The 72089-nt window shown below is 40.1% G+C and overlaps 3 protein-coding genes and 1 long non-coding RNA gene across 7 annotated transcripts; 2 read left to right on the plus strand and 2 right to left on the minus strand.

The window, feature by feature from the left end:
• The first annotated feature begins 4452 nt into the window (after positions 1-4452).
• LOC139577304 (C-X-C motif chemokine 13-like) lies at positions 4453-10645 on the plus strand. 2 transcript variants are annotated; one of them, XM_071404313.1, is made up of 4 exons: positions 4453-4571; positions 5248-5383; positions 9380-9460; positions 9557-10643. In XM_071404313.1, exons 1-4 carry the CDS (start codon positions 4508-4510, stop codon positions 9612-9614), a joined length of 339 nt encoding a protein of 112 aa, XP_071260414.1. In that variant the 5' UTR covers positions 4453-4507; the 3' UTR covers positions 9615-10643. The 2 variants fall into 2 exon arrangements, with proteins under 2 accessions (XP_071260414.1, XP_071260413.1); XM_071404312.1 differs by having other exon boundaries at positions 4459-4571; positions 5245-5383; positions 9557-10645.
• An 8451-nt stretch (positions 10646-19096) lies between these two features.
• On the minus strand, positions 19097-23940 carry LOC139577309 (GTPase IMAP family member 4-like). Of its 2 annotated transcripts, XM_071404321.1 has the most exons (6): positions 23684-23940; positions 23219-23413; positions 22965-23033; positions 22764-22838; positions 20816-20893; positions 19097-20554 (listed from the first exon to the last, which is right to left on the minus strand). In XM_071404321.1, exons 1-6 carry the CDS (start codon positions 23856-23858, stop codon positions 19434-19436), a joined length of 1713 nt encoding a protein of 570 aa, XP_071260422.1. In that variant the 5' UTR covers positions 23859-23940; the 3' UTR covers positions 19097-19433. The 2 variants fall into 2 exon arrangements, with proteins under 2 accessions (XP_071260422.1, XP_071260423.1); XM_071404322.1 differs by lacking the exon at positions 20816-20893.
• A 16784-nt stretch (positions 23941-40724) lies between these two features.
• On the minus strand, positions 40725-44715 carry LOC139577310 (uncharacterized). The gene is made up of 3 exons (XR_011675256.1): positions 44138-44715; positions 43937-43963; positions 40725-42180 (listed from the first exon to the last, which is right to left on the minus strand). It is a non-coding gene; the product is annotated as an uncharacterized lncRNA (long non-coding RNA).
• An 18855-nt stretch (positions 44716-63570) lies between these two features.
• LOC139577311 (C-X-C motif chemokine 13-like) lies at positions 63571-69931 on the plus strand. 2 transcript variants are annotated; one of them, XM_071404324.1, is made up of 4 exons: positions 63571-63683; positions 64360-64495; positions 69151-69231; positions 69364-69931. In XM_071404324.1, the coding sequence occupies exons 1-4, from the start codon at positions 63620-63622 to the stop codon at positions 69416-69418; spliced, it is 336 nt and encodes a 111-aa protein (XP_071260425.1). In that variant the 5' UTR covers positions 63571-63619; the 3' UTR covers positions 69419-69931. The 2 variants fall into 2 exon arrangements, with proteins under 2 accessions (XP_071260425.1, XP_071260424.1); XM_071404323.1 differs by having other exon boundaries at positions 63577-63683; positions 64357-64495.
• Positions 69932-72089: the final 2158 nt, after the last annotated feature.

A 72089-nucleotide genomic window follows, 5' to 3' on the forward strand; every position in this document is an offset into this window, starting at 1 on the left:
GTGTTGTTGTTTTTGTCGAACTGCTTTGCTTTATCTTGGCCAGGTCGCAGTTGTAAATGAGAACTTGTTCTCAACTGGTCTACCTGGTTAAATTAAAATATAAAAGGATTGTTATTAGATGATAATAAGAAGAGATACATGCTTACCACAAACAAGTCTTACGAAATTTGAAACATCTTGCTATTTTTGATGAACGGGAATTCCAAGGAGACTAATTAATTCAGTGTTTTTTTCTTCCTGACACTAATTCTGCTTTTTTGAAAATGGACTACTGGAAGTCGTTGTTCTCCCTGCTAAATTTAGGCCTAGTTGAATGCACTAAAACCTTGCTCACACTGCAGGCCTTAATGCTCAAATCAGTTATGTTTTTCAAATCCGTTTTGGAATTTTCTCACTGTCCAAACAGCAAGTTACAAGTGACCACATCGGATTAGTATGTGTTCAGACAGCATTCATTTGATGGTATGGCTAGTTGTCATAGTAACAATGGGTTTGTATTCAGACAACATTCATTTGATGACATGGCTAGTTGTCATAGTAACGATGGGTTTGTGTTCAGACAACATTAATTTGATGACATGGCTAGTTGTCATAGTAACGATGGGTGTGTTTTCAGACAGCATTCAATTGATGACATGGCTAGTTGTCATAGTAACGATGGGTTTGTATTCAGACAGCATTCATTTGATGACATGGCTAGTTGTCATAGTAACGATGGGTGTGTGTTCAGACAGCATTCATTTGATAACATGGCTAGTTGTCATAGTAATGATGGGTTTGTGTTCAGACAGCATTCATTTGATGACATGGCTAGTTGTCATAGTAACGATGGGTGTGTGTTCAGACAGCAGTCATTTGATGAAATGGCTAGTTGTCACACTAACAATGGGTGTATGTGCGGTGTTGTAGGCTGATTGGTGCTCCTGCTTCCTCTCACTCAGAAGTTATGTATCAAGCTAAGATGACAACAATGCCTGCCAGGGATGTTTCGCCCCATACTTTGAATGTTCAAAATCATAGTGTCAGAACACCTTTAAAGCCTCAAAGGAAAAGTTGATCCAACTTTCAAAACAAGTAATTTTTTGGCCACAGCAGTCAACTAGCTAGCCACAGCAGTCAGCTAGCTAGCCACAACAGTCAACTAGCTAGCCACAACAGTCAACTAGCTAGCCACAGCAGTCAGCTCGCTAGCCACAACAGTCAACTTGCTAGCCACAGCAGTCATCTAGCTAGCCACAACAGTCAACTAGCTAGCCACAGCAGTCATCTAGCTAGCCACAACAGTCAACTAGCTAGCCACAGCAGTCAGCTAGCTAGCCACAGCAGTCAACTAGCTAGCCACAACAGTCAACTAGCTAGCTGTTTACCTTTCTACCACATTCACTCATTTGTTTGTAAACAACTAACAAGCTAGTTAGCTCTCATGTTCTTGTCAAACTGTCAACAGACTAGCTAGGAAGCAACAAGATATGCCAAACAACAGCCTAAAAACCACTTGAGGGCAAATAAATCAGATTTGACCGTTCAGACACAAGTCTCATGGCCAGGAATCAGATTTGTATCTGACTTAAAACCACCGATGAAGGTGGTTTGAAATGTGACTTGAAATGTCCAATTCCATGTGCTTTTTGCTGTTCAGACTGCAGGAAAAATAACAGAATATGCAATTTTTGGGGGATTTGAGTCATTTCAAACTGACAATGGGCACAAGCCTTATATGTAAGTTGCTCTGGATAAGAGCGTCTGATAAATGACCACAATGTAAAATTAGATGTGAACTTCACCGGGCAGTCCACTGCCAATAGAGAGCTATTTCCATCAGTCTGCTAATGGAAAAAACATTGTCTGGCTTCCTAATGCTTGTTGGAATCTTCAGTTCCTTATTCTAGGTTCCTTGGACCCGATCAAGTGAAATTAATCTAAATTAAACACAAGTGATATGAAGCTATCAGCCTTGATAAATGTGTTGCAGAATGATTCTGAAAAAATAAAGATACAACAGGGTAATAATAGTATTAATGTATTCGGCCTGTTAATATATTGTAATAGTTCCTGTGTGTAGCTGGTGTGGAGGAGTCAGGCGCAGGACAGCAGATATGAGTAAAAAACTTTATTTACTCAAAGAATCAATAAATACAATACAACAAACTAGCCCAAAATAATGGACCGTATACATAAAAACAATCACTCACTAACAACCATGGGGGAACAGAGGGTTAAATAATGAACAAGTAATTGGAGGATGGAAACCAGGTGTGTAAAACAAAGACAAAACAAATGGAAAATGAAAAGTGGATCGGCGATGGCTAGAAGGCCGGTGATGTCGACCGCCGAACGCCGCCCGAACAAGGAGAGGGACCGAAAAGAACACAAGTGATATGAAGCTATCAGCCTTGATAAATGTGTGGCAGAATGATTCTGACAGGGAAAAGAACACACGTGATATGAAGCTATCAGCCTTGATAAATGTGTTGCAGAATGATTCTGATAGGGAAAAGATACGACAGGGTAATAATAGTACTGTATTAACTCCCTAGGAGATATTGTTACATATGCAGTGTATAAAGTCAGGTCCACAATTATTGACACTCTTGATAAAGGTCCACAATTATTGACACCCTTGATAAAGGGCCACAATTATTGACACCCTTGATAAAGGTCCACAATTATTGACACCCTTGATAAAGGTCCACAATTATTGACACCCTTGATAAAGGTCCACAATTATTGACACCCTTGATAAAGATGAGAAGAAACATAGGAGCTTTATTTTCATGTCATCTGAACATAGTACAGGTTCCGATCGCGCCCGTTTCCGTTGATCAACCTGCAGGTGTTTACATTTGTTGGATGCCATTAAAAAGGAGCCTCATACCAACTGTAAAATATGGTCGTGGATCTTTGATGTTATGGGACTATTTTGCTTGTTCTTTTTTTGTTGTCCACAAAGTCATAAACTCTGCCTATTTCTACCATTTATCTTCTGAAAAATGAGATTTTTAAACCTAACCTTAACCCTAACCTTAAATGAAGACCAAAAATATCATTTTTTGTTTTGTCCTGGGGCCCTTGTTACGGTCAACGGCAACATCAAATTTGCCAAGTACCAGGCCATTTTAGCCGAAAACCTGGTTGACTTCTCCAGGAGTCTGAAACTTGGCCACAAGTGGATCTTCCAGTAAGACAAGTGATATCAAGGTAGCAGGTCTAAGATCCCTCCCGATGTGTTCTTCATTCTCATAACCTAACATAGCAGGTCTAAGATCCCTCCCGATGTGTTCTTCATTCTCATAACCTAACGTAGCAGGTCTAAGATCCCTCCCGATGTGTTCTTCATTCTCATAACCTAACATAGCAGGTCTAAGATCCCTCCCGATGTGTTCTTCATTCTCATAACCTAACGTAGCAGGTCTAAGATCCCTCCCGATGTGTTCTTCATTCTCATAACCTAACGTAGCAGGTCTAAGATCCCTCCTGATGTGTTCTTCATTCTCATAACCTAACGTAGCAGGTCTAAGATCCCTCCTGATGTGTTCTTCATTCTCATAACCTAACGTAGCAGGTGTAAGACCCCTCCTGATGTGTTCTTCATTCTCATAACCTAACGTAGCAGGTCTAAGATCCCTCCTGATGTGTTCTTCATTCTCATAACCTAACGTAGCAGGTCTAAGATCCCTCCCGATGTGTTCTTCATTCTCATAACCTAACGTAGCAGGTCTAAGATCCCTCCCGATGTGTTCTTCATTCTCATAACCTAACGTAGCAGGTCTAAGATCCCTCCTGATGTGTTCTTCATTCTCATAGCCTAACGTAGCAGGCATAAAAGAAGATCCTATAAAACATTGTAGAAAAAGGCTCAGTGGCCATTATCCTCTCAAGGTGAGGTATTGAAAACAGCAGTGCCAATCATTTTAACCCCCATCTTTTTGGGGGTTAAAATGATTTGTGAAAAAAATATGACTTGTGAAACAAAATCACTTTCACTGAGCAATTGTATTAGTATAAAATAATATAATTTCCCTTTTTTTTGCATACAATATAGCTCAGTGTTTGTATTATTGATTTCATACAGTCTTTTATTGTTAATCTTTATCAAGGCCAATAATTATGGACCTGTCTGTATGTCTACGAGAAATTCAGTTTTTAAACGCTATCCAATCTTAACCACTGAATATCTACTTGTTCTACTCAGCATTTACCATGTTTTGACTAGATTGCTGAAGTATTAATTGATTATATTATCATTAAAATCCTCTTTACAATTGTAACAAGACAGATTCTCAATATGGCATGTTTAATTTAGAATGAATCACTAGGCTAGAAATTAAGGATAAAGTTAAAATAGTGAATATATATAGACATTTTTATAAACTCCAAAAGTCTGATCATCATTTTGCGTGAAGACGAGGGATTCCCCCACACTTCCTTTTTTCAGCAATATAAACCCAGAGACAACATCATTCAGTTTCAGTAGACACCAGCCGACCACAGCCAACACAGACTCAAGATGCCTTTCAAGCCACACTACCTGTTGGTCTCCCTGACTCTCTGCTGGTTCGTGGCTCTTCAAGGTGAGATATTGCATTTTTATCTATATATATCTATGAATCTGTTCAACTTGACTCTTGAACTATCGACAAACCAAACCTATTATAATTTATTTTTTAAACAATTTAATTCCAATTATCACAATCAATCCATTGCAGTTTTAAGAGTCTCAGAGTAGGGTCAGTATTCAATCCGTATGGCAGAAGTTCTGCGTTGCAGCTTGAGTGAAATTTAAAGGTAATGTTCCTTAGCGGAAACTGCATTCACGGTAAACGCTGCATGTCGGCTCAATCAGATATTACCGTTACATTGCTATCACGCAATCACTGTCTTTTTACTGTTGTTTTTAGTTCTTTACTTACCTATTGTTCACTTAATACCTTTTTTGCACTTTTGGTTAGAGCCTGTAATCATTTCACTGTAAGCTCTACTACACCTGTTGTATTCGGCGCACGAGACAAATAAAATTTGATTTGATTTAATCTGTAACACTTCAGCGATGATACAGACTGAATAGAGCCCTAAGAGTGCTGATCTAGAATCAGTTTTGTTTTTGTAACATTCACATGTTTCAAAGTGCAACTTTTAGTGATGATAAAAAGGTTTTAACCCTATCCCTTAAACCTTAACCTGTAACCCCAAATTGGAACAATACTATATTGTTATTGTATGTAATATTGACGGTCTTCATCCCAGCAGCATTCCCCATGAACGGCTGTGCTGCATGTCAGAAGTGTCGCTGCATCCGGACGTCCTCTGCTTTCATCTCTCCTAGGCTGTTCCACAGGATAGAGATCCTACCTCCAGGTGCCCACTGTCGTCAAACAGAGATCATGTGAGTCAACTAACACCACCTAACAACCAGTCAAGAACACTTTCACAGTGAACAAGCAAACCAAGATCTATTTCTGAAATATATATATTTTTAAACATGACTTTAAAAAAAGTTACATTAAGCTAATAAAAACTCTTCTGTATGAATGAGGTTTGTACAGTAGCCCTGATACATTACCTGGTCTGCCTAATACATTTTCACAGCATTCCTAATACATTATTACAGTAGCCCTAAAACATTACCTGGTCTGCCTAATACATTATCACAGCATTCCTAATACATTATCACAGTATGCCTAATACATTATCACAGTATGCCCAATACATTATCACAGTATGCCTAATACATTATCACAATATGCCTAATACATTATCACATCATATTGGCTACATATTGGCTACACTCTTAGAAAAAAGGTGCTATCTAGAACCCAAAAGGGTTCTTCAGCTGTCCCCATAGTAGAACCCTTTTAATAAATCCCTTCCTGCTTCCAGGTAGAACCCTTTTGAGTTCCATGTAGAACCCTCTGTGGAAAGGGTTCTACATGGAACTCAAAAGGGTTCCACCTGGAACTAATAAGAGTTCTACCTGGAACCAAAAAGGGTTCTCCTATGGGGACAGCTGAAGGACCCTTTTGGAACCCTTTTTCTACATGTGTATATGCCTGTCCTGCCAATATTGTTATTCTCAGACAATATTATATTTCAAAACTCGAGCTTTGATTACAAAACAGATCAGTTGGTGTAGCACTTGCTCAACTGAGCATAAATTGAAACAATTGGCTTTTATTTTACTGGACTGATGGTATCTGCATCTGTCATGGTGCTTTCAAGACAACTGGGAACTCGGGGGAAAAACTAGGTCAAAACATGAAGTCAGTGAACTTCAGGTCGGAAAGTTGGAGTCTAGAAAGATGCCCCAGTTTCCGACTTGGATTTTCAAGTCGGATGAGCGTTCAAAACGATTTTTCCTAATCGGGTCTCGTTTTTTTCAGTATCCAGTTGTCTTGAACACACTGAAGTCGGAAGTCTGAGATTTCAGAGTTCCCAGTAGTTTTGAACACCGCATTAGTCTCAGCGGAGGGAGGGAGAGAACAGCAGAGTTGAAAACAGCAGGTCTGGGACAGGTAGCACGTCCGGTGGACAGGTCAGGGTTCGATAGCCACAGGCAGAACAGTTGAACCCTTCCCACAGAGGGTTCTACATGCCAACTCAAAAGGGTTCTACCTGGGACTAATAGTTCTACCTGGAACCAAAAAGGGTTCTCCTATGGGGACAGCTGAAGAACCCTTTTGGAACCCTTTTTTCTACGTGTGTATATGCCTGTCCTGCCAATATTGTTATTCTCAGACAATATTATATTTCAAAACTTGAGCTTTGATTACAAAACAGATCAGTTGGTGTACCACTTGCGAGGCACAGCTGAGCAGAAATTGAAACAATTGGCTTTTATGTTACTGGACTGATGGTATCTGCATCTGTCATGGTGCTTTCAGGAAAACTGGGAACTCTGGGGATAAAACTAGGTCAAATCATGAAGTCAGTGAACTTCAGGTCAGAAAGTTGGAGTTCTAGAAAGATGCCCCAGTTTCCGACTTGGATTTTCAAGTCGGATGACCGTTCAAAACGATTTTTCCTAATCGGGTCTCGTTTTTTTCAGTATCCAGTTCTCTTGAACACACTGAAGTCGGAGATTTTAGAGTTCCCATTAGTTTTGAACACCACATTAGTCTCAGCGGAGGGAGGGAGAGAACAGCAGAGGGTCCGCCTCACACCGTCCTGCTCTCTCCTTCCTTTCCTCCCGGTGAGACTGACCAGAGAGAGGGGACAACGTCTTCCACCTGATGGCTAAAGTCGAGTCACACCGCATCTGCCTCATGCTCAAATTCACGTTGTTCCTATGACCAGAGACAGTTAAATATCCCTCCCTATTAAAATAGACAGGACGAGCTGCTAATAATAATAACAACAGCGCTATCGATACACTTGGCTACTCATTCATTACAGTGTGAGTGGAAGTAGAGAGAAACATGTTTTATGTTTTGTAATAGTGTTGAATAAAAAACAGTGACAGAGCAGAATGAAAACTTAAACATGATCTCACTCATAAAAAAACAGCAGCTCTATTCTTTGATAATTTCTCTCTGGTCATGGTTTTAAAAGTTATGAAATCTTACATAGGCTGGTATCAAACTTTTCTGTGGCAAGAGTCGTGGAAGTCGTAGGCACAGTGATTTGAGCTATCTGATTGGCCAGCGCAGCAGGATCACTAGATTTATCCACAGATCTTCCTGTCCGCCGGTCAGGCGGAGTTTGTCTTTTCTGACAAATTAAATTGTTTAAAATGGGAACACTTTGCCAACCCGGTGCGCAAGGCTTCTGAATAAAGTGCACCTGCCGGTAACAGCGCAACACGATAAAAAAAAAAAAAAGAGTCGCAAGACTTTTATCGTCGGCTTTTCTACAGAAATGTTTGGTGATCGACTAGGAATGCCTTGAAGTTGATCGCGATCGATTGGTTGGTAACCACAGGCCCAGTGGAATCTCCATGCTTTTTTGTTGTTGTTGTCCAGGCTTCATCTGTGTCTTGGTAACCGCCCTAAAACCCATGGTGGCTGTCATTGTCTCCACACATAGATCATGTGAGTCAGTCAGCGAGGTCTTGAACGAAGCGCTAAACTGTGGTTTTCTAATGCATAGGGGGAAGATGCGTGGGGGATAGGTCGTGGTGGAGGGGAAAATAATTAGTCTGTATAGTCGCTTTACTGCATGCTATGTAAACCAATCATCAGTCACTGATGATGAGTTCAATGTTCCTATTCGTAACCAAGGCTAAGACATTGTAATAAATGTGGGCATTTGCAGTGGTAGCCTATAGCAATTCCCCCCGAAACTCAGTATGTGGCAGGGACTCCAGACGATCACAGATTACAAATATGTTTTCCTAGTCAAGGCTATCCTATTCAACTATTGCTGTACATATACTATTATATCCTACCTATTCTACAGATATACTATATATTCTATCCACATACTGTCCACAATGACTATACATTCAATCACACATGTATACATATACATACAGTGCATTCAGAAAGTATTCAGACCCCTTGACTTTTTCCACATTTTATTATGTTTACAGCCTTTTTCTAAAATGGATTAAATAAAAAATTGTCCTCATCAATTTACACACAATACTCCATAATAACAAAGCAAAAACAGGTTTTAGACATTTTAGCAAATGTATTAAAATAAGAAACAGAAACACCTTATTTACATAAGTATTCAGACGCTTTGCTATGAGACTCTAAATTGAGTTTAGATGTATCCTGTTTCCATTGATCATCCTTGAGATGTTTCTACAACTTGATTGTAGTCCCCCTGTGGTAAATTCAATTGATTAGACATGATTTGGAATATCTCACACCTGTCTATATAAAGGTCCTACAGTTGTCAGTGCCTGTCAGAGCAAAAACCAGCCATGAGGTGGAAGGAATGCCAAGAGTGTGTAAAGCTATCATCAAGGCAAAGGGTGGCTACTTTGAACAATCTCAAAAATAACATATATTTTGATTTGTTTAACACTTTTTTGGATTACAACATGATTCCACATGTGTTGTTTCATAGTTTTGATGTCTTCACTATTATTCTACAATGTAGAAAATAGTAAAAATAAAGAAAAACCCTGAAATGAGTAGGTGTCCAAACTTTTGACTGGTACTGTATCTATACATACATTTACATATACAGTACTCAGACTTTGCTCGTCCTAATATTTATAGATTTCTTCATTCCATTATTTTACTCAGATGTGTGTGTATTGTTAGATATTACTGCACTGTTGGAGCTGGGAACACAACCATTTCGCTACAGCCGTAATAACATCTGCTAAATATGTGTACGTTCATATTGACATTTTCTGATAGGTTTTATTCTGCAGTGTATGATATGTAACCATGGTGACGCTGTAATATATATCCCTCCCTTCATTCATCAGCGTTACCAAGAAGGACAAAGCCACCGTCTGTGTGACTCCAGATGCACGATGGATCAACAAAGTCATTGCCAAGTTACAAAGGTAAATACAACACACACACACACACACACACACACACACACACACACACACACACACACTTCTGTTGACTTTAACACAGACCATCTCTTTCTACAGAACCAACAAGAAGAAGAAGAGAAGTGCAGAACTTCCCATCTCAACCACCATTGAGTGAATTGGAACAAGAATGTATCAAGTTGGAGCTAAATGGAAATGTGATACCAATGTGATACCAATGTAATACCAATGTAATACCAATGTAATACCAATGTGATACCAATGTAATACCAATGTAATACCAATGTGATACCAATGTGATACCAATGTGATGCCAATGTAATACCAATGTAATACCAATGTGATACCAATGTAATGCCAATGTGATACCAATGTGATGTCAATGTGATACCAATGTAATAACAATGTGATACCAATGTAATGCAAATGTGATACCACTGTAATACCAATGTAATACCAATGTGATACCAATGTGATACCAATGTGATACCAATGTGATACCAATGTGATACCAATGTGATGCCAATGTAACGCCAATCGATTCTATTCAAATACGATTCCAATACCAAGTTAATTAGTTTATCTTAAATGATCTCAGTATGTATTGGTAGGTTCTTATTTTTCAGAGTAAATAACCAACGGACACTAGAGAAGCTTTAACCAAGTTTAGTTCTTCCCAGAGGTTCTGTACAGCTGTAATTCAGACAACCCAACATTTGTCCCATCCAGATATTTATATCCCACTTAAGACCCTCCTCCTTTTCTTCAATCCTTTCATCTATTGGTCCTACAGGAAGAGAGTAAAAAGGGTGACAGGATACCAAACCTTTATTACACCCTTCAGGTGACCTGTCCACACCTCCTGACCTCAACCCCTCCTTCATCTAATCCACAGATGTCCATCTGTCTCCCCTGTTTCACACTTTGCTCTCCTCTCGTCCCCCAACACATTCCACAGCTATCTGTCTTTCTACAGAGACCCAGTCTCTTTTACTCCTTAATATACTATGTGTCTAATCGATCATGTCTTTAATATCTCAATGTTCAAACTGTCGAATCCAACAGTCCCTCGTCTTGAACAATAGCATCCTAATGTTCAATTCATATAAACTTGGAAATTACTAATACATGTATAAACAATGATAATAAAACATGAATTAAAAAACTAACAAATTATTAGAAAACATGAATTAAACAAATAAACTACTGAACAAACAATGGACAGACAGTCACTGTGAGGTTTACAAATTCAGAGACTTATGGCCTCTGAATTATGATCACACAACAAAATGCCATTCCAGCTGAATCTGCTGTCTCCTTCAATGGCAGATGGAGCAGCTTTTAGTTTCTCCACTTTCCCCTTCTGGTTCATAGGAGAGTGATAGCACAAGACTTGGAAAGCAACAAAAATACATAAAACATAACAGTATTAACAATGTGATAAGCTATGCATAATTATATATGCATGAAAACCAAAGTCTGAGACCATGACAATTCCCACTCTCTCTTCACCTGACTCTATGCCTCCAGGATACTTTCCTGCTGGGTTCCACAGTAATGAGAGCTCTAAAAAGCTTCCTCATGCTTTCACCCAGTCTTCCCCTTTAGGCCCCAGGTTCTGAGAGGTGGTCCCAAGTCATGTCACTTTCACTTTGTTCCCCATTCCTCCATTTCACCTGATAGGCACGTCACCTGATATGCAAGTGCGTATCCCTAATCCACATTACATCCTCTTGAGGTAACTCAGCACTGTATCTGCTTTCACATCAATGCCTTCAACATGTTGTTCACAGTACAATTACCCCTCTATCCTCTATCATATGATGCATTAACCCATAAAGCTGCTAAACCCCAAACCAGCTATGATGTTTATAGTAGTTCCCAGACCCAACCCATCTGTATGTCTTACAGTGGAATCTAGTCTCTCTCTCTCTCCACTTCCTGTGTCATGGTGTCTTCACTCACCCATTATGCAGCTGGACTTCACTTCACGTGAGAACTATGCCCCCCCCCCCCCCCCCCCCACCAAGGAGAGACACTACGATCTTAACCACTGCAGGTACTGTACGGAGTAGTGTGTCTCTCAAACCAACACTGTCCCAACACCTCCTCCCCCTGCTACAGAGACACTACGATCTTAACCACTGCAGGTACTGTACGGAGTAGTGTGTCTCTCAAACCAGCGCTGTCCCAACACCCCCTCCCCCTAATACAGAGACACTACGATCTTAACCACTGCAGGTACTGTACGGAGGAGTGTGTCTCTCAAACCAACGCTGTCCCAACACCCCTTCCCCCTGCTACAGAGACACTACGATCTTAACCACTGCAGGTACTGTACGGAGTAGTGTGACTCTCAAACCAACACTGTCCCAACACCCCCCCCTGGTGTCTCTTGATGAACACTCAATCTCCAGAATTCAGCCTGTGCCCTTGGTTATATCTCTGCTTTCACCTGAGGATTTACACACTGCAACACATGGGTCATTTCCTGACAACATCATTTGTGATATTTGAATAACCGCATCCCCTGTTCTCCCATTGGTCCCCCTAGTTACCAGTAACCAATCCATGTGACATGAGTCTTCATAACTGATATCCCTACAATGCTACTACAGTAACCACTGCTACTTCCAACATGACACATGACTATAGTCTCACAATACCCCTCATTTGTGTAGTAGTCCAGTTCCATGCTATCAATATAGCATCCTACGCTACTAGTACTGCTCCTTCAGTTACTGTCCCTACAGCTCCTTCAGTTACTGTCCCTACAGCTCCTTCAGTTACTATCCCTACAGCTCCTTCAGTTACTGTCCCTACAGCTCCTTCAGTTACTGTCCCTACAGCTCCTTCAGTTACTGACCCTACAGCTCCTTCAGTTACTGTTCCTACTGCTCCTTCAGTTACTGTCCCTACAGCTCCTTCAGTTACTGTCCCTATTGCTCCTTCAGTTACTGTCCCTATTGCTCCTTCAGTTACTGTCCCTACTGCTCCTTCAGTTACTGTCCCTACAGCCTCTGTCGTGAGAATACCTCCTGCATGTAATCTGTCAAATGTTCACCGGCTGTTAGAAATTGGAGAAAAATGAATGAGTTGTTAATAATATCCAACCTAACAAAACTCACAGGTGTCCTGAAGGTTTACCATAGTGTCTGAAATGCCACTGGTATCTCTTCTACTCTCACCATGATCTAGGTGTGTGTAATGTTCAACTAAATACCCATATTGTGTACAGTTAGCTGCTCTCCCTCTTCTATGAGCTATTTCCTGTAGCAATATACAGTCTCTGGGAATGATACTCCTCTATCACTACATCTAACCCATAACACACTATACTCTATCATTACATCTAACCCATAACACACTATACTCTATCATTACATCTAACCCATAACACACTATACTCTATCATTACATCTAACCCATAACACACTATACTCTATCATTACATCTAACCCATAACACACTATACTCTATCATTACATCTAACCCATAACACACTATACTCTATCATTACATCTACCCCATAACACACTATACTCTATCATTACATCTAACCCATAACACACTATACTCTATCATTACATCTAACCCATAACACACTATACTCTATCATTACATCTAACCCATAACACAATATACTCTATCATTACATCTAACCCATAACACACTATACTCCTCTATCAATACATCTAACCCATAACACACTGTACTCTATCATTACATCTAACCCATAACACACTATACTCCTCTATCATTACATCTAACCCATAACACACTATACTCCTCTATCAATACATCTAACCCATAACACACTGTACTCTATCATTACATCTAACCCATAACACACTATACTATATCATTACATCTAACCCATAACACACTATACTCTATCATTACATCTAACCCATAACACACTATACTCTATCATTACATCTAACCCATAACACACTGTACTCCTAATGCATTTTCTACAGTTATAAACATACTAACACATTCTCAAATCAGTTAGTCAATATACATCATTCCCTCCTCTGGAACAATGAACACCCTCATGTTCCACGAAACCTGAAAACATATTGACTTGAAAAGAAAAGAGAAACAAAGTACATGTTTAATAACTTAGCACCACTCATTGATGTGATGTAACATAAAAACTCTGAATACAGGGTCAAATAAAAAAACTTTCATGGTTGTCCGAAGCTGTCATCCAGTGATTCCTCCAAACAAACCACCTCCCCTCACGATGACACTTAGAGATAAGTGTCTGGAGACTCTCTGGGCCCCACCCCTCATCGTGCTTCAGCAGTTCTCTCTCGCTGTATCCCAATCACAACTAAAACATTTGATAAATTATCTTAGCTCTGAGACTAAGGATCATATTCCAGCTTATCAACTTCACACATCATCCCTGTTAGAACATACATTTATTAACAACTTTTTCTTCTCTCTTCTTCGTCTTCTTCTCATTTCTTCTCATGTCCCTGTTTCCCTGTCATGTTTTCCTGTTCAAAGGTAGGATTCATTCTGGTAGGTTAGGTAATACCTGGCAAAAGTCAACATTAACCGATACAACTACCTAGTAACGTTAACACGTAACACTCCCCTGTCTATTATTAGTCTATCTAGCTAGCTATGTTATCGTGTGTTATTTTACAGTTTGTCCGTTCCAGTAAACTAGGCCTGTCTAGTATTAGTCTATCTAGCTAGCTATGTTATCATGTGTTATTTTACAGTTTGTCCGTTCCAGTAAACTAGGCCTTTCTATTGCTATTATGTTGTGTTATGATGCTGACTTTTTCTTCAAATATCGCTTGAACATGAAGCGTTGTTGGACTGGACTGAACAAACTAAGGTTAGCTAGCTAACGATAGCAGCAGCTACCGTGGGGTGTGTGAGTCTGGGCGCCGTCGATTAGGCTGAGTGTCATTATTGTAACTTTTATAACGTTTGCACATGTCAGATTTCAGTCGTTCAGGAAACGGAATAATGCTGGAATCCAAAGGCGTCAACCCGGGAGAAGCAGGCTGATAACTATGAGGGTTTGTCTGATCGCTGAGCCTAACATCCAGCAGCTGAACAGGAGAGGTACATTTTCCCTTTATCCCTGCAGTACATGAGGACACAGTGCGGTCCACAGTGCTTGCTTTGTAAGTAAGCTAGGTGTGAATCTATCTTGTGATTTAACATAGACTTATTGAAGGTTATTTTACTGATTTAAAGATCATGGACCGTTTCCCTGTTTTAGATTAGGATGTTTTTCATTAGATTGAAATAATGTTTCCATATCTCAGTATCTTTAGAGTCGCCTGTGAGGCAGATCAAGTTGCACTATTGTCAGGAGGAGATCAGCTTCTTGAAGGTTTTGGGGCAAACATTCCCCCAAATGAATCCAAATGTAGAGGCCTTTAAGACAGACAGGAGGAGGAGGCTCGTTCTCCTACAGCTGGACAGCATGTGTCCAGCAGCAATCAAATCAGCTGGACTATGGAGGTCTGCCCTGTACTTAAGATTGAAGGTATTTGATAGTTTATGTGTTAGGAATGGGGAGGTAGATTGAGATGGATTATGTCATGTGATGAATGTCAGAGGTAATGATTTAATTCTAAAAGAAACTGGAATGAATTAATTTGAAAATTAACTGAATTTCCCTCTGTATACAAACATTATAAAGTAATTGATCAACTGGTGATTTCTTGTATTTTAATGTTAAAGGAAACTGTAAGGGAGGACAGAACCTCGGAGACAGAGACTCCACCTCTGGAGACAGAGACTCCACCCATGGAGACAGAGACTCCACCTCTGGAGACAGAGACTCCACCTCTGGAGACAGAGACTCCACCTCTGGAGACAGAGACTCCACCTCTGGAGACAGAGACTCCACCTATGGAGACAGAGACTCCACCCATGGAGACAGAGACTCCACCTCTGGAGACAGAGACTCCACCTCTGGAGACAGAGACTCCACCTCTGGAGACAGAGACTCCACCTCTGGAGACAGAGACTCTACCTATGGAGACAGAGACTCCACCTAAGGAGACAGAGACTCCACCTAAGGAGACAGAGACTCCACCTATGGAGACAGAGACTCCACCTATGGAGACAGAGACTCCACCTCTGGAGACAGAGACTCCACCCCTGGAGACAGAGACTCCACCCCTGGAGACAGAGACTCCACCCCTGGAGACAGAGACTCCACCCCTGGAGACAGAGACTCCACCTCTGGAGACAGAGACTCCACGTATGGAGACAGAGACTCCACCTATGGACACAGAGACTCCACCTATGGAGACAGAGACTCCACCTATGGAGACAGGCCTCCCTGTTGACTCACCACAAACTTCAATGACACTAGAGGTTTGGAACAATAAATGACCTTTTCCACTTTTATCATTACATTTACATTTACATTTAAGTCATTTAGCAGACGCTCTTATCCAGAGCGACTTACAAATTTATCATCAAATGATAAAGTATATTATTAGTTCTAGGATTCTCATTGTAACTTAACAATCAGAATGGCTTTATTTATTACTGTACCTGTATTGATTTCAGTCTCTAGTGGAAATGCAGGAGATACGACGTCTCCAAGATGAGGCTACCATCTCTCTCTGGCTGCAGACCAGGAGAAGGTATGTATATAATATAGCTGAGTAAATCTGTTCAGATCACATCAACGGCATTCCAACAGGAAACACTTACTTTTTCAGACACAAAACAGATGAATTCAATACTTATTATTTGCCACAGGAGATTAAACGTTGTCGTTTTGAGGAGTAGGAGAGCAGGCGGAGGAAGGTAAGGGATTTCACCAAGTTGATATCATCTGTATATTATGTAAGAGATAAACGCAGACGTTCTGTACATTACCTTGGAGATAATGGACGACGCAGCGGGACAAGGTGGAGCCGAGTCCCTTTGTGGAGTTCATTTTACCAAGGTAATGTACAGAAAGGAGGCGTTTATCCTGCTAATACTACAGTTACCAAAGACAATAATACTAAAGCACACATTTATCTGCAGAAATCCTGCTGCTGCTTGCTGCTACTGCTACTATGGACTGGCTTCTTGCTCCCAGAACCACCCCAGACTCCACCTGTTAGGTTCTGGGTTCCTGACGGGGGCTTTGGTATAGCTTCCCACACTCACTGCTGTAGGCTATTTTATATTGACGCTTTTGTTCATCAATTTCTTCAACAGATGATCAGGTCTATCTTATCAGCAATTAAAATCTCAGAAGTGGGTTTGACTGAAACTTGACCTTTCATCACCAGTATCGGGTCATAACAAGGTGAACGAGTCCAAGCATCTTCTGACAGGTGTCTGTTTTCATCAGGCCTGCTGCAGCCTTGTGTTCTCAGACAACCAGTCGTATTGTCAGAACCTCAGATAGCCAGGTGGGGTCCAGACAGGAGGAGTATGAACGTAGGCTGGTTTCTACCTTCTGATAGTGTCTGAAGTGCACAACACTCAGAACAGGTGTTAATACACACACAGAGGTCTCCTAGAAGAGGAGACCTTACAGTTTATCATAACACCATTTATTAACCCTTTAAAAGGTATGAGACCTTGGTCCCCTTCACTTTGTTTGGGCAGTGAGCCTCCCTGAATGAGCAGAGCCTATATCACCAAGGCATTATTCATTACTAAATAAATGGTTAAATGTATTTCTACATGCTGTTTTCTTTCTGAACTGGTTTTAATGCCCATTCTAGAAATCAACAATGCTGTGGTATAAATATATTTATAACTCAACACTGACAGTAATGCATATTGTAGTCAATAGAGGAGAGAAGACAGAGGGGGGTCTCTCATCCAGAGCAGCCTGATGGAGGGCCCTTTAAGATCAAATACCAGGATGGAGCGGATTAGGAGATTCCTGCTCTCTGAATCCATTCAGGTAAATCATTACTTTACTTGTTGATAAACTCACTACTATTAATGTACATTTCAGGATGAATTACAATTGTTAATGTTGGTCTTTTGTTATATAGATGTTGTTTGAGTTTGTGGGGGAGGATGATGCCTGGAGTGAGGTTTTTACCCTCCAGGCAGCAGCGGGCTTCACAACCCTGAAGAGCACCATTAATGGGTCATTGGAGGACCATGACATTAGGGAGTCCACAACACTGTATGTATTGTGGTTGTCTGTGGAGGATGTACAGGTCACTAGCATGACAATACTTAATAATAATATATTTGATGTTTGTATCAGACTACATTTGAACTACTTGATAGTTATAACCTTTGTGTGTGGTTGTTTCTGTCCATTTACAGGCAATCCTATTGCCTCATCTCTCACCTGCCCCCTCTCCACACTTCTCACCTGTCCCCTCTCCTCACCTCTCACCTGTGCTCTCTCCTCACTTATCGCCTGTCCCCTCTCCTCACCTCTCACCTGTCCCCTCTCCTCACCTCTCACCTGTGCCCTCTCCTCACCTCTCACCTGCCCCCTCTCCTCACCTCTCACCTGTGCCCTCTCCTCACCTCTCACCTGTCCCCTCTCCTCACCTCTCACCTGTGCCCTCTCCTCACCTCTCACCTGTGCCCTCTCCTCACCTCTCACCTGCCCCCGCTCAACACTTCTCACCTGTCCCCTCTCCTCACCTGTCCCCTCTCCTCACCTCTCGCGTGTCCCCTCTCCTCACCTCTCGCCAGCCTCCTCTCCTCTCCACTCACCTCCTTCATCCTTTCCTTCTCATCACCCCTCACCCTGAACGTCCTCACTCTTTTCTTCTTTCCACCCCTCACCTTCTAACTCATTTTCTCCCTCACCTTCACCTCCCTCATCTCCATCACTTATGTTTTAGTGGTGTGTGTGTTTGGAGTATTCAGGAGTTGTGTTTTAGCTGTGTTTGGAGTATTCAGGAGTTGTGTGTGTGTGTGTGTGTGTGTGTGTGTGTGTGTGTGTGTGTGTGTGTGTGTAGGGTAGGTTAGGGCAGGGCAGGGCAGGGTAGGATATCGTACAGGTGTAGACAGATGTGGAAAGTGAAACTATTTAAATCATCATTATCCTGCCTTTTAAAATCATATAAAGAAAATGTGGCACAATCAGAATGTGGATCAGATCAAGACAAAGTACACATGTTAGCACCAGGTATAAACAAGGCTTTGGTGGCAGTGTGTCTGACAGTATCTGTGGTTGTCTTGGTGACAGGTGTTCCATGGTAACATTGACAACAACACCCACAGGAAGAACTTCATCCAGCCGCCCATATATGGACGTAAAGGTCACAGTAAGTGATTTGATTGGTTTATGTTATTTATTTATTGGCTTGTACAGTGCTGTACTTCAGCTCTTTAATGTTTTCCTTTATTGTGCTTCTGTGAGATACCATTTCCAAAAGTTGTAAAGTATTGTAATACCAAAACAATACAGGGTTAACTTTTCCATGGCCAACCTTCGACTGTTCCCTCCCCGATTACTAAGGGCCACAGATTCTGATGTAAAAACAGCCCTCTCAAAGGACAAAGCTCCACTAAATAACCAGAACATTTAAAAGGGGACATCTTACATACATCGTAAATTAACAGTTACAACATTATTCACACTATATTGTGAGTATCAAGGTATTTTTGGGGGACAGAAAATGTAATCCAAAGTGTTCTTACTACTGTACAACATAACCACTGATATGGTATTTAGTGATACTGATGTAATACAATATTGTTGAAGTAACATATACTATGTGTGATACAAAGCAACAAAACACTTTCTATATAGTAAAACAAGCAACATAATACTGATATTTCTCTGTGTGTCTGTTTGGATATCCAATAAAAAGAGTTGGAATCAAGTTTTGGAGTCAGGTGTTGAATGGACAACTGCTAGTGGTTAGAGCGTTGGACTAGCAACCCGAATGGTTGCAAGATCGAATCCCCGAGCTTACAAGGTAAAAATACGTTGTTCTGCCCCTGAACAAGGCAGTTAACCCACTGTTCCTCGGCCGTCACTGAAAATAAGAATTTGTTCTTAACTGACTTCCCTAGTTAAAAAAAGGTACAAAATAAATAACAAAAAATAAAGGACTATATTCATCTGGTTTCTCTCTGCTTCAACTCTGGCCTCTCCTTCATAGTTCTCCATCATCTCCTCTATCTCCTGTCTGTGTCTCTCCTCCATCTCCCTCCTCTCATTCTCTCTCTTCTCTTTCAATCTCTCCAGCTTTCTCTCCATCTCCTCCCTCCTATCAGACTCCCTCTTCAGCTCCCTCTCCAGTTCTATTTTCTTCTCCTCATCCCTCTCTTCTTTCACCTGTCTCTCCAGTTCTGTTATTCGTTCTCTGAGAATTCTGATATCTCTCTTGAGCTTCTGGATCTCTCCATCTTTCTCCTTCAGAGAATCCTGCATCTCCTTCTCAAGCCTCTCTCTCATCTCTCTCTCCTCCCTCTGTTTCCTCTCTCCTCTCTCTCTCTGGATCTTTCCCTCCATCTCTCTAGCCTGGTCCTCTGCCTCCTGGTAGGTCTGACTGCTGTAGAATCTCTCTCTGTTTCCTGCCACCATCTCCTCTACCTGATCCAGCAGCTCTGATAATTGAGTGCCATGGGCCCTGTCCTTAATGTTGAGGACATGGTACCTGCTCCCACATTTCTCTACAAGCTGCTGGAGGTCCTGACTTCCTGCTTGGAGAAACTCCTCAATGCTCTGCTCTTTCAGGCCATCATCATGAGTGAATAGAATCACAGTGTGTTCCCAACAACCCTCCCCAAACACCTCCTCTATTCTCTCCAGCACCCCTCTCTCCTCCCCCTTAGAGGGCTCCACTGGTATGACCAGGAGGAAGGCGTGGGGTCCCGGGGCAGACAGACGGACACAGAGCCCCACATCCTGTCTCATCTCCTCCAGAGAGAGTCCAGGACAGAACCAGTCTGGAGTGTCCACCAGCACCAGCCGTCTCCCACACACGTCCCCCTCTCTCCTCTTACTCCTCTGGGTCACTGCAGAGGGGCTGGCCTGGGCCCCAAACTCCTCTCTGCCCAGGATGGTGTTTCCTGCTGCACTCCTCCCAGCCCCAGTCCTCCCCAGCAGCACCAGTCTCAGCTCAGACACACTGGGAGACACTGGGGAGTCTGGACTGCTGCTCTCTCCTCCCACTGCAACACAACACACAGCACTGATCAACACACTGACTCTCTGGAGGATGTACAACAGAGTCAAATATAATATAATCTACATCCATAACTCACTATCTGGAGGATGTACAACAGAGTCAAATATAATATAATCTACATCCATAACTCACTATCTGGAGGATGTACAACAGAGTCAAATATAATAAAATCTACATCCATAACTCACTATCTGGAGGATGTACAACAGAGTCAAATATAATATAATCTACATCCATAACTCACCATCTGGAGGAAGTAACTCCATGCTGTTTGTCCTCCTCAGTGGAAGTGTGGGGTCTGTATCTGAGGTCTCTCCTCCCACTGTAACACAACATAGAGAACTGGTCAACATACTGACTCATCAGAGACACATTTAAAACATAGTATAAACAAACTACAAATACATTACACATCATAGTGAAATATAGATTATTGGAGAAAATAGAGAATATCAAGATTGATGACAGTTTGAGACAACATGTATAACTCACTAAGTGAAGGATGGTCCACTATAAACTAGAAACAGTAGGAGACAACAGGACAATATTGATAACTCACTAAGTGAAGGATGGTCCACTATAGACTAGAAACAGTAGGAGACAACAGGACAATATTGATAACTCACTAAGTGAAGGATGGTCCACTATAGACTAGAAACAGTAGGAGACAACAGGACAATATTGATAACTCACTAAGTGAAGGATGGTCCACTATAGACTAGAAACAGTAGGAGACAACAGGACAATATTGATAACTCACTAAGTGAAGGATGGTCCACTATAGACTAGAAACAGTAGGAGACAACAGGACAATAGTGATAACTCACTAAGTGAAGGATGGTCCACTATAGACTAGAAACAGTAGGAGACAACAGGACAATAGTGATAACTCACTAAGTGAAGGATGGTCCACTATAGACTAGAAACAGTAGGAGACAACAGGACAATAGTGATAACTCACTAAGTGAAGGATGGTCCACTATAGACTAGAAACAGTAGGAGACAACAGGACAATATTGATAACTCACTAAGTGAAGGATGGTCCACTATAGACTAGAAACAGTAGGAGACAACAGGACAATAGTGATAACTCACTAAGTGAAGGATGGTCCACTATAGACTAGAAACAGTAGGAGACAACAGGACAATATTGATAACTCACTAAGTGAAGGATGGTCCACTATAGACTAGAAACAGTAGGAGACAACAGGACAATAGTGATAACTCACTAAGTGAAGGATGGTCCACTATAGACTAGAAACAGTAGGAGACAACAGGACAATATTGATAACTCACTAAGTGAAGGATGGTCCACTATAGACTAGAAACAGTAGGAGACAACAGGACAATAGTGATAACTCACTAAGTGAAGGATGGTCCACTATAGACTAGAAACAGTGATAACTCACTAAGTGAAGGATGATCCACTATAGACTAGAAACAGTAGGAGACAACAGGACAATATTGATAACTGACTAAGTGAAGGATGGTCCACTATAGACTAGAAACAGTGATAACTCACTAAGTGAAGGATGATCCACTATAGACTAGAAACAGTAGGAGACAACAGGACAATATTGATAACTGACTAAGTGAAAGATGGTCCACTATAGACTAGAAACAGTAGGAGACAACAGGACAATATTGATAACTCACTAAGTGAAGGATGGTCCACTATAGACTAGAAACAGTAGGAGACAACAGGACAATATTGATAACTCACTAAGTGAAGGATGGTCCACTATAGACTAGAAACAGTAGGAGACAACAGGACAATATTGATATCTCACTAAGTGAAGGATGGTCCACTATAGACTAGAAACAGTAGGAGACAACAGGACAATATTGATAACTCACTAAGTGAAGGATGGTCCACTATAGACTAGAAACAGTAGGAGACAACAGGACAATACTGATAACTCACTAAGTGAAGGATGGTCCACTATAGACTAGAAACAGTAGGAGACAACAGGACAATACTGATAACTCACTAAGTGAAGGATGGTCCACTATAGACTAGAAACAGTAGGAGACAACAGGACAATAGTGATAACTCACTAAGTGAAGGATGGTCCACTATAGACTAGAAACAGTAGGAGACAACAGGACAATATTGATAACTCACTAAGTGAAGGATGGTCCACTATAGACTAGAAACAGTAGGAGACAACAGGACAATATTGATAACTCACTGTCTGGAGGAAGGTCCTTGCTCTGTCTCCTCCTGACTGGGAGTATGGAACCTGTATCTGACGTCTCTCCAGGTTCTAAAATAATAGAACAACCATTTAGAATGGGAACATTTACCTCAGTGACACATGAAGGCACATAGACCTACTGAAGGGGAGTTCTGGGTTTCTATTGAAATGTTAAGTATCACATATCTCACTCACCAGTCATCTGGCCTGAGATCTCTCTTCTCAGTCTCTCTACCTCAGTCTTCACATCACATATCTGTTGAGCTGAAATAACAAACGAGGACTAGGATCTGAATTCTGTGTTAAAGACTTTAGACAGAAATATGATGCAGAGGGAAAGTATGAAGTGATGTAAAACAATATTCACAACTCAGTGGAGAGTCGACAATAACCTGAGAATTGAGGAAAGTACAGAAGACTAAATGTATTAATGGTGTGAATAATCTTACCCAGTTCAGCATTTTTATTGTTGACATCCTCCAGCTGTTTGTCTCTTTCCTTTAACTGCTTCTCTCTCTCCTCTAGTAGGTTATCTTTCTCTTCTACTTCCTGCCTCCTCTCTTTTAGTTCATTTGCTTTTCCCTCCAGTTGTCTGTCTTTCTCTTCCAGTAGTTTCATCATCTCTTTTTTAAACATCTTCAACTCTGAGAGTAATTAACATATTTAATTGGTTGTTTGAATAAGTAATGTATTAATTCATTCAATAGTATGCCTATGAAGACATTATCATCTGATGGAGGTCGTACATTTATTAGTAAGTATTTCCTTCAGTCAACAGTTATCTGAGCTGAACCAATCATCAACTGGTCTATTGACTATTTGATACATTACAAATGAATTAGTCTGAAAAACTGAATGACATCACTCATGTTCCCTGATTCAATCCTCTCTCCTCCAGACTCTCTCATACTTACCAAGCTCACCAGCTGATGCCTCCCTCTTCAGCTTGTCCTCCTGGGTCTCATGTTGGAAATACCATGAAACTGAGTCTATGGTGTAAAACAGAGAGGTGAGGTCTGTGTGGTAGACTATATCACTATGTACAGAACAAACAGGACCAATCAGATTTCTCCTGTCACCCTCCCTCATGTAGGGACTGTGGGCACCAATGATATCTGGTTAACTTCATATATAATGTTGTTTTGTTATTGTCCTATCTCTGATCAAATTATTATGTTCATTGTTAGTGATAACTAATGCATTGGGCTCTATGGCAGATACAGGATATTGTGTCAGGAGGCAGGGTTCTATGGAATATACATTCAGTAGAATCTGAAGAACATCTGACATCATAATCCAACCTACCTTGAGAACATTTGGTGAGAGTATTGATGAATGTAAAGAAACGTATTTAATTTGTAGCCTTGAAGAAGACACACTGCTGTTCACAAGGCCTGTAGTTTTTATAGTATCAGATTAACACTCTGGTCTGTTCTTTGTCTTGTGTTATTGGTTGTCAATAAACAAAACAGACAAATAAGTAATTACTTACCCCGTTCTGATCATCCATTATCCAAGATGGAGAGTCATGAATAATGATCATGTAAAACAGAATGCATTAGTTATTATTGTTCGAAAAAGGAGGAAGGGAAGCGCTACTAAGGTACACTATAGTATATTTTGGTAGATAGAAGGTGCTCTTTGGTAAAAGGTGTAAATTGGTCATCAAAAAGAACGGAGGACCAAGGCACTCTTCATATAATTAATTAAAATGCCTTTATTAGTATGGCATGTTCAATAGAAACAAAGTTGTTTAAAAACCGACGCGTTTCGGCTGCATGGCCTTCGTCAGGGAGTACAAAAAAAGAGAATACAATGTCCTCTTTTGAAAGGCTTTTCCAATTAGCCCTAATTAGAAGAGGGAGTGGTTACCAAATTGGACACACCTAGTAAGCAATAATATACACATGAAAAGGTGAACTACTGTAGCTATGTTATCATGAGCATACAACTCCAAGCTAGAAGCATCAGAACACCCAGAGAGGCAGTTCCAACCCTAACCATGACTGGGAGAAGTGTCCAGAACAAGAAAGCAATATATTCCACAGTACACCAGACCACAGCAAAACATGAACAACAGTCCAAACATAGTTGAGGGCAATTTGAGCAAAATGTCCACTAGATGACAGCAAATGGACCCATCACGACCCTACAGGAAGGGTGAGAAATCCATATCTTCATTTAAACCAGGGTACTTAGTGGCCTGTAGTTTGTAAATCCAAAAACTTTCCCTTTGGTTTAACTGTTTAAGACGGTCCCCTTTTCTAATAGAGGCCGGAACATGATCAATACCCATAGCTTGTAGGGAGGCAGGGTTACCATGGTGTAAGGACTTGTAGTGCCTTGCCATGGGGTAGTCTTCATTGCCTACCCGTATGGCGTACTTGTGTTCCGCCAATCGATCTTGAAGGCGTCTCTTTGTCCGTCCAATGTAGAACACCTTGCACTGTGGACATTCCAATCTATAGATGACATGAGTGGTTTTGCAGTTAATAAAATGCTTGAGGTAATACTCCATTTTAGAAGCATTTTATTAACTGCAAAACCACTCATGTCATCTATAGATTGGAATGTCCACAGTGCAAGGTGTTCTACATTGGACGGACAAAGAGACGCCTTCAAGATCGATTGGCGGAACACAAGTACGCCATACGGGTAGGCAATGAAGACTACCCCATGGCAAGGCACTACAAGTCCTTACACCATGGTAACCCTGCCTCCCTACAAGCTATGGGTATTGATCATGTTCCGGCCTCTATTAGAAAAGGGGACCGTCTTAAACAGTTAAACCAAAGGGAAAGTTTTTGGATTTACAAACTACAGGCCACTAAGTACCCTGGTTTAAATGAAGATATGGATTTCTCACCCTTCCTGTAGGGTCGTGATGGGTCCATTTGCTGTCATCTAGTGGACATTTTGCTCAAATTGCCCTCAACTATGTTTGGACTGTTGTTCATGTTTTGCTGTGGTCTGGTGTACTGTGGAATATATTGCTTTCTTGTTCTGGACACTTCTCCCAGTCATGGTTAGGGTTGGAACTGCCTCTCTGGGTGTTCTGATGCTTCTAGCTTGGAGTTGTATGCTCATGATAACATAGCTACAGTAGTTCACCTTTTCATGTGTATATTATTGCTTACTAGGTGTGTCCAATTTGGTAACCACTCCCTCTTCTAATTAGGGCTAATTGGAAAAGCCTTTCAAAAGAGGACATTGTATTCTCTTTTTTTGTACTCCCTGACGAAGGCCATGCAGCCGAAACGCGTCGGTTTTTAAACAACTTTGTTTCTATTGAACATGCCATACTAATAAAGGCATTTTAATTAATTATATGAAGAGTGCCTTGGTCCTCCGTTCTTTTTGATGAGTTATTATTGTTCATTGAATTTCTGTCTCATGACATAATTTAATGAAATACCATACATCAAATTGGAATGACTGTTCATCACATTCATTACTAATGTAAATCTAGGGAAAGGGCTGTAAGCAGTGCTACTATTGGAACAGTCTAAACATCACAGATTGATTCATACTAGGATATCAAACTGAATTCAAGCTGATTCCATGTTCATTTTGGAGTGTTAAATGTTGACCTCTATGGCAGATATATTGTGGGAGGGCTATGTGAAATGTTGACCTCTATGGCAGATATTTTGTGGGAGGACTATGTGAAATATTGAACTCTATGGCAGACATATTGTGGGAGGACTATGTGAAAGGGAAAGGAAAGGGGGGGATACCTAGTCAGTTGTCTAACTGAATGTATTCAACTGAAATGTTGAGGGCAATGTACAATATCGACCACTATGACAGATGTATTTTGTGGGAGGACTATGTGAAATATTGAACTCTATGGCAGATATATGATCATCCATTATCCAAGATGGAAAGTCATGAATAATGATCATGTAAAACAGAATGCATTAGTTATTATTGTTCATTGAATTTCACTGCTATGCGGATGACACACACCTGTACATTTCAATGAAACATGGTGAAGCCCCAAAATTGCCCTCTCTAGAAGCCTGTGTTTCAGACATAAGGAAGTGGATGGCTGCAAACTTTCTACTTTTAAACTCGGACAAAACAGAGATGCTTGTTCTAGGGCCCAAGAAACAAAGAGATCTTCTGTTGAATCGGATAATTCATCTTGATGGTTGTACAGTCGTCTCAAATAAAACTGTGAAGGACCTCGGCGTTACTCTGGACCCTGATCTCTCTTTTGACGAACATATCAAGACTATTGCAAGGACAGCTTTTTTCCCATCTACGTAACATTGCAAAAAATCCGAAACTTTCTGTTCAAAAATGATGCATAAAAATTAATCCATGCTTTTGTTACTTCTTGGTTAGACTACTGCAATGCTCTACTTTCCGGCTACCCGGATAAAGCACTAAATAAACTTCAGTTAGTGCTAAATACGGCTGCTAGAATCCTGACTAGAACCCAAAAATTTGATCATATTACTCCAGTGCTAGCCTCCCTACACTGGCTTCCTATTAATTAAGGCAATGGCTGATTTCAAGGTTTTCCTGCTAACCTACAAAGCATTACATAGGCTTGCTCCTACCTATCTTTCCAATTTGGTCCTCCCGTACATACCTACACGTACACTACGGTCACAAGACGCAGGCCTCCTAATTGTCCCTAGAATTTCTAAGCAAACAGCTGGAGGCAGGTCTTTCTCCTATAGAGCTCAATTTTTATGGAATGGTCTGCCTACCCATGTGAGAGAAGCAGACTCGGTCTCAACCTTTAAGTCTTTACTGAAGACTCATCTCTTCAGTGGGTCATATGATTGAGTGTAGTCTGGCCCAGGAGTGTGAAGGTGAACGGAAAGGCTCTGGAGCAATGAACCGCCCTTGCTGTCTCTGCCTGGCCGGTTCCCCTCTCTCCACTGGGATTCTCTGCCTCTAACCCTATTACAGGGGCTGAGTCACTGGCTTACTGGTGCTCTTTCATGCCGTCCCTAGGAGGGGTGCGTCACTTGAGTGAGTTGAGTCACTGACGTGATCTTCCTGTCTGGGTTGGCGCCCCCCCTTGGGTTGTGTCGTGGCGGAGATCTTTGTGGGCTATACTCAGCCTTGTCTCAGGATTGTAAGTTGGTGGCTGAAGATTTCCCTCTAGTGGTGTGGGGGCTGTGCTTTGGCAAAGTGGGTGGGGTTATATCCTTCCTGTTTGGCCCTGTCCGGGGGTATCATCGGATGGGGCCACAGTGTCTCCTGACCCCTCCTGTCTCAGCCTCCAGTATTTATGCTGCAGTAGTTTATGTGTCGGGGGGCTAGGGTCAGTTTGTTATATCTGGAGTTCTTCTCCTGTCTTATCCGGTGTCCTGTGTGAATTGAAGTATGCTCTCTCTAATTCTCTCTTTCTCTCTCTCAGAGGACCTGAGCCCTAGGACCATGCCTCAGGACTACCTGGCATGATGACTCCTTGCTGTCCCCAGTCCACCTGGCCCTGCTGCTGCTCCAGTTTCAACTGTTCTGCCTGCGGCTATGGAACCCTGACCTGTCCACCGGACGTGCTACCTGTCCCAGACCTGCTGTTTTCAACTCTCTAGAGGCAGCAGGAGTGGTAGAGATACTCTTAATGATCGGCTATGAAAAGCCAACTGACATTTACTCCTGAGGTGCTGACTTGCTGCATCCTCGACAACTGCTGGGATTATTATTATTTGACCATGCTGGTCAGTTATGAACATTTGAACATCTTGGCCATGTTCTGTTATAATCTCCACCCGGCACAGCCAGAAGAGGACTGGCCACCCCTCATAGCCTGGTTCCTCTCTAAGTTTCTTCCTAGGTTTTGGCCTTTCTAGGGAGTTTTTCCTAGCCACCGTGCTTCTACACCTGCATTGCTTGCTGTTTGGGGTTTTAGGCTGGGTTTCTGTACAGCACTTTGAGATATCAGCTGATGTAAGAAGGGCTATATAAATACATTTGATTTTGATTTGATTTGTATTTCTGTCTCATTACATCATTTTATGAAATACCATACATCATTTTGGAATGACTGTTCATCACATTCATTACTAATGTACATCTAGGGAAAGGGATGTAAGCAGCACTACTATGTGAGCAGTCTGAGAATGACTGAATGCTTCATAATAAGACATCAAGCTAAATTCAAGCTGATTCAATTTTAATTTTGGTGTGTGAAATGTTGAGCTATATGGCAGATATATTGTGGGAGGTTTATGGGAAATGTTGACCTCTATGGCAGATATATTGTGGGAGGGCAATGTGAAATGTTGACCTCTATGCCAGATATATTGTGGCAGGACTATGTGAAATGTTGACCTCTATGCCAGATATATTGTGGCAGGACTATGTGAAATGTTGACCTCTATAGCAGATATATTGTGGGAGGGCTATGTGAAATATTGACCTCTGTAGCAGATTATATAGAGGCCGGACTATGTGAAATGTTGACCTCTATAGCAGATATATTGTGGCAGGACTATGTGAAATGTTGACCTCTATGCCAGATATATTGTGGCAGGACTATGTGAAATATTGACCTCTATGCCAGATATGTTGTGGCAGGACTATGTGAAATGTTGACCTCTATGCCAGATATATTGTGGCAGGACTATGTGAAATGTTGACCACTATGGCAGATATATTGTGGCAGGACTATGTGAAATATTGACCTCTATGCCAGATATATTGTGGCAGGACTATGTGAAATGTTGACCTCTATGCCAGATATATTGTGGCAGGACTATGTGAAATGTTGACCTCTATAGCAGATATATTGTGGGAGGGCTATGTGAAATATTGACCTCTGTAGCAGATTATATAGAGGCAGGACTATGTGAAATGTTGACCTCTATAGCAGATACTTGTGGGAGGACTATGTGAAAGGGGGATACCTTGTCAGTTGTCCAACTGAATGTATTCAACTGAAATGTGTCTTCAATATTTAACTCAACCCCTCTGAAATATTGACCTCTATAGGATATATATTGTGGGAGGGATATGGTATGTAAATTCTGGATAATTTGAAGAACATCTATACATCTTAATCCAACCTACCTTGAGAACATTTGGGGAGAGTATTGATAAATGTAAAGAAACTGATTTAATTTGTAGCCTTGAAGAAGTCACAAAGCTGTTCACAAGGCCTGTAGTTTTTATAGTATCAGATTAACACTCTGGTCTGTTCTTTGTCTTGTGTCATTGGTTGTCAATAAACAAAACAGACAAATAAGTAATTACTCACGTGAAACTGATCATCCATTATCCAAGATGGAGAGTCATGAATAATGATCATGTAAAACAGAATGCATTAGTTATTATTGTTCATTGAATTTCTGTCTCATTACATAATTTAATGAAATACCATACATCATTTTGGAATGACTGTTCATCACATTCATTACTAATGTACATCTAGGGAAAGGGATGTAAGCAGCAATACTATGTGAGCAGTCTGAGAATGACTGAATGCTTCATAATAAGACATCAAGATAAATTCAAGCTGATTCTTTTTTCATTTGGTGTGTGAAATGTTGACCTCAATGGCAGATATATTGTGTTAGGACTAGGTGAAAGGGAAAGGGGGATACCTCGTCAGTTGTCCAACTGAATGTATTCAACTGAAATGTGTATTCTGCATTTAACTCAACACCTCTGAAATGTTGACCTCTATGGCAGATATTTCATCTATACATCTTAATCCAACCTACCTTGAGAACATTTGGGGAGAGTATTGATAAATGTAAAGAAACTGATTTAATTCGTAGTCTTGAAGAAGACACACTGCTGTTCACAAGGCCTGTAGTTTTTATAGTATCAGATTAACACTCTGGTCTGTTCTTTGTCTTGTGTTATTGGTTGTCAATAAACAAACAGACAAATAAGTAATTACTCACGTTGTTCTGATCATCCATTATCCAAGATGGAGAGTGATGAATAATGATCATGTAAAACAGAATGCATTAGTTATTATTGTTCATTGAATTTCTGTCTCATGACATAATCTAATGAAATACCATACATCATATTGGAATGACTGTTCATCACATTCATTACTAATGTACATCTAGGGAAAGGGATCTAAGCAGCACTACTATGTGAGCAGTCTGAGAATGACTGAATGCTTCATAATAAGACATCAAGATAAATTCAAGCTGATTCTATTTTAATGTTGGTGTGTGAAATGTTGAGCTATATGGCAGATATATTGTGGGAGGTTTATGGTAATGCTCCTGATCATCCATTATCCAAGATGGAGAGGAATGAATATTGATAATGCATAACAAAATGTATGAATAATTACAGTTACATTCAATCCAATTTCAGTTACATTACATTATTCAATCAAATACCATAGATCATATTGATATGACTGTTCATCACATTCATTACTAATGTACATCTAGGGAAAGGGATGTAAGCAGTGCTACTATTGGAACAGTCTAAACATCACAGATTGCATCATACTAGGACATCAGAAATATTGACCTCTATGCCAGATATATTGTGGGAGAACTATGTGAAATATTGACATCTATGGCAGATATATTGTGGGAGATCTATGGTAGGAAAATTCTTGATAATTTGAAGAGCATCTATACATCTTAATCCAACCTACCTTGAGAACATTTGGGGAGAGTATTGATAAATGTAAAGAAACGGATTTAATTTGTAGCCTTGAAGAAGACACACTGCTGTTCACAAGGCCTGTAGTTTTTATAGTATCAGATTAACACTCTGGTCTGTTCCTTGTCTTGTGTTATTTGTTGTCAATAAACAAAACAGACAAATAAGTAATTACTCACCCAATCCTGATCATCCATTATCCAAGATGGAGAGTCATGAATAATGATCATGTAAAACAGAATGCATTAGTTATTATTGTTCATTGAATTTCTGTCTCATTACATAATTTAATGAAATACCATACATCATATTGGAATGACTGTTCATCACATTCATTACTAATGTACATCTAGGGAAAGGGATGTAAGCAGTGCTACTATTGGAACAGTCTAAACATCACAGATTGATTCATACTAGGACATCAAACTGAATTCAAGATGATTCCATGTTCATTTTGGAGTGTGATATGTTGAGGTCTATGGCAGATATATTGTGGGAGGACTTTGTACAATATCGACCACTATGCCAGCTGTATTTTGTGGGAGGACTATGTGAAATGTTGACCTCTTTGGCAGATATATTGTGGGAGGGCAATGTACAATATCGACCACTATGCCAGCTGTATTTTGTGGGAGGACTATGTGAAATATTGAACTCTATGGCAGATATATGATCATCCATTATCCAAGATGGAAAGTCATGAATAATGATCATGTAAAACAGAATGCATTAGTTATTATTGTTCATTGAATTTCACTGCTATGCGGATGACACACAGCTGTACATTTCAATAAAACATGGTGAAGCCCCAAAATTGCCCTCGCTAGAAGCCTGTGTTTCAGACATAAGGAAGTGGATGGCTGCAAACTTTCTACTTTTAAACTCGGACAAAACAGAGATGCTTGTTCTAGGGCCCAAGAAACAAAGAGATCTTCTGTTGAATCGGATAATTCATCTTGATGGTTGTACAGTCGTCTCAAATAAAACTGTGAAGGACCTCGGCGTTACTCTGGACCCTGATCTCTCTTTTGACGAACATATCAAGACTATTGCAAGGACAGCTTTTTTCCCATCTACGTAACATTGCAAAAAATCAGAAACTTTCTGTTAAAAAATGATGCATAAAAATTAATCCATGCTTTTGTTACTTCTAGGTTAGACTACTGCAATGCTCTACTTTCCGGCTACCCGGATAAAGCACTAAATAAACTTCAGTTAGTGCTAAATACGGCTGCTGGAATCCTGACTAGAACCAAAAAATGTGATCATATTACTCCAGTGCTAGCCTCCCTACACTGGCTTCCTATTAAGGAAAGGGCTGATTTCAAGGTTTTCCTGCTAACCTACAAAGCATTACATAGGCTTGCTCCTACCTATCTTTCCAATTTGGTCCTCCCGTACATACCTACACGTACACTACGGTCACAAGACGCAGGCCTCCTAATTGTCCCTAGAATTTCTAAGCAAACAGCTGGAGGCAGGTCTTTCTCCTATAGAGCTCAATTTTTATGGAATGGTCTGCCTACCCATGTGAGAGAGGCAGACTCGGTCTCAACCTTTAAGTCTTTACTGAAGACTCATCTCTTCAGTGGGTCATATGATTGAGTGTAGTCTGGCCCAGGAGTGTGAAGGTGAACGGAAAGGCTCTGGAGCAATGAACCGCCCTTGCTGTCTCTGCCTGGCCGGTTCCCCTCTCTCCACTGGGATTCTCTGCCTCTAACCCTATTACAGGGGCTGAGTCACTGGCTTACTGGTGCTCTTTCATGCCGTGGAGGGGTGCGTCACTTGAGTTGGTTGAGTCACTGACGTGATCTTCCTGTCTGGGTTGGCGCCCCCCCCTTGGGTTGTGCCGTGGCGGAGATCTTTGTGGGCTATACTCAGCCTTGTCTCAGGATGGTAAGTTGGTGGCTGAATATATCCCTCTAGTGGTGTGGGGGCTGTGCTTTGGCAAAGTGGGTGGGGTTATATCCTTCCTGTTTGGCCCTGTCCGGGGGTATCATCGGATGGGGCCACAGTGTCTCCTGACCCCTCCTGTCTCAGCCTCCAGTATTTATGCTGCACTAGTTTATGTGTCGGGGGGTTAGGGTCCGTTTGTTATATCTGGAGTACTTCTCCTGTCTTATCCGGTGTCCTGTGTGAATTTAAGTATGCTCTCTCTAATTCTCTCTTTCTCTCTCTCGGAGGACTTGAGCCCTAGGACCATGCCTCAGGACTACCTGGCATGATGACTCCTTGCTGTCCCCAGTCCACCTGGCCGTCTGCTGCTCCAGTTTCAACTGTTCTGCCTGCGGCTATGGAACCCTGACCTGTTCACCGGACTTGCTATCTGTCCCAGACCTGCTGTTTTCAACTCTCTAGAGACAGCAGGAGTGGTAGAGATACTCTTAATGATCGGCTATGAAAAGCCAACTGACATTTACTCCTGAGGTGCTGACTTGCTGCATCCTCGACAACTGCTGGGATTATTATTATTTGACCATGCTGGTCAGTTATGAACATTTGAACATCTTGGCCATGTTCTGTTATAATCTCCACCCGGCACAGCCAGAAGAGGACTGGCCACCCCTCATAGCCTGGTTCCTCTCTAAGTTTCTTCCTAGGTTTTGGCCTTTCTAGGGAGTTTTTCCTAGCCACCGTGCTTCTACACCTGCATTGCTTGCTGTTTGGGGTTTTAGGCTGGGTTTCTGTACAGCACTTTGAGATATTAGCTGATGTAAGAAGGGCTATATAAATACATTTGATTTTGATTTGATTTGTATTTCTGTCTCATTACATCATTTTATGAAATACCATACATCATTTTGGAATGACTGTTCATCACATTCATTACTAATGTACATCTAGGGAAAGGGATGTAAGCAGCACTACTATGTGAGCAGTCTGAGAATGACTGAATGCTTCATAATAAGACATCAAGCTAAATTCAAGCTGATTCTATTTTAATTTTGGTGTGTGAAATGTTGACCTGTATGGCAGATATATTGTGGGAGATCTATGTGAAATATTGACCTCTATAGCAGATATATTGTGGAAGGACTATGTGAAAGGGGGATATCTAGTCAGTTCTCCAACTGAATGTATTCAACTGAAATGTGTCTTCAATATTTAACTCAACCCCTCTGAAATGTTGAGCTCTATAGCAGATATATATTGTGGGAGATCTATGATATGTAAATTCTGGATAATTTGAAGAACATCTATACATCTTAATCCAACCTACCTTGAGAACATTTGGGGAGAGTATTGATAAATGTAAAGAAACTGATTTAATTTGTAGCCTTGAAGAAGACACACTGCTGTTCACAAGTCCTGTAGTTCTTATAGTATCAGATTAACACTCTGGTCTGTTCTTTGTCTTGTGTTATTGGTTGTCAATAAACAAAACAGACAAATACGTAATTACTCACCCCGTACTGATCATCCATTATCCAAGATGGAGAGTCATGATTAATGATCATGTAAAACAGAATACATTAGTTATTATTGTTAATTGAATTTCTGTCTCATTACATAAACTAATGAAATACCATACATCATATTGGAATGACTGTTCATCACATTCATTACTAATGTACATCTAGGGAAAGGGATGTAAGCAGCACTACTATGTGAGCAGTCTGAGAATGACTGAATGCTTCATAATAAGACATCAAGCTAAATTCAAGCTGATTCTATTTTAATTTTCGTGTGTGAAATGTTGACCTCTATGGCAGATATATTGTGGCAGGACTATGTGAAATGTTGACCTCTATAGCAAATATTTTGTGGGAGGGCTATGTGAAATATTGACCTCTGTCGTGTCTTTGCTATCATTAAATTGAAGACTTATATTTTTATCAAAGATTCCTGTAATTAGGGATTACGTGATCAACTGAGTAATAACGTAACTAATTAACTATGAATTTGGGAGCACCAGGGAAAGTAGTCAGATTACAAAGTTATAATTTCCCAATATAACCTTTCAGATATTTTCATATCTGATCAATAGTCTTCTGATTAATGATTTATTTATTTTACCTCACGTTAGTCTCATTCCAAACGTCGTAAATTGTTGGTTATCTGCACGAACCCAGTCTTCACTATGAGTCATCCATACATCAATTGTCTTGAATCATTTATTTATTACTAACTAATTAATTCACAGAAATGCATAAACAAACAAACAAACTTAAAATGGTTACATGAAACGATGGGAGAAATATGCCCTAGTGGGCTGAACCGGCATGGCGGCTTGTTAGACAAAGGGAAAATTGGGGGTCGATTCAGAAGTCACTAGAGTTCATAATTATAACAATTGACATGCTAATCCTTACACATGAACGCTCACTCATTCGGGAACAACTGCAATCAATATATATATATTTACGCTCGATGTGTCGTCTTCACCGCTGGAGAAAAGTTAGTTTCTGTTGGAGTTCCTCCTGTCTCTGTCCTGGTTATTGTGGATAGTTCAGAGTGACATTCGTTATAGAATGGATGTTTCGGCGGTTGTCTTTCTTCGCGATCAATGATACCGAATTCCTAGCTGCAGACTAGTAGTCAATATCAAAGACTTGTTCTTATTCGTCTAAGAGTTTAACCACGTGTTATGGTTAAAGATTCAGCAATTGTACTTAACCTTCGTTCTCCTCCCATGGAGAGAAACATGGTGTAATGATCATTTCTCAGAGTTGGTTTTTATTCGGATAGCAGGAAGGGGCTGTCCTTGGATGTCTGACCCTAACTGGGCTCAGGGGCGGTCCTTGGATTTAGTTCAAATACAAAAGGGATTTGTATTTTTCTTCATTAAACAGTCCAAAATCATATTACACAATTATACAAACAGTATCATACTCACTCATTCATTTTATACAACAAACAGATGTAAACCTCATATCTGAGGTTATTATATAAACAGCGGTATGGTAATGTAGTCCCACAGTCTCACATGAGTTTCCCACGTGGTGACAAATGGGCACGTTAATAGCTGGACTCTCCACCGATCTTTAATACTTTTGCAGGAACATGAAATCTGTTCGTTCCTCAAGTTCTGTGAGGTGGAAGAAAATTCCTTTGTCCTGAAAGTTTACCCTCTCTCTAATACTGTTCGGCCATGAGGAGATTCTCAGGAATTTACGACGTCTCTCTGTGATCACAGCATGGGTTGAAGGAGGAAAGGGAGAGGCAGGGAGAGGGGGATGGGGTTTGCAATACCCAAGCAGGCAACGTCATGACACCTCTATGGCAGATTTATTATGTAAGGACTATGTGAAATATTGACCTCTGTAGCAGATTATATAGAGGCAGGACTATGTGAAATGTTGACCTCTATAGCAGATATATAATGGGAGGACTATGTGAAACAACCTAGTCAGTTGTCCAACTGAATGTATTCAACTGAAATGTGTCTTCAATATTTAACTCAACCCCTCTGAAATGTTGAGCTCTATAGCAGATATATATTGTGGGAGGGATATGGTATGTAAATTCTGGATAATTTGAAGAACATCTATACATCTTAATCCAACCTACCTTGAGAACATTTGGGGAGAGTATTGATAAATGTAAAGAAACTGATTTAATTTGGAGCCTTGAAGAAGACACACTGCTGTTCACAAGGCCTGTAGTTTTTTATAGTATCAGATTAACACTCTGGTCTGTACTTTGTCTTGTGTTTTTGGTTGTCAATAAACAAAACAGACAAATAAGTAATTACTCACCCCATCCTGATCATCCATTATCCAAGATGGAGAGTCATGAATAATGATCATGTAAAACAGAATGCATTAGTTATTATTGTTCATTGAATTTCTGTCTCATGACATGATTTAATGAAATACCATACATCATTTTGGAATGACTGTTCATCCCATTCATTACTAATGTACATCTAGGGAAAGGGATGTAAGCAGCACTACTATGTGAGCAGTCTGAGAATGACTGAATGCTTCATAATAAAACATCAAGCTGAATTCAAGCTGATTCTATTTTAATTTTGGTGTGTGAAATGTTGAGCTATATGGCAGATATATTGTGGAAGGACTATGTGAAAGGGGGATACCTAGTCAGTTCTCCAACTGAATGTATTCAACTGAAATGTGTCTTCAATATTTAACTCAACCCCTCTGAAATATTGACCTCTATGGCAGATATATTGTGGGAGGACTATGGTATGTAATTTCTGGATAATTTGAAGAACATCTATACATCTTAATCCAACCAACCTTGAGAACATTTGGGGAGAGAATTGATAAATGTAAAGAAACTGATTTAATTTGTAGCCTTGAAGAAGACACACTGCTGCTCACAAGGCCTGTAGTTTTTATACTATCAGATTAACACTCTGGTCTGTTCTTTGTCTTGTGTGTAACGTCCTGACCAGAGTTCTTATGTGTTTTGCTTGTTTAGTGTTGGTCAGGACGTGAGCTGGGTGGGAATTCTATGTTGTGTGTCTAGTTTGTCTGTTTCTGTGTCCAGCCTAATATGGTTCTCAATCAGAGGCAGCTGTCAATCGTTGTCACCGATTGAGAATTATATATAGGAGGCTTGTTTTGTGTTGGGATTTTGTGGGTGATTGTTTCCTGTCTCTGTGTTTGTGTTCTGCACCAGATAGGACTGTTTTCGGTTTTCACATTTATTGTTTTTGTTGTTTGTAGTGTTCACACATTCTTTATTAAATATGTTGAACACTAGCCGCGCTGCATTTTGGTCCTCTCCTTCACCAATGGAAGAAAACCGTTACATTGTGTTTTTGGTTGTCAATAAACAAAACAGACAAATAAGTAATTACTCACCCAATCCTGATCATCCATTATCCAAGATGGAGAGTCATGAATAATGATCATGTAAAACAGAATACATTAGTTATTATTGTTCATTGAATTTCTGTCTCATTACATAATTTAATGAAATACCATACATCATAATGGAATGACTGTTAATCACATTCATTACAAATATACATCTAGGGAAAGGGATGTAAGCAGCACTACTATGTGAGCAGTCTGAGAATGACTGAATGCTTCATAATAAGACATCAAGCTAAATTCAAGCTGATTCTATTTTAGTTTTGGTGTGTGAAATGTTGAGCTATATGGCAGATGTATTGTGGGAGATCTATGATATGTAAATTCTGGATAATTTGAAGAACATCTATACATCTTAATCCAACCTACCTTGAGAACATTTGGGGAGAGTATTGATAAATGTAAAGAAACTGATTTAATTTGTAGCCTTGAAGAAGACACACTGCTGTTCACAAGGCCTGTAGTTTTTATAGTATCAGATTAACACTCTGGTCTGTTCTTTGTCTTGTGCTATTGGTTGTCAACAAAGAAAACAGATAAGTAATTACTCACCTAATCCTGATCATCCATTATCCAAGATGGAGAGTCATGAATAATGATCATGTAAAACAGAATGCATTAGTTATTATTGTTCATTGAATTTCTGTCTCATTACATAATTTAATGAAATACCATACATCATATTGGAATGACTGTTCATCACATTCATTACTAATGTACATCTAGGGAAAGGGATGTAAGCAGTGCTACTATTGGAACAGTTTAAACATCACAGAATGCTTCATACTAGGACATCAAACTGAATTAGGACATCAAACTGAATTCAAGGTGATTACATGTTCATTTTTGGAGTGTGAAATGTTGACCTCTGTGGCAGATATATTGTGGGAGGGCAATGTGAAAGGGAAAGGAAAGGGGGGGATACCTAGTCAGTTGTCTAACTGAATGTATTCAACTGAAATGTTGAGGGCAATGTACAATATCGACCACTTTGACAGATGTATTTTGTGGGAGGACTATGTGAAATATTGACCTCTATGGCAGATATATTGTGGGAGGGCTATAAGAAATATTGACCTCTATAGCAGATATATTGTGGGAGATCTATGATATGAAAATTCTGTATAATTTGAAGAACATCTATACATCTTAATCCAACCTACTTTAAGAACATTTGGGGAGAGTTTTGGTAAATGTAAAGAAACTGATTTAATTTGTAGCCTTGAAGAAGACACACTGCTGCTCACAAGGCCTGTAGTTTTTATACTATCAGATTAACACTCTGGTCTGTTCTTTGTCTTGTGTGTAACGTCCTGACCAGAGTTCTTATGTGTTTTGCTTGTTTAGTGTTGGTCAGGACGTGAGCTGGGTGGGAATTCTATGTTGTGTGTCTAGTTTGTCTGTTTCTGTGTCCAGCCTAATATGGTTCTCAATCAGAGGCAGCTGTCAATCGTTGTCACCGATTGAGAATTATATATAGGAGGCTTGTTTTGTGTTGGGATTTTGTGGGTGATTGTTTCCTGTCTCTGTGTTTGTGTTCTGCACCAGATAGGACTGTTTTCGGTTTTCACATTTATTGTTTTTGTTGTTTGTAGTGTTCACACATTCTTTATTAAATATGTTGAACACTAGCCGCGCTGCATTTTGGTCCTCTCCTTCACCAATGGAAGAAAACCGTTACATTGTGTTTTTGGTTGTCAATAAACAAAACAGACAAATAAGTAATTACTCACCCAATCCTGATCATCCATTATCCAAGATGGAGAGTCATGAATAATGATCATGTAAAACAGAATACATTAGTTATTATTGTTCATTGAATTTCTGTCTCATTACATAATTTAATGAAATACCATACATCATAATGGAATGACTGTTAATCACATTCATTACAAATATACATCTAGGGAAAGGGATGTAAGCAGCACTACTATGTGAGCAGTCTGAGAATGACTGAATGCTTCATAATAAGACATCAAGCTAAATTCAAGCTGATTCTATTTTAGTTTTGGTGTGTGAAATGTTGAGCTATATGGCAGATATATTGTGGGAGGACTATGGTATGTAAATTCTGGATAATTTGAAGAACATCTATACATCTTAATCCAACCTACCTTGAGAACATTTGGGGAGAGTATTGATAAATGTAAAGAAACTGATTTAATTTGTAGCCTTGAAGAAGACACACTGCTGTTCACAAGGCCTGTAGTTTTTATAGTATCAGATTAACACTCTGGTCTGTTCTTTGTCTTGTGCTATTGGTTGTCAACAAAGAAAACAGATAAGTAATTACTCACCTAATCCTGATCATCCATTATCCAAGATGGAGAGTCATGAATAATGATCATGTAAAACAGAATGCATTAGTTATTATTGTTCATTGAATTTCTGTCTCATTACATAATTTAATGAAATACCATACATCATATTGGAATGACTGTTCATCACATTCATTACTAATGTACATCTAGGGAAAGGGATGTAAGCAGTGCTACTATTGGAACAGTTTAAACATCACAGAATGCTTCATACTAGGACATCAAACTGAATTAGGACATCAAACTGAATTCAAGGTGATTACATGTTCATTTTTGGAGTGTGAAATGTTGACCTCTGTGGCAGATATATTGTGGGAGGGCAATGTGAAAGGGAAAGGAAAGGGGGGGATACCTAGTCAGTTGTCTAACTGAATGTATTCAACTGAAATGTTGAGGGCAATGTACAATATCGACCACTTTGACAGATGTATTTTGTGGGAGGACTATGTGAAATATTGACCTCTATGGCAGATATATTGTGGGAGGGCTATAAGAAATATTGACCTCTATAGCAGATATATTGTGGGAGATCTATGATATGAAAATTCTGTATAATTTGAAGAACATCTATACATCTTAATCCAACCTACTTTAAGAACATTTGGGGAGAGTTTTGGTAAATGTAAAGAAACTGATTTAATTTGTAGCCTTGAAGAAGACACACTGCTGTTCACAAGGCCTGTAGTTTTTATAGTATCAGATTAACACTCTGGTCTGTTCTTTGTCTTGTGTTATTGGTTGTCAATAAACAAAACAGACAAAACAGTAATTACTCACGTGGTGCTGATCATCCATTATCCAAGATGGAGAGTCATGAATAATGATAATGTAAAACAGAATGTATTAGTTATTATCATTACCTTCAAATCACCATCTATCACATTATCCTCTCAAATACCATAGTGATGTGATGTACATCAGAGGGGTATGAGTGTTCATCACGTTCATTACTAATGACAATCAAGGGACGTGACAGTAATGTTGGAATGGTTCTAATGCTTTAGGACCAGCTCAAAGCTCAGAGTGATGGTAATATGCATTGTAACTAGTTGATATTCAGAATGAATCTAGTCTATTCATACATTTACATTTAAGTCATTTAGCAGACGCTCTTATCCAGAGCGACTTACAAATTGGAAAGTTCATACATATTCATCCTGGTCCCCCCGTGGGGAATGAACCCACAACCCTGGCGTTGCAAGCGCCATGCTCTACCAACTGAGGCACACGGGACCATGTTTATTCATCTGTAACTTCTACTATGAACTCCTACCTACATGAGAAAGTACAAGTGTTCTGTACAGGGAAAGAGACTGGTTGTTATTGTTGTTGTTTAGGTGTTTAGAAACATTACTGGACTTCTAGAACACTTACCTCTCTCCCATAAACCCACTGCAGCCTCCTCCTTCTGTTCTCCATGGATGACCTGACATATGTAGACTCCTCTATCTGACCTCCTGAAGTCTCTCAGCCTCAGAGACACGTTGCCTCTCTCCAGCTCCTGGGTGATCAGACTCACTCTGCCCTCATAGCCACTCCTCTCTGTCACCTGACCATTCTTATACAGGTAAATACACTCTGTCCTTTTAAACCACCTGATCGTCGTGGCAACAGCACTGGTGTCAGGTGAGAGGTGACAGGGGAGGGTGACCTCTTTACCAACATCAGCCCTCACATAGTTTTTAGAGATGAGTTTAAACTGATCTGTTCAGAAAGAGAGAACATCTCATGTTTAATGACATCATCTGTGTCAGAAACACAAATCCTCTCAGTACATTTATAAACACAGCTGAATTAAAAACTACAATAGACATACAACAACCAGGACCATGTCAATTCCAAGACCATACAATCAAGTACAGATGCAGGCATATCCTGGCCCTAAATGACCAGTGTGTTACTCAAGACCCCAGGTCCTTTGCCAATACACCTCATCCCTGTTACTTTCCTATCTCAGTCCTGTTACCCACTTTCCTTAGGCCTGTATTCCCCAAGTCACCAACAGTAACCTATATCCAGCTATTCGCTGCACACCCCAACCCTGTTATCGGCATGTTTTAGTCCTGTGACCTCTGACCTGTATACACTAATCATTTCATAGATAAACTAATAGTACAGTGGTATAACACATGTGTCCCAGCCCCAATCTCTTGTTTCTACCACAAACGTTGTTGCCAGGAAGGATTTGTTTAGACAATAGACGTCCATCCATCCCCATTACCTGTATGAACCTTGTGTATCCCTACACCCCATTATAAACCAGGGATATCCATGGGCATACTCATATAAAACAGGTCTACCCCAGTGTCCAAGCCTCAACATTCATACTAACCAGGTCTACCCCAGTGTCCAAGCCTCAACATTCATACTAAACAGGTCTACCCCAGTGTCCAAGCCTCAACATTCATACTAACCAGGTCTACCCCAGTGTCCAAGCCTCAACATTCATACTAACCAGGTCTACCATTGTGCATGAGACACTAAACAAACTTAATAACATTAAATATAACTTCAATTATTATACTAATTCACTTTATGGGTCTATACACGGCCAATTCCCCCTGAAATAACAACATATGATGTTTTACAGTAAAGATCCCTGATTTAAACATCAGTAAAGGTAATGGATAATGGTAAAATCATCTGTAACATCATTTAGAACAAGTAAATCCTGAACTGAACTCAACTTAAATCTACTGAAGAAAGAAAACGATCTGCTATGACTAAATATATAGAATAAATCAGAGGCACTGTATTTTCCCGTTAGTCAGACATGTTTGGCAGGTAGCCTAGCGCTTAAGAGCATTGGGCCAGTAACCGAAACGTCGCTGGTTTGAATCCCTGAAGCAACTAGGAAAACATTTGTTGATATGCCCTTGAGCAAGGCACTTAATCCTAATTGCTCTGGTTACATATTTTATTTATTTAACGAGGCAAGTCAGTTAAGAACAAATTCGTATTTACAATGACAGCCAACCCCGGGACAACGCAAACCAATTGTCCTCCCCCCTATGAGACACCCAATCATGGGAAGTTGTGATACAGCCTGGAATTGAACCAGAGTCTGTAGAGACACCTCTCGCACTGAGATGCAGTGCCTTAAACCGCTGCCACCCGGGAACCCAACTCATGTGTTGATATGTACAACTTTAACTTCTCTAGAGCCAGTAAAGTACAAAAGGTTTTTTATCTTCCATATTGTGTCCGACTGGATTAAATGGGTTCTATAATAAAATAGATGTTTGGAGGGAGAGGTCACTGTGGAGCAGTAGAGCTGTTTCTCACAGACACAAACTCAGCTACAACTCCTCATGTTACAAACACATTTCATCCAGACACACATTTACACATAAAGACAAATAAAATCACAAACACATTTCATTTTCAATAGTTGGTTTAGTTCTGATCTCCCAGATACATGAAAGAAAAGTTCATCATTAATTATAGCATGTTGACTTACAATGAAATCTGGACTCTGCCATTTTAACTGCAATAAAAAGAGAAAACATTCATATTTACATCATTACCATTCATCAAATTCTCTCTTTTGCTCAATCACACAGATACAAACAACACTTCCTCTTTCTCCAGTCCTCATTGTTTTAAAACAGGACTGTTGTGTCTAGTTTGGAAGGTGAAATATACTGACATCTCCTCTTACCTTCACTGGTCTTCACGTCCTCCACTTCACATTCAAAATAGTTTATTTAAATCCATAACCACTCTAATAGTCACTATATGTGCATATTTACACGTTTTTACAGAACAATCTACACCTCAGGCCTATACTGAGACACAACTTTCACTTTCACCTGTGCACAGGTACTTGGAGTAAACTCCTCCCCCCAGCCTCTCTGGTTATTAGAAAACCCAGTCACAAAGTCTAAATTGTCTACAGGCCTATCATAACATGTCATGAAAACAAAAATGTACATTTCTGATCTTAATTTAGGTTTAAGGTTAGGCATAAGGTTAGCAGTGTGTAGAATAGGGTTCAAATCAGAAGACCGATCCAGCCAGCAGATGGTAGTGATGTTCTTTAATTATAGTCATATTATCCTGAGCTGTAAAGATTTAACAGTGCCTATAAATATTAGCTTCTCTTATCTCTTTGGAGCCATTCACATGAGTAAATGAGTGAAATTGCTTCCATGACAAATAGTCTCAATGCTTTTCCATCCCCTCCTAACAAAATAAATGTAGTTGACTGGTGGTCATTTACTGTCTGAGAAGAGAGTATCATTGCCACCTGCTGGTAAATTTTGGAAACTGCAGTGAATTTACAAATCAGAAAGTCAGACATACCATATATGGGACTGGGAGTAAAGGCTGATTTTGGGTTAGGGTGTGCAGGGGACAGGGCTGGGGGTAAAGACTGAGTTTGGGTTAGGGTGTGCAGGGGACAGGGCTGGGGGTTAAGACTGAGTTTGGGTTAGGGTGTGCAGGGGACAGGGCTGGGGGTTAAGGCTGAGTTTGGGTTAGGGTGTGTAGGGGACAGGGGACAGGGCTGGGGGTAAAGACTGTGTTTGGGTTAGGGTGTACAGGGGACAGGGCTGGGGGTAAAGGCTGAGTTTGGGTTAGGGTGTGCAGGGGACAGGGCTGGGGGTAAAGGCTGAGTTTGGGTTAGGGTGTGCAGGGGACAGGGCTGGGGGTAAAGGCTGTGTTTGGATTAGGGTGTGCAGGGGACAGGGCTGGGGGTAAAGGCTGAGTTTGGGTTAGGGTGTGCAGGGGACAGGGCTGGGGGTAAAGACTGAGTTTGGGTTAGGGTGTGCTGGGGACAGGGCTGGGGGTAAAGGCTGAGTTTGGGTTAGGGTGTGCAGGGGACAGGGCTGGGGGTAAAGACTGAGTTTGGGTTAGGGTGTGCAGGGGACAGGGCTGGAGGTAAAGACTGAGTTTGGGTTAGGGTGTGCAGGGGACAGGGCTGGAGGTAAAGACTGAGTTTGGGTTAGGGTGTGCAGGGGACAGGGCTGGGGGTAAAGGCTGAGTTTGGGTTAGGGTGTACAGTGGACAAGGCTGGGGGTAAAGGCTTAGTTTGGGTTAGGTTGTACAGGGGACAAGGCTGGGGGTAAAGACTGAGTTTGGGTTAAAACCATTACAATCTGGGCACTTACAGACAGTATCCATGTCAGCACCTTAAGTTAATCAAGACTTTACTTTTCAAAAAAGGCACCGGAAACCATATACTTTTTTTGGTCAATTATCTTTAAATTTAGTCTCAGTATGAGTATTTTCATCAAGTTTCTACTGTGACATTCTGTACAATGCTGTGTCATGTGGTAGCCCCTGGCAACAGTGTTTAACCCTGTTCATCCTCAAACCCAAACCAGTATGTTCTGACCCATTTGTAGATGTGCAGTATAGCAGCTATTAACTAGAATAGGAGGCTTTTTCTGACACTGAGTTCAATGTAAATATTATAGATTTATTTTGTCATGTTTTTTATTTTGAGTCCAAAATATACAAGTGATACTAGATCTTATGTTTTACAAGTAGATATTTAAAGTTGCATTTGATTTCAACTGTTTGTTTTTAAGTTAATTGCCTGAATTACCACTAGCCATGTTTGTTAACAGCTGATCTGCCGTTCTCTATCTAGACAATATTACCATGTTGTCTTAGAAGGTTACTGGTGATTTGTCATGAACTATTTCTCATTGAGCCCCATTCAGTGAAACAGTTCATTCAGCCTCATTTACTGCCTTTAAAAAAACATAGCTGATATGGCTGACTTGCTTAAACAAATGTGGTTTCTACTGACAATGGAGATGTACAAACTATGGCATAAGGGGACGACAAGCAGATAAGAGGCAATCCGTAATTTAGATGAAGACATTAATGAGCGAGCTAGGACGGACGTAGTCAATATATAAAATGGCGCCGATAGAGAGGGCAGCCGTGCTTCTAGCCCCGAGGCAACTTTACAGTGTTATTTCTTACATTGTTAGCCCAGACATTTTAGAGTGTTATTACATACAGCCGGGAAGAAGAAGGGCGGGGTGTATGTTTCATTTCTCAATAAAAAGAGAAAACATTCATATTTACATCATTACCATTCATCAAATTCTCTCTTTTGCTCAATCACACAGATACAAACATCACTTCCTCTTTCTCCAGTCCTCATTGTTTTAAAACAGGACTGTTGTGTCTAGTTTGGAAAGTGAAATATACTGACATCTCCTCTTACCTTCACTGGTCTTCACGTCCTCCACTTCACATTCAAAATAGTTGATTGAAATCCACAAGCACTCTAATAGTCACTATATGTGCGTATGTAAACGTTTTTAAAGAACAATCTACACCTATACTGAGACACAACTTTCACTTTCACCTGTGCACAGGTACTTGGAGGAAACTCCTCCCCCTAGCCTCTCTGGTTATTAGAAAACCCAGTCACAAAGTCTAAATTGTCTACAGGCCTATCGTAACATGTCATGAAAACAAAAATTTACATTTCTGATCTTAATTTAGGTTTAAGGTTAGACATTAGGTTAGCAGTGTGTAGAATAGGGTTCAAATCAGAAGACCGATCCAGCCAGCAGATGGTAGTGATGTTCTTTAATTATAGTCATATTATCCTGAGCTGTAAAGATTTAACAGTGCCTATCAATATTAGCTTCTCTTATCTCTTTTGACTCATTCACATGAGTAAATTAGTGAAATTGCTTCCATGACAAATAGTCTCAATGCTTTTCCATCCCCTCCTAACAAAATATGTGTAGCTGACTGGTGGTCAATTACTGTCTGAGAAGAGAGTATCATTGCTACCTGCTGGTCAATGTTGGGAACTGCGGTGAAATTACAAATCAGAAAGTCAGACGTATGATTTAGGGGGCTGTTGTTGTGGGCAGTCCGGGTGTTTTTGGCTCCCAAACGGCTCTTTAATAAAAATATGTTTTGTATTTTTTCCAAGTCAAACAGTTTGCGATAGTTTGACTATGATTGGTGTGAAAACAATTCTAATTAGATTATTAAATGAAATCATTCTCTACCTTAACCACAATGTATTTAAAAATGCATTCTACCCCACCCATGCTATTAAACATGTGCATTTAAAGTATAACTTTTTAATGTAAATAAACAAAGTGCATAATAATGTAACAATTCAAAACGAATACAATCTGAACAACATAATAATAGAATATTGCACCATATCAAAGAAAAATAAATAACAATGTGCAAAACTGCAGCATCCCACTAAAACATTAAACTGGTCCCTCTTTTCTCTCTTCTTTATTACCATGTTATAACCAGCATCCCACTAAAACATTAAACTGGTCCCTCTTTTCTCTCTCTTCTTTATTACCATGTTATAACCAGCATCCCACTAAAACATTAAACTGGTCCCTCTTTTCTCTCTCTTCTTTATTACCATGTTATAACCAGCATCCCACTAAAACATTAAACTGGTCCCTCTTTTCTCTCTCTTCTTTATTACCATGTTATAACCAGCATCCCACTAAAACATTAAACTGGTCCCTCTTTTCTCTCTCTTCTTTATTACCATGTTATAACCAGCATCCCACTAAAACATTAAACTGGTCCCTCTTTTCTCTCTCTCCTTTATTACCATGTTATAACCAGCATCCCACTAAAACATTAAACTGGTCCCTCTTTTCTCTGTCTTCTTTATTACCATGTTATAACCAGCATCCCACTAAAACATTAAACTGGTCCCTCTTTTCTCTCTCTTCTTTATTACCATGTTATAACCAGCATCCCACTAAAACATTAAACTGGTCCCTCTTTTCTCTCTCTTCTTTATTACCATGTTATAACCAGCATCCCACTAAAACATTAAACTGGTCCCTCTTTTCTCTGTCTTCTTTATTACCATGTTATAACCAGCATCCCACTAAAACATTAAACTGGTCCCTCTTTTCTCTCTCTTCTTTATTACCATGTTATAACCAGCATCCCACTAAAACATTAAACTGGTCCCTCTTTTCTCTCTCTTCTTTATTACCATGTTATAACCAGCATCCCACTAAAACATTAAACTGGTCCCTCTTTTCTCTCTCTTCTTTATTACCATGTTATAACCAGCATCCCACTAAAACATTAAACTGGTCCCTCTTTTCTCTCTCTTCTTTATTACCATGTTATAACCAGCATCCCACTAAAACATTAAACTGGTCCCTCTTTTCTCTCTCTTCTTTATTACCATGTTATAACCAGCATCCCACTAAAACATTAAACTGGTCCCTCTTTTCTCTCTCTTCTTTATTACCATGTTATAACCAGCATCCCACTTAAAACATTAAACTGGTCCCTCTTTTCTCTCTCTTCTTTATTACCATGTTATAACCAGCATCCCACTAAAACATTAAACTGGTCCCTCTTTTCTCTCTCTTCTTTATTGCCATGTTATAACCAGCATCCCACTTAAAACATTATACTGGTCCCTCTTTTCTCTCTTCTTTATTGCCATGTTATAACCAGCATCCCACTTAAAACATTAAACTGGTCCCTCTTTTCTCTCTCTTCTTTATTGCCATGTTATAACCAGCATCCCACTTAAAACATTAAACTGGTCCCTCTTTTCTCTCTCTTCTTTATTACCATGTTATAACCAGCAGCACACAGTAATGCTGACTATATTTTGCTTTTATGAGAGGTTTGCATTCAGAAATGCAAGCTGCCTCACTTTCGAGGGGCTGATGTGGTTTCTTCTCTCAGTAATTATTTGTCCTGTTTTCGAGAAGACCCTCTCAGAGGGAAGGGATGTGGCCACTATGCAGTCTCCCTGTCATGACTTTAGTAAGCCGTGGGTAGACAGAGGCCCTGTTCTTCCACCAGCTCAGAGGATCTGCAGATCGTTGGAGGAGCTCCTCCAAATAGGATCAGACCTCCATTATGGCATCTGCTGAGGGATTCCTTCGTCCTGCATCCCCAGATGCTCTCTCGTCAAACAGCATCCAAACAGCAGACGTTGGCGCGTTCTAGCATCTATCTGCATGTTTCCGTTAGGGAAAGCCTACGTTGTGAAGTGCGCATGTGCATTAACTCAATTCTCCTGTGCACTCCTTCAAATCAGCACAATTTTGAAAAACCTTTGCAAAGCGTAAAGTCTACAAAACTTAGTCCACTCTGTTCATAACAGATTCTAGTTTTGGGAACAAAAAAACGGTATTGCGATAAATAGTTTAATCGATGAGAAAATGTGCCACTTCAACAGTAACATCTGTTACTGCACAATAACCTTCAACCTGGCATTTCTGCTTTCCACAAACCCGAGTCGGATTGATAACCTTACCAATAAAAGCTATGAAGTCAACTTGATTCATTATCAAAGTGTCCTTTGATGCAGCACATTCATGAGCACCAGATTGCTGAACAGGCGTCGAAACAATGACAAGGCTGTTGTGTCTAGTTTGGAAAGTGAAATATACTGACATCTCCTCTTACCTTTACTGGGCTTCACGTCCTCCACTTCACATTCAAAATAGTTGATTTAAATCCATAACCACTCTAATAGTCACTATATGTGCAAATCTACACGTTTTTACAGAACAATCTACACCTCAGGCCCAGGGGCGAAAATCTGATATCAACCTTGGAGGGGACAATTACATGACATTTTCTCAAGAGCAATTCCTGAGGGGGACACCAAAAGTAGTGCTGTAACACATAGCCTACGTTGTAATATGTTAAATGTATACTGAGGAACCATAATTCCTACAACTGAATAATTGTAGTTACAGTAGTTAACTGAAGGGTTTTCCCAACTTGTTCAAATGTTTAAATCATTATAATACTACTACTAATAATAGTTATAGCAGTGCTCCTTACTAGTCCAGTATGTATGCAGGTATTCGTACTTACAACTAGCAATATCAAGAAAGGCCAGTAGGTAGCAATGGTACTGTACACTGTATGGGTGCAGTTTTCATAAATACAATGAACATGGTGTGATCTCATCTAAAAGAGTCTCCATTGAGAACCATCACAAAGTTGGTCTCCGTATTGAATTGACCTTTTAATTTTACTTTTTCTGTTACATTTATATAGTCATTAAATGTGCCACTGGCCTGAGTCTACTACAATATCTTTACAAGAACAAAAAGCTTAAAATAAGTACAGTTCTAAAAGCAAAATAACTACTTTAATGAAAAACCCAAATAAATCAAACAAAATATCCTTCAGTCAGTGTCTCAACTCTTCAAACAGCAGCTATGGACAAGTATGTCGCACAAAGTATGCAATTTTAAATAAAATAACAGGAAATAAATCATTTGTAAGTGTACTGTCATGTACTAAAAACTACTAAACAAAATAACAAATATCAATTACACCAGGGGTTCTCAAACAGGGGTTCATGGACTAATGGCAAGGTGTCCGTGAAATAAAAAAGTGTAATGAATATAGTCAGTACCACAAGGTTTCCAGTAAGTTTACATATATTATAGAGTTGAGGTCCCTGAGGACCGCTCAAAACCTTGCCTGCCTTGCCTCTGAATATGCAGAGGTTCCAGTACCCCAAAAAGTTGAGAACCACTGCTATACACACTACTGAACAAAATAACCGAACATATGTTTGCGGGTTTCAATGGATCCAACAAATTGCTGGCCGATATTTTCCCTCGAGACTGTCCAGCCTGTCTTTATGTACAATACAGACAACTACGCCGTTCAGTCTCTCTTGGCCCATGCTAGCCTGTAACCAAGTCTTCAACCTGCGGAGTGCACTGAAACTCCTCTCAGCCTCACATGAAGACACTGGCACCACAAACAAAATTCTGATCAGCACCTCAACTTGGTCAAACAACCCCCGCACCTCCACTGGAAGCCTCCTGAGGACCTCTGCTGCCTCTCCACTGCTGCTACAGGGGTATTTGTTGTGAAAGAGAGGAATCTGCACTGAAAGAGAATCTATGTTCAGTTCTGGGTACTGATCTAGAGACTCATCCAACTCCCCCGTGAGAAGCGCTCTTTCCAACTTTTGCAGGATGTTTAGACCGTCCTGGTCAAAACGGTCGCCAAACTGAAACTCCACACCATCCAACACTTTAAAAAATTCTGCCCTATAGTGATCCACTGCTTTGCCAGCAAATCGCCTTGAGTGTGTCTCAATGGATTCAATAGAGTCAATCAATGTTGCTTTCTCATACAGTGCAAGGTAGCTTTCGTCATTTCTCGTGCCCCTAAAAGATGACCGCACACACTCGACTGCAGCCTGCATACCAGAGACAGTCTGAGTTTTCTTCTGCAGTGAAATGTTTAGACATTCAAGCTCTCCAAGAACAGCAGAGGCAAGTGTGAGGCCCAACACAGTCTTGCCTTTGCTGAAGTGCTCGAATAAGCCACTGGCAGTTGAAGCTGTCTTGGATGCAGATTTTGCCATCTCCTCTAGGCTGCTTAGTACCCGCTCATACTGCCCTAGCACAGCTCTAATAGCAGTATTCCGCACAGTCCACCTAGTTGGACATAGGGGTTTCAGGGTGGGCAGATTTGTTTCTTTGGACGTGGCAATTGATTCAAACATGCTCTTAAACTTTCCTGACTGGCCATAGAGGACACCTAACTGATGGACCCAAGAAAGGGAATCCCGGATCAGTGGGGAGGCTGAGCAGCCAGCCTGTGTAATCAGATTTACACAGTGTGCTCCACAATGGACATAGAGGGCTAATGGGTGCTGCCTCCTCACATTGCCTGTGCACCCGTGTATTTTCCTGCCATGTTTGAGGCACCATCGTAACTCTGTCCACGTAAGCCAGACATGGGCAAATTGAGCCTCAACAACACATCAGTTGCCACTTCCGCAATGCCCTCGCCTGTTGTCTCCGACACCCTGAACAGCCCAATAAACTCCTTGTGAGGGACAAGGTCATGGTCAACATAACGCAGACAGACACTCTCCTGTTCAGCACCAGAGACATCTTGAGTACCATCAACAATTACTGAAAATTATACAATCGGAAGAGACCTAATCTCAGCTGCAATGCCTCGAATGATTGTATTGGCCATGATGTTCAGAATTTCATTCTGTGCTTTGGGGCCTCTTGAAATGTCAACACTCTGTTGGCAAGAGTTTGCGGTTCAAAAATTGTGGGTGTGGCTGATATGGTTTTGTGCCATCACTGAGGTAACTGGACATTGCTGTGCCACTGTCCCCTATACTGGTGCTGCTGGCAACAAGGGTGACACCTGGTCCTGCCGTGGCTGTGACATTGTTCTCTGAAGTCTCTCTCCCTGGCTCTTTCCCTTTCACCACCCTCACTGACTCACAGTCTGTCTCTTAGAAAATAAATAAGGTGATTGCTGTACTCGTAACTACCGGTACCCAAAACTACACAATTAATCACAACAGCAATACCATTGCCATAAACAAATCTTAGTTTAGTCATCAGTTTAAGTTGAGAGTGGGGGTATCCATGGCATTTTCCAATTATGTCCCTATTTTACAAGTCAAAAAAATTGAGAACCTTTCATAATGTTGCCAAACAAAGACTCAACAAACTTACCTGAGACTCCCTGTCTCTGCCAGTCTGTCCCTGCATATCTGTCCCCAGCTCTGCTGTCTGTGTGCCATCTGTTGCCTGCTCTGCCTAATGACATCATTGTGAAACATTTCCATTAGCATTTCACTTCTTTCTTATGAACATTTTATCAACTAGTCTTTGAGATATTAGGCTACTAGAGTTCTTACTTTGCGTTTTGGTGTAATGAAAAATACTCCGATGTCCGTCTTTTTTACCTGACTGGCTGGCTGGCCGGTCTAGCTGCACACACACACATTTACACAACATATGCTGCAACCTTTTCTAATTTTAATATAGTTTGTTTCATATTGGCTGGCTTCCAACAATAGCTGAATTTGTAAAGCTAGCGAGCACCAATTCCGTTTCTGTGGTGTTTGCTATAATCTTTGCTACCTGGTTAAATAAAGGTGAAATAAAATAAATGTAAAAACTTTCACTAGCGACAATTTAGGTTTTGCAACGAGACCATTAAATATATTTAAGACAATGGTATACGAGAGTGTAGTTCTGTTCTGTTCAGTTTGGACTTCAGTTTATCGCTAACCTTATCACAGGGACTTTGAAGCACTACAGCTGCATGCTGATCTTGGAATAAACTGACGATAGCAAAGATTCCATATTTGACGACGCCACATTAATGGAATAGGTACTAGCTAGCTTGATAGTTAATGTTTGCTTTAGTTTGCGCGCTAGCTCTGCAAATGCAGCTAGTGTGTGAACCCTGCCAACATAAAAAAAAAATTGCTATGGCGCGATTGACTGGATTAACCTCACGTCAGTTACGTACATTGAGTGCCTTTCAGACAGTAGATACGAGCCCTCCATTACCTTGCCAGCTAAAGAACTGGCAGTGGATCAAACCATCGTGAGGCATGAGTAAATGAGTGAAATTGCTTCCATGACAAATAGCCTCAATGCTTTTCCATCACCTCATAACAAAATAAATGTAGCTGACTGGTGGTCATTTACTGTCTGAGAAGAGAGTATCATTACCACCTGCTGGTCAATGTTGGGAACTGCAGTGAATTTACAAATCAGAAAGTCAGACATATGATTTAGGTGGCTGTTGTTGTGGGCAGGCCGGCTCTTTTTGGCTCCCAAACGGCTCTTTACTAAAAATATGTTTGGTATTTTTTCCAAGTCAAACAGTTTGCGATTGTTTGACTATGATTGGTGTTAAAACAATTCTAATTCAATTATTAAATGAAATCATACTACACCTTAACTACAATGTATTTAAAAATGCATTCTACCACACCCATGCTATTAAACATGTGCATTTAAAGTATAACTTTTTAATGTATATAAACAAAGTGCATATAAATGTAACAATTCATAACGAATACAATCTGATACAACTTAAAACATTAAACTGGTCCCTCTTTTCTCTCTCTTCTTTATTGCCATGTTATAACCAGCAGCACACAGTAATGCTGACCATATTTTGCTTTTATGAGAGGTTTGCATTCAGAAATGCAAGCTGCCTCACTTTCGAGGGGCTGATGAGGTTTCTTCTCTCTTCTTCTTCTCTCTTCTTCTTCTATGATGTCATGGCGGACCGCAAACAATCGTTTAAGTGCATGACGTCACCTACTGTACTAGATAGTACTATCAATCATGATATGCCCAATTCTGTATAATCATGAAAATAAAATGAAAACCAAATAAATCCCTACTAACTTCTACCACACCCCCCCCCTTTCCTTGTCCCATTGCGCGCTAGTGACTCCTGTGGCAGGCCCGGGCGCAGTGCACGCTGACACTGTCGCCAGGTGTACGGTGTTTCCTCGACACATTGGTGCGGCTGGCTTCCGGGTTAAGTGGGCATTGTGTCAAGAAGCAGTGTGGCGTGGATGGGTTGTGTTTCGGAGGATAAACGGCTCTCGACCTTCACCTCTCCCGAGTCCGTACAGGAGTTGCAGCGATGAGACAAGACTGAAACTACCAATTGTACACCAAGAAATTAGGGAGATTTTTTTTTAAGTAACACCAGCCCGACTGTAGGTCCTCTTACTACAGTAGCAGCCATGGAAGCTCCATCAGTCTGACAGTAGGTCCTCTTACTACAGGAGCAGCCATGGAAGCTCCATCAGTCTGACAGTAGGTTCACTTACTACAGGAGCAGCCATGGAATCTCCATCAGTCTGACTGTAGGTCCTCTTACTACAGGAGCAGCCATGGAAGCTCCATCAGTCTGACAGTAGGTTCTCTTACTACAGGAGCAGCCATGGAAGCTCCAACAGTCTGACGGTAGGTCCTCTTACTACAGGAGCAGCCATGGAAGCTCCAACAGTCTGACGGTAGGTCCTCTTACTACAGGAGCAGCCATGGAAGCTCCATCAGTCTGACAGTAGGTTCACTGACTACAGGAGCAGCCATGGAAGCTCCATCAGTCTGACAGTAGGTTCACTTACTGCAGGAGCAGCCATGGAAGCTCCATCAGTCTGACATTAGGTTCACTTACTACAGGAGCAGCCATGGAAGCTCCATCAGTCTGACAGTAGGTCCACTTACTACAGGAGCAGCCATGGAGGCTCCATCAGTCTGACAGTAGGTCCACTTACTACAGGAGCAGCCATGGAAGCTCCATCAGTCCACACTGCAATTCCACCAATCTGTTTTACAGCCTCTACATACGATACATCATGACTAAATCTATATCACTGAGCCTCTCTAGCCTCTTTCTGTACCACCCCCCCCCCCCCCCCCCCCCCCCACACACACACAATTACAGCACTTGTCCTTCACATTGCTTCCACATTCACCGTAATCATGTTCCCCTCCACACATATATTTTCTTACCTTTACACTTAGCAGCTACATGTCCCATTATTTGGCATTTAAAACACTGCAGTGCATATGGGACAAATTCTCTAACATTGAAATTAAGGAATCCTATCTGTACTTTTCCAGGCAAAACCTTCTCAAACCTCAGCAGCACTGATAGGCTTTCACTTCTTCGACCCTCTTTCCTGCTGATCAACCTTTTGGTCTCAGTCATTCTGCCTCCCTTCACATGTTCTTTAATATCATCTGTAGACATAGATATAGGGACACCAGTGATGACTCCCCTCAACCTAGCATAAACAACAGGGACATGGCTTTTAATTCTTTAATCCATTAAGCTTTTCCATTTTCACAATCTTCTCTTGCTGAGCCTGGCTACCACAAAATATGAACAATCGCTAAGTCACACTCAAAATCTCTCAAGTTTAATTTGCGCGCACCACGCTGGCCTGCTGCTCACGACACCATCCTCTGCTCGATTTACCACAGTTCTTCTCTCTCCACTCAAGTGTTTGCTAGTGCAATGATGTTTCATCTTGCTCGCGGGGGCCATCTTGCACCCGGTCGCCTCTTGAACCGGGAATTGACACCACAGATCAGCCTGACCATCATTAATACCACACCACAAAATGCACTTCAGTTTGGTTTCAAAGTCATACTGATGGTCACAAAAAAAAAAAAGTGTTTTCCTCAACTCATCAAACAGAGGCAGTGCCCAGGATAGTGATATTAGTAGGTTAACTGAAAAGGCCTGCTGTCTCTGGTCTGCAGCCATTCAACACACACATAATTTCTACTCTGGACTTCCTCTTGTCACTATGGGCGGCCTAGCGGGTAAGAGTGTTGGGCCAGTGAGTGTTAAAGGTCTCTGGTTCGAATCCCCGAGCATACTAGGTGAAAAATCTTTCGATATGCCACTGAGCAAAGCACTTAACCCTAATCTGCTCCTGTAAGTCCCTCTGGATAAAAATGTCTGCTAAATGACTAAGCTGTAACTATATGGGCCTAACAAACCAGGCAGAAGCACGCCAACGTATAAATGTCAAAGTGCGGTGAACGTGTTGGTTCTGGTATGTCTAACTTGTCCCACCGAGCTATCTTCAGATGAACACACTAAACTGTAAGTCTCACTGGATAAGAGCGTCTGCTAACAGTCCTTTAGTGTGGGAGCCGGCAGCAGCCAACCGTATGAAACAGATGAGGTTAGGTTCACACTCATCATTTCCAATGGAAACTACTGGGACCAACATGCCTGATAGTTACAGTATGAGCTGCAATAGTTTCCACTGAATGAAACAGTGTGATTCTCACAGTTAGTGTTATAATGTCTATATAACAGTGTTATAATGTCTATATAACAGTTAGTGTTATAATGTCTATATAACAGTGTTATAATGTCTATATAACAGTGTTATAATGTCTATATAACAGTGTTATAATGTCTATATAACAGTGTTATAATGTCTCTATAACAGTGTTATAATGTCTATATAACAGTGTTATAATGTCTATATAACAGTGTTATAATGTCTATATAACAGTGTTATGATGTCTATATAACAGTGTTATGATGTCTATATAACAGTGTTATAATGTCTATATAACAGTGTTATAATGGCTATATAACAGTGTTATAATGTCTATATAAAAGTGTTATTATGTCTATATAACAGTGTTATAATGTGTATATAACAGTTAGTGTTATAATGTCTATATAACAGTGTTATAATGTCTATATAACAGTGTTATAATGTCTATATAACAATGTTATAATGTCTATATAACAGTGTTATAATGTCTATATAACAGTGCTATAATGTCTATATAACAGTTAGTGTTATAATGTCTATATAACAGTGTTATAATGTCTATATAACAGTGCTATAATGTCTATATAACAGTGTTATAATGTCTATATAACAGTGTTATGATGTCTATATAACAGTGTTATAATGTCTATATAACAGTGTTATAATGTCTATATAACAGTTAGTGTTATAATGTCTATATAACAGTGATATAATGTCTATATAACAGTGTTATAATGTCTATATAACAGTTAGTGTTATAATGTCTATACAACAGTGTTATAATGTCTATATAACAGTGTTATAATGTCTATATAACAGTGTTATAATGTCTATATAACAGTTAGTGTTATAATGTCTATACAACAGTGTTATAATGTCTATATAACAGTGATATAATGTCTATATAACAGTGTTATAATGTCTATATAACAGTTAGTGTTATAATGTCTATACAACAGTGTTATAATGTCTATATAACAGTGTTATAATGTCTATATAACAGTGTTATAATGTCTATATAACAGTGTTATAATGTCTATATAACAGTGTTATAATGTCTATATAACAGTATTATAATGTCTATGTAACAGTGTTATAATGTCTATATAACAGTGTTATAATGTCTATATGACAGTGTTATAATGTCTATATAACAGTGTTATAATGTCTATATAACAGTGTTATAATCTCTATATAACAGTGTTATAATGTCTATATAACAGTGTTATAATGTCTATATAACAGTGTTATAATGTCTATATAACAGTTAGTGCTGTTTGCACGAGCACTCAGACTTGATTCAACTAATCAAGTCATCATCAAACCTCTGATTTGAATCAGGTTTGTGAGTGCTCCCCTTTGGGTCTCCAGAACCAGGATTGGGAGACACTGGTCTTAACACCCAGAGGTCTGTTCATTCAGAACAAAACCGTAGCAAACAGTTTGTAACGGAAACCATTAACGTTGAACAAAAACATGCTTTTCAATAAAAATTTAAGTTTATTTTGGACAAATTCAGGTTGGTCCCCTCCCCTTTTCCTTCTGTTTGCTTCTGCTGGTTTCCGTGTGGGTTTGAGTGGTAGTGAAAACACCCCAGGTTTCCACTGACCCACCATGCTCATCATACTCAGATCATAGAAGGTGGCACAGACATGGGCTGGCTGCATGTTGTCTACACACGGTGTTCAGGTTCATTATAATGCCTAACTTTCTATTCTGGTTCAGAGGGGAAAGTGAAATCCAGAAAGTGAAATGCTGTGCTTTCTTCCTCCTTTGGTCGATTTGGAGTTTTTTGGTTCTGCAAAGCCATAAAACCTGTATTATAATGATGGTACTGATATAATAGGCTTCCTATCTACTAGACTCACTGTCAGTCTGGGACTATTAAACTATGGTAATATAGTAATACTAACACAGCTAATATTACATTATTACTTTGTTATAAACTTGTATTAGCCTTCATCTAATCCTATTTTATCTGACCATAATAGCCTTTATTATAAGACATATGTTATTCTACCCATGTTATTCTACCCATGTTATTCAAACGCATGTTATTCAACCCATGTTATTCTACCCATGTTATTCTACCCATGTTATTCTACCCATGTTATTCAACCAATGATATTCAACCCATGTTATTCAACCCCATGTTTTTAAACCCATGTTTTCAACCCATGTTATTCAACCCATGTTATTCAAACCCATGTTATTCAACCCATTGTATTCTACCCATGACTGTACTATTGTGTTATTGACTGGATGTTTGCTTATTGTGTAACTCTGTGTTGTTGTTTTTGTCGAACTGCTTTGCTTTATCTTGGCCAGGTCGCAGTTGTAAATGAGAACTTGTTCTCAACTGGTCTACCTGGTTAAATTAAAATATAAAAGGATTGTTATTAGATGATAATAAGAAGAGATACATGCTTACCACAAACAAGTCTTACGAAATTTGAAACATCTTGCTATTTTTGATGAACGGGAATTCCAAGGAGACTAATTAATTCAGTGTTTTTTTCTTCCTGACACTAATTCTGCTTTTTTGAAAATGGACTACTGGAAGTCGTTGTTCTCCCTGCTAAATTTAGGCCTAGTTGAATGCACTAAAACCTTGCTCACACTGCAGGCCTTAATGCTCAAATCAGTTATGTTTTTCAAATCCGTTTTGGAATTTTCTCACTGTCCAAACAGCAAGTTACAAGTGACCACATCGGATTAGTATGTGTTCAGACAGCATTCATTTGATGGTATGGCTAGTTGTCATAGTAACAATGGGTTTGTATTCAGACAACATTCATTTGATGACATGGCTAGTTGTCATAGTAACGATGGGTTTGTGTTCAGACAACATTCATTTGATGACATGGCTAGTTGTCATAGTAACGATGGGTGTGTGTTCAGACAGCATTCAATTGATGACATGGCTAGTTGTCATAGTAACGATGGGTTTGTATTCAGACAGCATTCATTTGATGACATGGCTAGTTGTCATAGTAACGATGGGTGTGTGTTCAGACAGCATTCATTTGATAACATGGCTAGTTGTCATAGTAATGATGGGTTTGTGTTCAGACAGCATTCATTTGATGACATGGCTAGTTGTCATAGTAACGATGGGTGTGTGTTCAGACAGCAGTCATTTGATGACATGGCTAGTTGTCATAGTAACAATGGGTGTATGTGCGGTGGTGTAGGCTGATTGGTGCTCCTGCTTCCTATCACTCAGAAGTTATGTATCAAGCTAAGATGACAACAATGCCTGCCAGGGATGTTTCGCCCCATACTTTGAATGTTCAAAATCATAGTGTCAGAACACCTTTAAAGCCTCAAAGGAAAAGTTGATCCAACTTTCAAAACAAGTAATTTTTTGGCCACAGCAGTCAACTAGCTAGCCACAGCAGTCAGCTAGCTAGCCACAACAGTCAACTAGCTAGCCACAACAGTCAACTAGCTAGCCACAGCAGTCAGCTCGCTAGCCACAACAGTCAACTTGCTAGCCACAGCAGTCATCTAGCTAGCCACAACAGTCAACTAGCTAGCCACAGCAGTCATCTAGCTAGCCACAACAGTCAACTAGCTAGCCACAGCAGTCAGCTAGCTAGCCACAGCAGTCAACTAGCTAGCCACAACAGTCAACTAGCTAGCTGTTTACTTTTCTACCACATTCACTCATTTGTTTGTAAACAACTAACAAGCTAGTTAGCTCTCTCATGTTCTTGTCAAACTGTCAACAGAGTAGCTGGGAAGCAACAAGATATGCCAAACAACAGCCTAAAAACCACTTGAGGGCAAATAAATCAGATTTGACCGTTCAGACACAAGTCTCATGGCCAGGAATCAGATTTGTATCTGACTTAAAACCACCGATGAAGGTGGTTTGAAATGTGACTTGAAATGTCCAATTCCATGTGCTTTTTGCTGTTCAGACTGCAGGAAAAATAACAGAATATGCAATTTTTGGGGGATTTGAGTCATTTCAAACTGACAATGGGCACAAGCCTTATATGTAAGTTGCTCTGGATAAGAGCGTCTGATAAATGACCACAATGTAAAATTAGATGTGAACTTCACCGGGCAGTCCACTGCCAATAGAGAGCTATTTCCATCAGTCTGCTAATGGAAAAAACATTGTCTGGCTTCCTAATGCTTGTTGGAATCTTCAGTTCCTTATTCTAGGTTCCTTGGACCCGATCAAGTGAAATTAATCTAAATTAAACACAAGTGATATGAAGCTATCAGCCTTGATAAATGTGTTGCAGAATGATTCTGAAAAAATAAAGATACAACAGGGTAATAATAGTATTAATGTATTCGGCCTGTTAATATATTGTAATAGTTCCTGTGTGTAGCTGGTGTGGAGGAGTCAGGCGCAGGACAGCAGATATGAGTAAAAAACTTTATTTACTCAAAGAATCAATAAATACAATACAACAAACTAGCCCAAAATAATGGACCGTATACATAAAAACAATCACTCACTAACAACCATGGGGGAACAGAGGGTTAAATAATGAACAAGTAATTGGAGGATGGAAACCAGGTGTGTAAAACAAAGACAAAACAAATGGAAAATGAAAAGTGGATCGGCGATGGCTAGAAGGCCGGTGATGTCGACCGCCGAACGCCGCCCGAACAAGGAGAGGGACCGAAAAGAACACAAGTGATATGAAGCTATCAGCCTTGATAAATGTGTGGCAGAATGATTCTGATAGGGAAAAGAACACAAGTGATATGAAGCTATCAGCCTTGATAAATGTGTGGCAGAATGATTCTGACAGGGAAAAGATACGACAGGGTAATAATAGTACTGTATTAACTCCCTAGGAGATATTGTTACATATGCAGTGTATAAAGTCAGGTCCACAATTATTGACACTCTTGATAAAGGTCCACAATTATTGACACCCTTGATAAAGGGCCACAATTATTGACACCCTTGATAAAGGTCCACAATTATTGACACCCTTGATAAAGGTCCACAATTATTGACACCCTTGATAAAGGTCCACAATTATTGACACCCTTGATAAAGATGAGAAGAAACATAGGAGCTTTATTTTCATGTCATCTGAACATAGTACAGGTTCCGATCGCGCCCGTTGCCGTTTATCAAACTGCAGGTGTTTACATTTGTTGGATGACATTAAAAAGGAGCCTCATACCAACTGTAAAATATGGTCGTGGATCTTTGATGTTATGGGACTATTTTGCTTGTTCTTTTTTTGTTGTCCACAAAGTCATAAACTCTGCCTATTTCTACCATTTATCTTCTGAAAAATGAGATTTTTAAACCTAACCTTAACCCTAACCTTAAATGAAGACCAAAAATATAATTTTTTGTTTTGTCCTGGGGCCCTTGTTACGGTCAACGGCAACATCAAATTTGCCAAGTACCAGGCCATTTTAGCCGAAAACCTGGTTGACTTCTCCAGGAGTCTGAAACTTGGCCACAAGTGGATCTTCCAGTAAGACAAGTGATATCAAGGATCTGGAAAGTCTCTGTTATAGAGGAATGGTCTAAGATCCCTCCCGATGTGTTCTTCATTCTCATAACCTAACGTAGCAGGTCTAAGATCCCTCCTGATGTGTTCTTCATTCTCATAACCTAACGTAGCAGGTGTAAGACCCCTCCTGATGTGTTCTTCATTCTCATAACCTAACGTAGCAGGTCTAAGATCCCTCCTGATGTGTTCTTCATTCTCATAACCTAACGTAGCAGGTCTAAGATCCCTCCCGATGTGTTCTTCATTCTCATAACCTAACGTAGCAGGTCTAAGATCCCTCCCGATGTGTTCTTCATTCTCATAACCTAACGTAGCAGGTCTAAGATCCCTCCTGATGTGTTCTTCATTCTCATAACCTAACGTAGCAGGCATAAAAGAAGATCCTATAAAACATTGTAGAAAAAGGCTCAGTGGCCATTATCCTCTCAAGGTGAGGTATTGAAAACAGCAGTGCCAATCATTTTAACCCCCATCTTTTTGGGGGTTAAAATGATTTGTGAAAAAAATATGACTTGTGAAACAAAATCACTTTCACTGAGCAATTGTATTAGTATAAAATAATATAATTTCCCTTTTTTTTGCATACAATATAGCTCAGTGTTTGTATTATTGATTTCATACAGTCTTTTATTGTTAATCTTTATCAAGGCCAATAATTATGGACCTGTCTGTATGTCTACGAGAAATTCAGTTTTTAAACGCTATCCAATCTTAACCACTGAATATCTACTTGTTCTACTCAGCATTTACCATGTTTTGACTAGATTGCTGAAGTATTAATTGATTATATTATCATTAAAATCCTCTTTACAATTGTAACAAGACAGATTCTCAATATGGCATGTTTAATTTCAATAGAATTAATCACTAGGCTATAAATAAAGGATAAAGTTAAAATAGTGAATATATATAGACATTTTTATAAACTCCAAAAGTCTGATCATCATTTTGCGTGAAGACGAGGGATTCCCCCACACTTCCTTTTTTGCAGCAATATAAACCCAGAGACAACATCATTCAGTTTCAGTAGACACCAGCCGACCACAGCCAACACAGACTCAAGATGCCTTTCAAGCCACACTACCTGTTGGTCTCCCTGACTCTCTGCTGGTTCGTGGCTCTTCAAGGTGAGATATTGCATTTTTATCTATATATATCTATGAATCTGTTCAACTTGACTCTTGAACAATCAACAAACCAAACCTATTATAATTTATTTTTTAAACAATTTAATTCCAATTATCACAATCAATCCATTGCAGTTTTAAGAGTCTCAGAGTAGGGTCAGTATTCAATCCGTATGGCAGAAGTTCTGCGTTGCAGCTTGAGTGAAATTTAAAGGTAATGTTCCTTAGCGGAAACTGCATTCACGGTAAACGCTGCATGTCGGCTCAATCAGATATTACCGTTACATTGCTATCACGCAATCACTGTCTTTTTACTGTTGTTTTTAGTTCTTTACTTACCTATTGTTCACTTAATACCTTTTTTGCACTATTGGTTAGAGCCTGTAATCATTTCACTGTAAGCTCTACTACACCTGTTGTATTCGGCGCACGAGACAAATAAAATTTGATTTGATTTAATCTGTAACACTTCAGCGATGATACAGACTGAATAGAGCCCTAAGAGTGCTGATCTAGAATCAGTTTTGTTTTTGTAACATTCACATGTTTCAAAGTGCAACTTTTAGTGATGATAAAAAGGTTTTAACCCTATCCCTTAAACCTTAACCTGTAACCCCAATTTGGAACAATACTATATTGTTATTGTATGTAATATTGACGGTCTTCATCCCAGCAGCATTCCCCATGAACGGCTGTGCTGCATGTCAGAAGTGTCGCTGCATCCGGACGTCCTCTGCTTTCATCTCTCCTAGGCAGTTCCACAGGATAGAGATCCTACCTCCAGGTGCCCACTGTCGTCAAACAGAGATCATGTGAGTCAACTAACACCACCTAACAACCAGTCAAGAACACTTTCACAGTGAACAAGCAAACCAAGATCTATTTCTGAAATATATATATTTTTAAACATGACTTTAAAAAAAGTTACATTAAGCTAATAAAAACTCTTCTGTATGAATGAGGTTTGTACAGTAGCCCTGATACATTACCTGGTCTGCCTAATACATTTTCACAGCATTCCTAATACATTATTACAGTAGCCCTAAAACATTACCTGGTCTGCCTAATACATTATAACAGCATTCCTAAAACATTATCACAGCATGCCTAATACATTATCACAGTTTGCCCAACACATTATCACAGTATGCCTAATACATTATCACAATATGCCTAATACATTATCACATCATATTGGCTACATATTGGCTACACTCTTAGAAAAAAGGTGCTATCTAGAACCCAAAAGGGTTCTTCAGCTGTCCCCATAGGAGAACCCTTTGAATAAATCCCTTCCTGCTTCCAGGTAGAACCCTTTTGAGTTCCATGTAGAACCCTCTGTGGAAAGGGTTCTACATGGAACTCAAAAGGGTTCTACCTGGAACTAATGAGTTCTACCTGGAACCAAAAAGGGTTCTCCTATGGGGACAGCTGAAGGACCCTTTTGGAACCCTTTTTTCTACGTGTACATATGACTGTCCTGCCAATATTGTTATTCTCAGACAATATTATATTTCAAAACTCGAGTTTTGATTACAGAACAGATCAGTTGGTGTACCACTTGCGAGGCACAGCTGAGCATAAATTGAAACAATTGGCTTTTATTTTACTGGACTGATGGTATCTGCATCTGTCATGGTGCTTTCAAGACAACTGGGAACTCGGGGGAAAAACTAGGTCAAAACATGAAGTCAGTGAACTTCAGGTCGGAAAGTTGGAGTCTAGAAAGATGCCCCAGTTTCCGACTTGGATTTTCAAGTCGGATGAGCGTTCAAAACGATTTTTCCTAATCGGGTCTCGTTTTTTTCAGTATCCAGTTGTCTTGAACACACTGAAGTCGGAAGTCTGAGATTTCAGAGTTCCCAGTAGTTTTGAACACCGCATTAGTCTCAGCGGAGGGAGGGAGAGAACAGCAGAGTTGAAAACAGCAGGTCTGGGACAGGTAGCACGTCCGGTGGACAGGTCAGGGTTCGATAGCCACAGGCAGAACAGTTGAACCCTTCCCACAGAGGGTTCTACATGCCAACTCAAAAGGGTTCTACCTGGGACTAATAGTTCTACCTGGAACCAAAAAGGGTTCTCCTATGGGGACAGCTGAAGAACCCTTTTGGAACCCTTTTTTCTACGTGTGTATATGCCTGTCCTGACAATAGTGTTATTCTCAGACAATATTATATTTCAAAACTTGAGCTTTGATTACAAAACAGATCAGTTGGTGTACCACTTGCGAGGCACAGCTGAGCAGAAATTGAAACAATTGGCTTTTATGTTACTGGACTGATGGTATCTGCATCTGTCATTGTGCTTTCAAGACAACTGGGAACTCGGGGGAAAAACTAGGTCAAAACATGAAGTCAGTGAACTTCAGGTCGGAAAGTTGGAGTCTAGAAAGATGCCCCAGTTTCCGACTTGGATTTTCAAGTCGGATGAGCGTTCAAAACGATTTTTCCTAATCGGGTCTCGTTTTTTTCAGTATCCAGTTGTCTTGAACACACTGAAGTCGGAAGTCTGAGATTTCAGAGTTCCCAGTAGTTTTGAACACCGCATTAGTCTCAGCGGAGGGAGGGAGAGAACAGCAGAGTTGAAAACAGCAGGTCTGGGACAGGTAGCACGTCCGGTGGACAGGTCAGGGTTCGATAGCCACAGGCAGAACAGTTGAACCCTTCCCACAGAGGGTTCTACATGCCAACTCAAAAGGGTTCTACCTGGGACTAATAGTTCTACCTGGAACCAAAAAGGGTTCTCCTATGGGGACAGCTGAAGAACCCTTTTGGAACCCTTTTTTCTACGTGTGTATATGCCTGTCCTGACAATAGTGTTATTCTCAGACAATATTATATTTCAAAACTTGAGCTTTGATTACAAAACAGATCAGTTGGTGTACCACTTGCGAGGCACAGCTGAGCAGAAATTGAAACAATTGGCTTTTATGTTACTGGACTGATGGTATCTGCATCTGTCATGGTGCTTTCAGGAAAACTGGGAACTCTGGGGATAAAACTAGGTCAAATCATGAAGTCAGTGAACTTCAGGTCAGAAAGTTGGAGTCTAGAAAGATGCCCCAGTTTCCGACTTGGATTTTCAAGTCGGATGACCGTTCAAAACGATTTTTCCTAATCGGGTCTCGTTTTTTTCAGTATCCAGTTCTCTTGAACACACTGAAGTCGGAGATTTTAGAGTTCCCATTAGTTTTGAACACCACATTAGTCTCAGCGGAGGGAGGGAGAGAACAGCAGAGGGTCCGCCTCACACCGTCCTGCTCTCTCCTTCCTTTCCTCCCGGTGAGACTGACCAGAGAGAGGGGACAACGTCTTCCACCTGATGGCTAAAGTCGAGTCACACCGCATCTGCCTCATGCACAAATTCATGTTGTTCCTATGACCAGAGACAGTTAAATATCCCTCCCTATTAAAATAGACAGGACGAGCTGCTAATAATAATAACAACAGCGCTATCGATACACTTGGCTACTCATTCATTACAGTGTGAGTGGAAGTAGAGAGAAACATGTTTTATGTTTTGTAATAGTGTTGAATAAAAAACAGTGACAGAGCAGAATGAAAACTTAAACATGATCTCACTCATAAAAAAACAGCAGCTCTATTCTTTGATAATTTCTCTCTGGTCATGGTTTTAAAAGTTATGAAATCTTACATAGGCTGGTATCAAACTTTGCTGTGGCAAGAGTCGTGGAAGTCGTAGGCACAGTGATTTGAGCTATCTGATTGGCCAGCGCAGTAGGATCACTAGATTTATCCACAGATCTTCCTGTCCGACGATCAGGCAGAGTTTGTCTTTTCTGACAAATTAAATTGTTTAAAATGGGAACACTTTGCCAACCCGGTGCGCAAGGCTTCTGAATAAAGTGCACCTGCCGGTAACAGCGCAACACGAATAAAAAAAGAGTCGCAAAACTTTTATCGTCGGCTTTTCTACAGAAATGTTTGGTGATCGACTAGGAATGCCTTGAAGTCGATCGCGATCGATTGGTTGGTAACCACTGGCCCAGTGGAATCTCCATGCTTTTTTGTTGTTGTTGTCCAGGCTTCATCTGTGTCTTGGTAACCGCCCTAAAACCCATGGTGGCTGTCATTGTCTCCACACATAGATCATGTGAGTCAGTCAGCGAGGTCTTGAACGAAGCGCTAAACTGTGGTTTTCTAATGCATAGGGGGAAGAAGCGTGGGGGATAGGTCGTGGTGGAGGGGAAATTAATTAGTCAGTATAGTCGCTTTACTGCATGCCATGCAAACCAATCATTAGTCACTGATGATGAGTTCAATGTTCCTATTCGTAACCAAGGCTAAGACATTGTAATAAATGTGTGCATTTGCAGTGGTAGTCTATAGCAATTCCCCCCGAAACTCAGTATGTGGCAGGGACTCCAGACAATCACAGATTACAAATAGGTTTTTCTAGTCAAGGCTATCCTATTCAACTATTGCTGTACATATACTATTATATCCTACCTATTCTACAGATATACTATATATTCTATCCACATACTGTCCACAATGACTATACATTCAATCACACATGTATATATACATACAGTGCATTCAGAAAGTATTCAGACCCCTTGACTTTTTCCACATTTTATTATGTTTACAGCCTTTTTCTAAAATGGATTAAATAAAAAATTGTCCTCATCAATTTACACACAATACTCCATAACAACAAAGCAAAAACAGGTTTTAGACATTTTAACAAATGTATTAAAAATAAAAAACAGAAACACCTTATTTACATAAGTATTCCGACGCTTAGCTATGAGACTCTAAATTGAGTTTAGATTCATCCTGTTTCCATTGATTATCCTTGAGATGTTTCTACAACTTGATTGGAGTCCACCTGTGGTAAATTCAATTGATTAGACATGATTTGGAACATCTCACACCTGTCTATATAAAGTTCCTAGAGTTGTCAGTGCATTTCAGAGCAAAAACCAGCCATGAGGTGGAAGGAATGCCAAGAGTGTGTAAAGCTATCGTCAAGGCAAAGGGTGGCTACTTTGAACAATCTCAAAAATAAAATATATTTTGATTTGTTTAACACTTTTTTGGATTACAACATGATTCCATATGTGTTATTTCATAGTTTTGATGTCTTCACTATTATTCTACAATGTAGAAACGAGTAAAAATAAATAAAAACCCTGAAATGAGTAGGTGTCCAAACCTTTGACTGGTACTGTATCTATACATACATTTACATATACAGTACTCAGACTTTGCTCGTCCTAATATTTATAGATTTCTTCATTCCATTCTTTGACTCAGATTTGTGTGTATTGTTAGATATTACTGCACTGTTGGAGCTGGGAACACAACCATTTCACTACAGCCGTAATAACATATGCTAAATATGTGTACGTTCATATTGACATTTTCTGATAGGTTTTATTCTGCAGTGTATGATATGTAACCATGGTGACGCTGTAATATATATCCCTCCCTTCATTCATCAGCGTTACCAAGAAGGACAAAGCCACCGTCTGTGTGACTCCAGATGCACGATGGATCAACAAAGTCATTGCCAAGTTACAAAGGTAAATACAACACACACACACACACACACACACACACACACACACACACACACACACACACACACACACACACACACACACACACACACACACACTTCTGTTGACTTTAACACAGACCATCTCTTTCTACAGAACCAACAAGAAGAAGAGAAGTGCAGAACTTCCCATCTCAACCACCATTGAGTGAATTGGAACAGGAATGTATCAAGTTGGAGCTAAATGGAAATGTGATGCCAATGTGATACCAATGTAATACCAATGTGATGCCAATGTAATACCAATGTGATACCAATGTGATACCAATGTAATACCAATGTGATACCAATGTAATACCAATGTAATACCAATGTGATACCAATGTAATACCAATGTGATGCCAATGTAATACCAATGTGATACCAATGTGATACCAATGTAATACCAATGTGATACCAATGTGATACCAATGTAATACCAATGTGATACCAATGTAATACCAATGTGATACCAATGTAATACCAATGTAATACCAATGTGATGCCAATGTAATGCCAATGTGATGCCAATGTGATGCCAATGTGATACCAATTGAAATATGATTCTAATACCAAGTTAATTAGTTTATCTTAAATTATTTCAGTATGTATTGAATGTGAATATTTCATTTTTTTTAATCATGTATTGGGTCTAACCTAGAAAAATAAACACAACCTATACAATATGTACAAAAAATGAGCATTTTATTGCCTGAGGAGGAGGAAGGGTGAAATGCACATGTTTACTATCTTGTTGATGTGAGTTTCATTATCCCATAAAGTAAGTCATCACGTCTACAGCTCTGATGGGTTGACAGATAAGATTCCACTCCCAGTAAGGGGTGGGACTGGGACAGGACTGGGGTGGGACTGGGGCGGGACTGGGGCGGCTGTAGTTTGCCTGCTCTTTGGGGAGCATAAGTCCTTTTCAAACTTCCTGGTGGTAGTTAAGGCCTTGTGTCTTACCCACAGAGATAGAGTAATGTAGATGGATATAACCTGGTTTTACCATGGACATTGCCATTGAGGACTTCCACCATTTTAAAGTAGTCAACTGGGAGGGAATTCCTATGGTTTGGGAGCGATCAGCCAATGAACAGAGCATTGTCTTCTTCTTCTTCATATTGGGTTGGTGATGGTTAGTAAACGCTATATCAGCGCCATCTAGTGGCCACAATAAATAAAGGACAAGATGTTGTTCTGGACTCCAGCACTGCAGGCGGCATTTAAATCACACTTTTTCTTTTTCAAACACAAAAGAAGAAGAAAATGGAATACTTTTAAAATGGAGACAGCAACAATGGCGCTGCCCATGCTCTCACAGACGATAATATAATGGCATTGATACAAAGATGAGTCCTCTGTATAATGGTCTTACCCAAACACTAATGAACTAATAAAAAAACACAACTTTCTCTTTAGTCAGATCAACATGATCACCACTTCTGACTTCTACATTCAGAAAACACATGATCACCACTTCTGACTTCTACATTCAGAAAACACATGATCACCACTTCTGACTTCTACATTCAGAAAACACATGATCACCACTTCTGACTTCTACATTCAGAAAACACATGATCACCACTTCTGACTTCTACATTCAGAAAACACATGATCACCACTTCTGACTTCTACATTCAGAAAACACATGATCACCACTTCTGACTTCTACATTCAGAAAACACATGATCACCACTTCTGACTTCTACATTCAGAAAACACATGATCACCACTTCTGACTTCTACATTCAGAAAACACATGATCACCACTTCTGACTTCTACATTCAGAAAACACATGATCACCACTTCTGACTTCTACATTCAGAAAACACATGATCACCACTTCTGACTTCTACATTCAGAAAACACATGATCACCACTTCTGACTTCTACATTCAGAAAACACATGATCACCACTTCTGACTTCTACATTCAGAAAACACATGATCACCACTTCTGACTTCTACATTCAGAAAACACATGATCACCACTTCTGACTTCTACATTCAGAAAACACATGATCACCACTTCTGACTTCTACATTCAGAAAACACATGATCACCACTTCTGACTTCTACATTCAGAAAACACATGATCACCACTTCTGACTTCTACATTCAGAAAACACATGATCACCACTTCTGACTTCTACATTCAGAAAACACATGATCACCACTTCTGACTTCTACATTCAGAAAACACATGATCACCACTTCTGACTTCTACATTCAGATCAACATGATCACCACTTCTGACTTCTACATTCAGAAAACACATGATCACCACTTCTGACTTCTACATTCAGAAAACACATGATCACCACTTCTGACTTCTACATTCAGAAAACACATGATCACCACTTCTGACTTCTACATTCAGAAAACACATGATCACCACTTCTGACTTCTACATTCAGATCAACATGATCACCACTTCTGACTTCTACATTCAGAAAACACATGATCACCACTTCTGACTTCTACATTCAGAAAACACACGTGTGCAGTTGATTAAACATTGATTGCGTCCCAAATGGCATCCTATTCTCTATTTAGCGCTCTACCTTTTGAACAGAGAGCTCTACAGGGTAATAGCAAGGTCTCTGAGGAGAAGGCGCTATCTATCTATGACCACTCTCAATATGGCTGACACAAGCCACTGGATGATTGTTCCCACTGTCATGACTGGCCTGTTCGGGTCAGGTTACCGTGGATCACAGTCCTACAGAGACATCTCTCACCCCCCCGCAGAGGGTGAGAGGGATGGATGGGGGAGGTTTATGACACCTCACGCCCATTGTAAATATTAAGGCAGCAGACAAATCCTTTGTCCTCTCA

This window comes from Salvelinus alpinus, chromosome 5 (genome assembly GCF_045679555.1).
Source record: "Salvelinus alpinus chromosome 5, SLU_Salpinus.1, whole genome shotgun sequence".
Taxonomy (NCBI): Eukaryota; Metazoa; Chordata; class Actinopteri; order Salmoniformes; family Salmonidae; genus Salvelinus; species Salvelinus alpinus.

Coding starts and splice junctions, on each gene's coding strand:
- LOC139577304 (XM_071404312.1), top strand. CDS start 4,508: ATGCCTTTCAAGCCACACTACCTGTTGGTCTCCCTGACTCTCTGCTGG. Junction 4,572..5,244: donor CTGGTTCGTGGCTCTTCAAG/GTGAGATATTGC, acceptor TCTTCATCCCAG/CAGCATTCCCCATGAACGGC. Junction 5,384..9,379: donor TGTCGTCAAACAGAGATCAT/GTGAGTCAACTA, acceptor TTCATTCATCAG/CGTTACCAAGAAGGACAAAG.
- LOC139577309 (XM_071404321.1), bottom strand. CDS start 23,858: ATGAGGGAGGGTGACAGGAGAAATCTGATTGGTCCTGTTTGTTCTGTA. Junction 23,034..23,218: donor CAATAAAAATGCTGAACTGG/GTAAGATTATTC, acceptor TTGTTATTTCAG/CTCAACAGATATGTGATGTG. Junction 22,839..22,964: donor GATCTCAGGCCAGATGACTG/GTGAGTGAGATA, acceptor CTATTATTTTAG/AACCTGGAGAGACGTCAGAT.
- LOC139577311 (XM_071404323.1), top strand. CDS start 63,620: ATGCCTTTCAAGCCACACTACCTGTTGGTCTCCCTGACTCTCTGCTGG. Junction 64,496..69,150: donor TGTCGTCAAACAGAGATCAT/GTGAGTCAACTA, acceptor TTCATTCATCAG/CGTTACCAAGAAGGACAAAG. Junction 69,232..69,363: donor GTCATTGCCAAGTTACAAAG/GTAAATACAACA, acceptor CTCTTTCTACAG/AACCAACAAGAAGAAGAGAA.